This window comes from Pteronotus mesoamericanus, unplaced genomic scaffold (assembly GCF_021234165.1).
Source record: "Pteronotus mesoamericanus isolate MK-2021 breed Mesoamerican mustached bat unplaced genomic scaffold, CSHL_Meso_final contig_590, whole genome shotgun sequence".
NCBI classification, from domain to species: domain Eukaryota; kingdom Metazoa; phylum Chordata; class Mammalia; order Chiroptera; family Mormoopidae; genus Pteronotus; species Pteronotus mesoamericanus.
In genome coordinates, this window is record NW_026555207.1 from 579316 (window position 1) to 634106 (window position 54791).

Consider the following 54791-nt stretch of genomic DNA (forward strand, 5'->3'; position numbering starts at 1 on the left):
CACCTTTTATAGGGTCTGGGACATTAACGTGATTTTGAATGTTCAACAGGGAATGACATCAGAAAAATGACCATTGGGCATGACTTCACACCAGCTGGAGAATTGGTGGTGATTACTGTCAGGAAGAATCTCAAATATGTGATGCTGGTAATCTCTGGTCATAAATATGTATAGAGAATAAATCTTGTCTTCTGATTAAAAAATAGGCTTGGGAAACCTCTCTTACCAGAAACAAAGAAATCTGTGTTCTGTTCTTATTTTTTTTACCAATCCAGTTTGGTATAAATAACGTGCTGCTCAGAGAAGAGGACTAAATGAAATTACTGGTGGATCGACTATTCTACTTATGATGAAACCTCAGACTCTGGCTCTCAAGGGGAATTGGCTACCTAAACTGGTGCCTTACATTGTCCAGGCCAACACAAACACGGCTGGGAACGGAGCAGTGTTTTTACGGTCTTCAGTCCCTGGAGACACTCTTGCACTGGGAAAGATACACTTACTGCACTGAACAATTGCCTGAGACTCAGAGGTCCCTCATAGCAGCGGCTGCCTGGGACCACCTCTGTGAACTAACTCAGCTCCCCAAGTACCCAGAGGGCATCCTCCTGGAAGCTCTTCCTCTCCAATGGGAACCAGAGGGCAAACACTCTCCCAGGACCCTGGTTCGTGTGAATAAGGAATAAGCAGTGGCCATAACTCCCTTTAGTTTTTCACCTTCTAGAATGCAATCACATTTTCCTGGAAAAGCTTTGAAAACGATGACCTTTTGGTTGGTCTTCCTCCTTTAGTGCATAAGATCAGTCATTTAAGTCCCATCTGAATCCTATTTAAACCCCACCTACCCCATCTCTTTTTTCCCAGCTCCCAACCTTAGTCCTGGTACTGGAGTGGCGGGGTGGGGGTGGGGTGGGGGGTGGGCGGGGATGGAGAAATCCAGTTCTTAAGCTCCAAGTTCTCAGGCTAATGTGGCTCAATGAGTACTTAAGAAAAACCTGCATGGCTTGCTTGTCACAGGTGGAAACATGCATTTCTATCCCTTCAATATCCCTGTCAGGCAGAGGTTATTATATACCTCCTCCATAGAAGTGATAATGAGTACTTAGTGACTTCATGCCATGTACTAAATAATGTCCTAAGTATCATACATTAATGATTGCATATGATTCTCACAAAAACACTGCAGGGAAACAGATGAGGATTCCAAGCCTCACACAGGGTATAATGGCTTCACAAGTTACTCAACTGTTTGACCTTTCTGTTGGACTGAGCTTCCTTTCAGAGAGCCATGAGTCTCTCCTGGGGTGGAAAATCCCCAGTCTTCAAGAACAGGTTTGGTTTTTGGACAGAGCCCTAAATGGAAGATTCAGATGGTAGAAAATCAAGTTGATTTTACGTTTGGGCCAACAGCAGGTGTGGCCTCAGGAAAGGGGTCCCTGGAGGGTTTCACTGTTGCAGGCCCTTTGAAATTGTTCATGGCTTCTTAATGCTCAGAGCACAGAATGTTTAGAACGGGGGTGGGATTTAGAGGCTGTCTTAGTTAATCACCATTTTTTAGTACAGTTAGTTCAAAAAGATTAAATGAAGTAGAGAATGTTACTCACCTAGTGGCAGAACAGAAACAATAGCTCAGAGCTCCCAAATCCCATCCCAGGGTTCTGTCCCCTCCTAATGCAGGGGATTAAACATCATCTTCTTTAGTTTACTTTTTAAAAAACCTTAGGAATATATTTTCTTTAACCCAATATATCTAAGACACAATCATTTCAACATATTCTTGATGTAAAATTGACAAAGAAATAGTTTACATTCATTCTTTGGTAATTATTGTGGTAAAACATATAACATAAAATTTATCATTTAAAATTTCTTTAGGTTTATAATTCAGTGAGATTAAGTATATTCACATTGCTGTGAACCATCATCATTGTCTATTTCTAGAAACTTTTGTCATTTAAAACTGAAATTCTGTGCCCATTAAACAATAACCCCTCATCCTTCCCTTCCCACAGCCCTGGGTAACTTCTATCCTACTTTCTGTCTCTATGAATTTGCCAATTTTAGGTACTTTGCATATGTGGAGTCATGCAATACTTGGTCTTTTGTGTCTAGCTTGTGTCATTTATCATAATATTCTTGGTGTGCATCTATGTTGTAGAATGTATCAGAATCGTGTTCCTTATTATGCGTGAACAATATACCATTGTATGTCTACCTCACATTCTGTTTATTCATTCATCTGTTGATGAACACATGGTATTTCCACCATTTTGACTATTGTGAATAGAGCTTCTATGAATATTGGCATAGAAGTCTTTAGAGGAGTTTTTAAAATAAAAATCTTACGGCAAAGGGAAAGGTAGGGAAGTCACACAGAATATGAGTAAGTTGAACTGTGGTGGAATACTGTAAGGAATTTGGGAGCAAGAGATACACACTTTATTACGTTGTCAATCTGGCCATGCTCTTAGGTACCTGGAAGTAGGCAGGAGTCGTGGAGAGGCAGTAATGCACAGGAAGAGAGAAGCAGATGTAGGTTGTGGGGAGAGACAGGAGGTTCAACCTCATGAAATGAGGCCCCTGACTTCATTATCTGGAGTGAGTCCCAATACCTGAACCTCTACTTTTACAAAGCACGGGCCCCGCTTTGTTTCCATAGGGAAGCCTCCTCTCTTTTCCATTCTCTCCCTTTCTCTCAGCCTTGTTATATCTGTATTGATTAGCTGCTCTGAGCAGGTAATAATGATTGGATGCTCTAAGGTTTCCTCCTTTTAAGTGAGACCCCGTAGGTTGGAGTCTCCCCCATGGTTTATCAACCCAAGTCCCCCACCCAAGATTTTCTCAGTGAAGCTACTGAGGGGAAACATAAGTCCAATGATTATAGTTAGACTTCAGCTTTTCATCATATCTTGAGAAAAGATGCATTAACATCTTTATAGTTGTACAAATGATACCTGTCCAGATTCATGCACTGGCGGCAAAAAAGACTAGGGATCCTCTCATATCTTCAAATCTGAGTTTACAGAATTCTATAAGTATAAAAGCAATAGGCATAACACAGACAAATTTAGAATATAATTTTATTGTATCTCATAATTAAGTTAAAACCCAGACATTTGAAATGTTTGATAGATACGGAATATACTAAAAAAGGGAGACACAATTGAGAAGGTATAAGAGATAAATAGACAACAATATTATTCTCCCTTAATCTGGAAAGAAGCCAAATATAGAATATGAAAGATAGTTGTAAAACATGAAGAGTAATCTGGATATGTAACCCACAACAAGGGCAGGGTAACCTCTCAAAACACATAGTCATTAATCTCATAAAACACACAGCAGAGAGAAAACAGAGATTGTACAGGTGGAGGAAATAAATGGCAGATGTTAAACAGGAAGTAATATAACATGAAAATTAAGTAACTGTATTTGATCAGAAAATGCAATTTCAAATCTCGGCACATAACTAATATATTTTTTTGAAAAACTTGTTTCTTGCACTTAGAAACATTTTGTTAGGACACATTTTCAAAAGTGAGATTTTAGCATTTAAGCCTATAACTTTCAAAAAATTCCTGCTGCTTCCTGCCAATTATACCATCAGCTATGGTGTTCAAGGATATACACTTTAATATAATCTCCTTTCTCACTGTGAATTTTCATTAATAAAAACTCCTAATTTGATAGGCAAAAATGCTGCCTTGGATTACCAGTCATATAGAGTATTTTTTCCCTTTTTTAAAAAGATTTTATTTGTTTATTTTTAGAGAGAGGGGAAGGGAGGAAGAAAGACAGGGAGAGAAACATCAATGAGGTTGCATCTCATGTGCCCTCTAATGGGGATTTTCCCCGCAACCCAGGCATGTGCCCTGACTGGGAATTGGACTGATGACCCCTTCATTTGTAGGCCAGCACTCAATCCACTGAACCACACCAGACAGGGCTAATTTTTCCCTTGTTTTAAAAACAGGGTATCCAAACTTCTGGCATCTCTGTACCACCTTGGAAGAAGTGTTATATTGGGCCACACATTAAATACATTGTGACATGTAATCACACAAAAATCTCATAATGTTTTAAGTAAATTTACAATCTTGTGTTGAGCCACCTTCACAGACATCCTGGGCTGCATGTGGCCCGTGGGCCGCATGTTGGACACCCCTCTTAAATCCAATTGCATTTTTTGTAACTCTTCTTTATGTTTTATTTTTTAAAATACTTTTTGGAGCACTGGGAGATTTTCTAATTAAAACTTTTTTTATATAATAAGGATATCTGTAACATTTTGATGTGTAGAAGGAAATAATGATATCTCTTTAAATATCACTTGGGGCTGAGGCAGAATTTTGAGATCAAACCAGGGAAAAACACTGACACGCTTATAAACAACTGAAATTAAGCTAGCATTAGCTAAGTCATTATACCAAGCCATTAAGAATGATAAAGGAAAGTAGAGTGGTAAGGGTCACCTGCATCATACAGCCTGAAGATCCTTGTTACAGCTGATCTTGAACATAGCCAGAACCCGAGTTCTGATCTGTTTGGTTTTGGCACCATAGACGATGGGATTGATCACAGGAGGCAGAAGTAGATAGATATCACCCATGAGAACATGCACAATGGGAGGAAGGCTGTTTCCAAAACGGTGCACCACTGAGAGGCCAATGAGAGGCACATAGAAGGCCAATACCACAGTGATGTGTGACACACAATTTCCAAAGGCCTTGGCCCGCTCTGACTTGGAGGGCAGTTGTAGAACTGTTCGTATAATCAGAAAATAAGACAAAATGATGAACAGGACATCCACGCCCATTATCAGCAGAATGGCAGTAAGACCATAGACCACGTTGGGCAACTTGTCTGTGTTGGCCAACTTCATCACATCCTGGTGTAGACAATAGGAATGTGAGAGCACATTGGAGTGGCAAAAGGCCAGCCGCTTGATGAGCAGAGGCAGTGGGATAAAGAAGAGAGATCCACGGACCACAGCCACCACACCAATCTGGGCTGTTACTGTATTGTTGAGCACTGCAGCATGGCGCAAGGGATGGCAGATGGCTATATAACGGTCAAAGGCCATGGCCAGCAGGATGGTGGACTCAATGGCTGAGAGAGCATGAATAAAGAACATCTGGGCAATGCAGGCATCAAAGGTAATCTCCTGGGAATCAAACCAGAAGAGGGCAAGGATCTTGGGCATGGTAGATGTGGACAAGGCCAGGTCAATGGCTGCCAGCATGCAGAGAAAGAGGTACATGGGAGCGTGCAGGCTGCGCTCCATCCTTACGATAAAGACCACGATGCAGTTTCCAAATACTGCCACAGCATACATTGAAAGCAGGGGGAAGCCCATCCAGAAGTGGGCTCCTTCTAGTCCTGGGATACCAATAAGCACAAAGGTGGCATGTGTGAAGTTGCAGGAACTCATAGTTGGCACAGAGAAGTGGGCACTGGAGATTGTCTGGTCACACTGGCAGCCTGGTAGGACATGGAGCACAATCAGAGAGGCCAGCCCTGGAGACCTGGGGACTGAATGCACTTCAGCTCTCCTTCCTTTATTCTATCCTCCTTTTTCCAAGCCCTTTAGGCTCTCGCATAATCTATGAAGCTGTCTTCCAAAGGGAAAAGTGACAGCTCACATTCATTTACTGATTACTATTCTCAAGGTCCATTTACATATTTAAAAGGGAACCTGGGAAGAACAATTCTTATCCCAAAATGTATCCTGCTCAAGTTCTCTCAGACACCTTCTTCTGGTCCATACCTTCATTGCCTGGATACTGGGTGGTCCTTTACTCATATAGGTACTAGGAGATACCCTATTGGGAACCCCTTAGTGATAGGGCTGTGTCCTCTCCCTCCCTTCTCCCTCCCCTCCTTTCCCCTCCCCTCCCCTCTCCTCATCTCCTCCCCCTCCATCTTTTCTCTTCCTTTCCTTCAATTATTCATTCCATAAACATTGACTTATATGACCTACTGTGTATAAGGTTATTTGCTGGATGCTGCTGATACAGAAGTGAAAGACACCTTTTGCCCTTCAGATGCACTTTCTAGGGTGGAAGACAGACAAGTAACAAAATGATTAGATTTTTGGGATGTGTTAGCATAAGGTGTGCATTTGATGCATGGGTGGCGGGCGGGCACGGTCAGAGGAACCTTTCTAAAAAGGATGGTTTTTCTGTTCAGTCTTGAAACATAAATAGAACTCAAATGGAAAGACAAGGAAATAAAATTAAACCATTGAGGATAAGGAGGGTTTTTTCCCCTCAAATTTTTAAGATTCCAGGTTCCCAGTCTAAGGTCAGTGAGAGGGGGAAAGAAACACAACAATATTTTTCTTTAATTAAAAGGAAAAATACAAAGCAAAGAGGACCAAAAATCAATTTACTAAGGAAAAAAAGGAAACATCTGGGGTCACTGAATGAAAGGCAGTAGCTCTCTCCTATGACTTCCCTGAAGATAAAGGTGCTGGCAGGTCATGTGGCCTCCAGCAGATCCTAACTCTCTGGCATGGTCTCTGTGAAGGCTCTTCTCTGCGCCCCTGGCTCATGGGTTCCTACAAACCTGAGAGCTGCCTCCAAGGTCACTCTCATTAGTTCAAGGAGAACTGGGGCTGAATCTAGATACTCCTCGAACTTTCCCTTTCCTGGAACATTGGCCAACAAGTCATTCATATTAGGGCAGACGTTTGCTGTTTAGAAACCCGCTGCTGTTCTGCCCTGCCACCTCCCCAACCCTAAACACATGTGTTCTAACTTCATTAAATGTTTTTTCCCCTAGGGTCCCCAGTGCCCTGGTTTTTAGAGCTAATTTTCTCTAAGGAGCCAAGGGCTTGTCTTCAAGAAGATCCTCTGAATCTTGGGAATAAAGTCTGCAGGCATCTTCATCAGCGGTGTCCAGGTTAAGCTGTTTATCTCCCTAGGATTCTTCTTCTCTCCTAATCTGGGTCCTTACTGCAACTGGGAGATGCTCTTCTGTTTGGCCTTAGTGGAGAGTTTGGTAACCAGTGGTCTCAAAATAAATATGAACTAAATACAAGAACTAAAAGGTTTGACTTGGATTATCCTCATCTAGGAAGGATAAATCCAGGGTTTAAAGGTTGTAAAATCCATACTTCTGACCACTATTTGCTCTTCTCCATCCTCAGACCTTCTACAAAGACATAATAGCTACCCTCCTTGACAAATATGGATCCCAACTTTGGACCCCCATTACTGTCGGGGAATAGAAAGCCCTTTTCAGAAGCAGATAATTGCATCCTTCAGTGAGATAAAATGTAGCTTATATATTGTATCCACCTAACTATCTATGTATTTATCATAGGTAGCTGGGGGAAAGAGAGTCAGACATCCAAACAAATTAGGCCGAAAATTATGTGGTAATGCTAAGGTAGCTTCCCTGGAGGGAGGCCTCACTGGACCTCTGTGTCCAGAGAAATGGAGAAATGGGACTCGGGCAAAGAAAAGGGTAGGCATGGAAAGTAGCAAGGGGAGTACAGCAACATATCCCCCCTTTCTTGAGGCCTCCTGTCCATACTACTACATGCAGCACTCACAGATATAAGGGTCTTTGCTGGACACAGAGTCAGACACTATCCTGACCCCTCTCTCCACAGGGCACCTTTTATGCCCCGCTGGTAGCAGTCTAAGACTTTGGGCCATCATCTTGTTTCCCCAGTTACCTACTCCAGAAGACCTCGTGTCTCCCTCCCATGTTGCCTGGCCTTCCGCCTAAGGTGACCCTTGACTAGACGCAATTTCCGCTTCTTTTTGGGTCCACATGTGGCTGTTGTATTCATACTCACTTGCTTTACTGGATGGTCAGCTAATGCTCTGAGAAATCTCTTCCTGTCCCATGAAAGTGTAAGAGGCAACCAAGGACTTTCCCTGCTCTACCATGAGGTGGCTTGTGGGGTCTTCCAGATCCCTTAGGATGGCAGGATTTGGGCTGCCTAATCCCAGGAGAGGATGCAGTCCCTTGAAAATGGTGCAGTCCTGCTGAGAGGGAGCAGCTGGAGCTGGCTCCCCCCTTCTGACACAGGCTTATTTATATTGCTGCCCAGGAGGCCCATGGGAGCAGGCTGCAAGAGCATTAACTGAGGCTCCGGGGGCATGGCAGACAGGATACAGTATCTCCATGTTCTCTTATGTGTTATTCCTACAGGCTTCACACTGTTTCTGTCTCAGGGGGGAGGGGAAATCACAAAGGGCCCACTGCCTCTGCCATCACTCCCACACTTACAGATAGAGGGCTCTCAGCAATCTGTCTCCACTTTTGCAGGTAACTCAAACTCCCAGTCATCCACAGTCAGTGCTTTTCCTAGTTAGCCACGTGGCCAAACACAATAACCAAGGTGCGTTTATTAGTTTTATCCTAGGACTCTAGAAGTTCAAATCCTCTTGAAAAACCAACATGGGCACAAAAAATGTAGTCCCGTCATTCAAAGTAAGGGCGTGCACTTCTTCAGCTTTTCTTTTTCCATCTTTCCTTTCAGTGGTTGAAACAGACCTCGGTGTATGGGAGTCACTCTTTATCGTACCTGTGTTAAAGAGAAAGATTAGATGAGATAAAAGCTCTTCATGTTATGCCATGTAGTTAGTTAGTTAGTTAGTTAGTGGTAATATCAGTTGGAGAACTAGTTTTTCTGACTGTTTATTCATTAGCATCGAACATTTACTTATCAAGAGCTTTCAATGTATAAAGAAAAGTAGACAACTCCTCCCAGCCCCCCGAAAAAGCCCTCATCTTCATGGAGTGAACAGTCTAGTGACAGGGACAGACAATAAATGGAGTTAATATGAAAAAACAAATAGAGTGTTAAATAGCCTTAAGGATAAGAGATAAAGGGAAGGTAGAAACAGATAGTTATTAAGGGGGCAATTGAAATTTTAAGTGAAGTTGCCAGGGAAGGCCTTACATAAGGGAGACTTTTGAGCAGAAGACTGAAGGGAGTGAGAAATATATTTATGGAGATATTTGAGAAAGGCCATTTCAAGAAGATAGAGAAATTACAGATGAATTCCTGAGAAGGGAGTGTATCTAATAATTTAGATACAATAGATGAGGGAGGCCAGTGTACTTGAGTAGACAGACAAGGGGGATAATAGTAGGGAGATGAAATCACAGAGGTGATGGGGAGTTTAATCATATAGGCCCTTATTGGACTTATAGGACACTTAAGGGTTGTCACTTGGACTCTGAGTTCAAGTAGCTACAAGAGTGGTTATGCGTCTACTATTGCTCTGGTGTTTAGGAAAGTCTCCGTTTTATTGTGAGCTTGTCCACCTTAGTCAGAACGTGACCTCTGCTCTGCAAATCACCCATTTCTGAAGTGCCCAAATTAGCCACTCCCTAGAGATGTAAGTTTATAAGTTTCCAAAATTGTTAGGCCCTGGAGCTGTTCACATGTTAGTATGTGTGGGTGAGGTGGGAGAGAAACATCTGTAGAGGTAAAATGATCATTTTTAGGACTCTGAGTAACCCCATCCTTTTTGTTCCAGCCCACATCACTCTTCCCTCTCTCCATGCCCCATCATATGCTGCACGTTGAAACAACAACAACAACAACAACAAAACAACAAACAGGCACCCAGCATGTAATTCCACATCATCTGAACTTTTTCACTTATATCTAACAGTGAATAAAATATAGTTCCTGATCCTGAGAAGTGGGCACAGACTCTCTTGTGGGGAGATGGTTACAGTAGATTCTGAAAACGGATGTTGTGCATGAGAAAAAAAGCACAGGTGCTGTAGAAGCACCTGAGAAGGACACCACAGACTTGAGAAGTCAGGAGAAAGTCTCTGAAGAAAAGTCATTTCTAAGTCAGGAGAAGGGAGATAGTGAAGGTACTACAAGTGGAAGTAACAGCTTGTCAAAGCCTTGAAAGTGAGATAGAGCAAACAGGGTTATGGAAATGACCATTATCTGTTGTGCCTGGAGCACCACATGGAGGGAAAGTAATAAGGCTTGAGAGAGGAATAGAGTCAGATTATCAGAGGTTTTATTCTTTTTACTATGTGGTAAGCCCTGTTCTGATGTCTGGAAGACAGAATAAATAAAACAAAGGCCTTATATTCAATGATCTTACCTTGTAATGGGAAACAAGAAAAAGAAATAAACAGATATGTAATATATTGGGTTTCTAAGTAAATGACACAAATTATAATTCATTTGAAATCTATAGTCATTTTTCAGTTTCTGCTAGGGCAGAAAGTTGATGGGGGTTTGAGACATATTCTAGAATATACAAATAAAAGTGCTAGAAACTAAAAACAAGGTGGGCAGGGAAGAGAGTGAATGCAGACAAGAATTGAGGGGGAGATATGTAGTTATTTTTTATAATGTCAAGGACACTGTAATAAGATGATGCTTAACCAGAAACCTATATCAAGTGAGACAGTAAATCATGTGGGTACCTGGGGGAAAACGTTTCAGGTAGAGAGAACAGCAAGTGTGAAGTATGATGTTGAAGCATGCTTGGTGAGTTTAAGGAAATATTTGGAAGTTAGTGTGGGTGGGTGTAGGAGAGTGGATAAAGGGGAGAGCAGTTGGAGATGAGGCTGAGTTGATGGAAGGGAGTCAGGTATAAGATATAATGACTGAGTTTTCCCTTAGTAAGATGAGAGGCCACTGGAACATGTTTAACAGAGGAAGTGACATGATTTGTCTTGTGTGTTTGTGTTGTCTCCTGGTGAAGGAAGATCCACTAGTAGACTATTATATTTCAGTTCCAAGATGACAATGGATTGGATCATGGTGAGAGCAATAGAAGGGGCAGGAAGTTGGATTCCAGATATCAATATCTGAAATATCTGGAAGAAAGGGTTATCAGTATTTGCCAATAAATTGGCTATGGAATGGGAGAGAGATGGACCATGGCTCCAAGTGTTCTACCTCAGCAAATTAAAAGGCAGATTTTCTGAGTTTTGGGAAACTGTGGTTGAATACATTTTTGTTTTGATGTGAGTACATGGTTTTGGACATAATGAATCTAAGGTGATTACTGGTTATTCAGGTGGAAATACTGATACATAGGCAATTGGATGTGAGTCTGGAGTATAAATATTAACTCTGGGTTTGTTAACATATAAATGGTATTTAAAGCCATAAGTCCAAATGAGATGACCCAATTGGAAATATAACAAAGAAAAAAAGGTCTGAGAATGAAGTCCTGGGACATTTCAGCATGCAAAAATCAAGGAGATGAATATTATAATAACTGAGACTAAAAATATTATTGATAAATATGCTGAGAATTTTGACATCATCTTTATTATTAAATAGTAATATAGTCATTTATTGAGTTCCCTGTAGATGTGATGTCTACTTCTTTGCTGGATCTAATACCAACTGTGGGGCCCACATTTACTGAGTGATTCTGATATGTCATTTAAATAGGTGCTTTAAAAATTTGAGACTTAATGGATATATCCAACTTGAAAAATAATCAACTTGCTGGATTAAGCTGTTACATGAAATATATGCAACAGGTTAAAAGGTTTCTAAGTAAATGACACAAATTATAATTCATTTGAAATCTATAGTAATTTTTCAGTTTCTGCTAGGGCAGAAAGTTGATGGGGGTTTGAGACATATTCTAGAATATACATAGTTGGGAAAGAATAGGTAGAAATACACTTGTGAGATTAAAAAATTTGTTTTGGGCTTTTTCTCCATAACTTGATTGAAAATTTCTAGAGGACAGAATTTTATCATTGTATACATATACAATTACATATGTAAATAAATATACACATATACCAATTATATTCATATATAATTATATACCTAGTTTACAGTATAGGCAGCAATATACCATTAAGTTAAAGGAAGTGAGGGACTCTGGAGTCAGTGTGTTTGGATGTAAAATATAGCTTTGTCATTTACCAGCTGAGTAAGCATATTATTTAACATTTTGTGTTTCAATTTTCTCATTGATATTAGAAGTAACTACCTTATAATGTTCTTTGGATATAAAAATGTGTTAATATATGTAAAAAACACCTAGAACCATTACTGATCAAAGGAAATAATAAATGTTAGTTAAAAGTATTATTACAGTTAGGAAATACTATCTAATTCTCATAAAAGAGTGATTTTTTCCATAATGTGTTGTTCTAATTGCTGTGAAGTGGATAAAGTCAAAAGAGGAAGGCTGTTGGCAGATTAGCAACAGTTCAGAATGAATGGTGATGGGGAGAACAGCATTTAGGCTGTTCATCCCTCCCATTCCTATGTCTCTATCTCCATATTTTTAAATAAAGGAGTCAAACCAGCTGATATTCTGCATTTTACACAATCTTAATTTTAAATTTTTGCTCACTTAGCCTTAATGATCACTAGTTCTGTTTTTCAATAGCATGACCTGATGTAGGCTGCCTCTAGAATTCAATGAGTCTATGTGTCTTTGGAATGGAGAATTTTTATCAGAGCTTTACGTATCTGTTTAGTCTTCACACTGTAGATGATGGGGTTCATCACAGGGGGGACCAACAGGTAGGTGTTAGCAATCATAGTATGTACATAGGGTGGGGCCCGTTTTCCAAATCTGTGAACAAAGGACAGACTGATCAATGGGATATAGAAAATAGCAACAGCCCCCATATGGGAGATGCATGTGCTGAAGGCTCTCTTCCTCTCTTCCGGGGATGCAATGCTGAGGACAGTCTTAATGATCAAAACATAAGAGAGGAGAATGAGAACTGAGTCTAGCCCAGCAGTAGTGATCAGGGCTGTCAACCCAACTGCACTATTGATCCTGGTGTCTGTGCAGGACAGCTTCATCACGTCAGGGTGGAAGCAGTAGGAGTGGTGCAGCACGCGGCTGCGGCAGTAGGACAGTCTTTTAAGAAGGGCGACCATTGGTGTCAGCGTTAGTGTCCCCCTGATGACAATGGCCACTCCAATTTGAGCTATTCTGGAGTCCGTTAAAATGGTGGCATACCTGAGAGGATTAGAGATGGCTACAAAACGATCAAAGGCCATGGCCAACAGCACTGAAGATTCCATGACAGTGAAGAGTTTAATAAAGAACATCTGTGACAAGCAGGCATTAAAGCTGATCTTCCTGGCATTGAACCAGAATATACCCATCATGGTGACTAGGGTGGAGATGGACAAGCCGAGGTCAGTGGTGGACAGCATGGAGAGGAAATAGTACATGGGTTCGTGGAGGCTGGGCTGAGTGACAATGGCAAAGAGAATCAGGCTGTTTCCTGAGAGGGCGGTTGCGTAGAGGAAGCAGAAGGGAATGGAGATCCAGGTGTGGAAAGCTTCCAGCCCAGGGACACCAGTGAGCAGGAAAATGATGGAAGAGGATGTGGTATTTTGGAAAGTTGACATGTTGAATTATAAGTACAGAATTCCAAGGTGAAACTCTGGAATGATGAAAAAAACTACATTAAAAATAATCTAGTGTCAAATAATTTTTTTGAACCCCAAACCAACCAAAGATGAATACCTATATACTACATAAATACGAATGACTCATTTAAAATGATAAAAAGAATTATAAGTTTTCAACTGCTGTTGTAGGTACCATTAAAATTTTTGTATTTTTATTTATCTCAGCCCACAATTTTTCTTCCCTGGGGGCCTTTGCTCGTCGCTATGTTTATACTATGTGACTTTCCTTTCATTTCTCTAGTCAGAGATGACTAGACTAAATAAAGACATTTTATCCAAGACTGACTGATCATATTTCATTCTGTCTGAAATGTATAAATTGTGATAAAGGGGTGGCACGTTGGTTTTCCTGTATAGTTGGCATCAGAGAAAAATAGACTGGGGCTATGGAGCAACAATAATACATCAGCCAGAAGTATAGAAAGCAGAGAATCTTAGGACAATTTGGGAAGCCATAAAATACTGAGAGATACTTGTTTATGATACAAGTAACAAATTAAATTATAATAAATGACTTAGGCACCAGTTCAGTCATGTGCAACTTACTACAGAAACTAACCTTTACAGTGGCACTTGGATTGCAGCACCTGGCGTCACATCTGAGAGATGGGGAGTTAGAACAGACTTCCCACCACGGGGACAGAGGCTTCTGCCCCTACTTGACATAATGTGCTGCCATGCTCAGATGTATTTTTCTCTTCAATGTGCCTGAAGACTAGCTGTTTTCCAGAATAGATTTTCTTCGTTTTGTGAAGACATACTTTTCAAGAGATACCAAATGAAATGTTACTGTTTTGCTTTGGAGGGAAACATAGAACTTGACAGCATACATCTTGTTTCTTTTTTCATTGAGTGGAGAATTCAAACTAGGCCTGTGGGTATGTATGAGTTGGAAGAGGGGGTCTGGGGAAAACAGAGGACAGGGTTGTGGCTGGAGAGAGGGCTCAGCCACTGAGAAGCGGCCAACATTAAGATAACTGTTTCTCGGGGGAACCTAAGTGTTTTCAGGATACACATGTTTACCAGATAAAGTGCCACCTCAAGGATTCTCTAAAAAAATTAGTTTAAAATTAGGAAATTTTCAATGGACAATGAGAGAAGACAAGAAATGTTAAGTTATGTGTGTTGTCCAAGTAAGTAAACTGTAACGTAAGAATCTGAAGTGTAGCATTACAAGAGTGTCCTCAGGGAACCAGTGAAATACTGCCAAGAATGCATTATCAAACCTCATAATGAAAATAAGAGTTAACAGGAAGGGAGCAGGACTAAGAAAGGGAACATATTTTTTATACTACTTCCAGTGACTGTTCATTAAATGTCATGAGTACAGTTGACATTATACAGAAACTAAGTCTTGCCCAACTGCACGCATTTCACAATAAATTGTGAAAGTTTAGCAGGCTAACAAGTTCTATTAGCACTTTTCATAAATAGATTGATTTCTGAAAAACATTTTTAGTAACTATACTTAGCTTTGAAAAAGTATGTATTGATCAGAAGGACAAACTAAAAATGTATGTATTAAATAAATGATACAGATGATAATTTTAAATAGTAGGTTCACCTCTCATTTTCCACATGTTTTTGTCCTGTTTATTTACTATTAATTTACAGAACCTGGCACTTAGTGTTTGAAGTAAACTTCCTGGGGTTAGTGGGAAGTAGGGAAATCATGGAAAAGGGAATTCTTTAATTCTGTGTACAAAAGCCTTGGGGTATTTAGAGATGGCTGGTTAGAAAAATCAGTTCTTGAAAGACTTCCATGTTTCATGTAAGCTGAGATGAAATATTCCTAGGCTTTTAGAAAAGTATATGTAAAAAGTGTTGTGGCAGAATGAACTTGTAATATTTCTTCCTTTGCTCTTGCCTTATGTTCTCAGAGATATTTACTGAGCACCTACTTTGTGCATAGTAGAAACTAAGACATAACATGAACAAAACTCTTAAAAAGTTTATAATCAAGTGAAGGAGAAAGACTAGCACTACCAATATCTAATATACAATGATGAATAATAAAAATGGTTATAAGAGTACAGAAGGCCTTCATATGTGTTGATTAATTCTGGCTCTCATGATGATTTTCATGTTTATGATAATACATGAGATGTTTGAGTTGTAATTCTGATCATTGAGTTTTAGGTAATTTTATGAGATCAGTTTTTTTTTTTTAAATTGCTAGCTGAAGAATTTCTTATTCATTCTAACTTCTTCATGGTTCCCTTTACATTATTTCATTAATTTATTCGTTGCTCATTTGCATTCTTCTTGTCAGTTTTTTTCCCTTCCCTTTCTGGCTTGGAGCTCAGAAGAAAATACAGAGTTAAGGTTGACATGGTCTGCACTGAACCTGGCAGAAAAGAACCTGAAATCCACCCTCCACCCCCACCCTGTCTTTCTATACCTGCCTTCACCTGCTCCTCATTCATGCTGGGCTCAGGCACAGGGGATTCCTTATTCCTTTTCATAGCCTGTAACTCCACACCTGATCATCAGACTTTACCCCATAAACAGTTAGTTTGTTTCACTATTAAACTGAGAGCTCACAGTGTGTGTTGTGTTATCACTAAGCATATGAAATAAGCAAAATAACAGTGGTTTGAGGCCTGAGAAAACCAGAGAGTTTGCCAGGACCTTATCTTTTTAAAGCCAACAACCTTATTATTAATTAGAACCAGTGGCTCTTAGGAAAACGGGAAATGAAAAATACCAGTTTTGAATACCTACTACATGCTGGGCACTGTATTAGTTACATATCAGAGGCTATGTAGCTCTACCATTACTTGCAGAGTGTACAAGGACATGGTGTTTCTAAGCAATAAGACAAAAATATTGTGAAATAACAGATACTGAGTGTGTCTATACAAGAATGTGTCTGTGTGTCTTCAAGAATTATTAGTTCCAAGATATCTTAACAGAGTACATAAAATATAGCTGTGTAAAGTTTTGATGAATAGAAGTGAGTTCATAAGGACAAAAAGCAAGAGAGAGTGTTTTTGACATAAAAAAAGACATGAGCAGAGACTGAGTGAAACAACAAAATACAAGAAAATGGCAATGCTGGAGTGGCACATGTGAAGCTGAAGGACTTAAGGTGGCCTGGAGAGGAAACTCTTGTGTTCCATGGGAAGAATAAGGAACTTAGATTTTAGTTGCAAAGCGTCAAGAGCCAGGCATTTCCAAATATTTTATGAATAAGTAAACAAATCATTCTCTATCTCTTCAAATTGAACTACAACAACATTCCTTTCCTTTTTAGTATATTATTTTGTACCATTGGTTTTCATTTGGCATTCTATAATATTCAAGTTTTATCTCAACCCAATAATGAAAGCTTCCCACACTTTTCCATGGATGTTTTCAGCACATGTCCATTTCAACCAAGATATATCAACCATATGTTAAAATTGGCCATTGTGCGTACTTAGTGAGGACAGTAAGACATAAACCCTGTTTCTCCCTCCATTTCCTGCCATATATTTTACGACAAAAATGTTCTTTGGACAATCTACTTTCGTTTATTATTCCTTCACCTTCAGTAACAATCTGGAATCTTTCTCCAAAGACTCAAAGAAAGTTCTCTAACAGATGTCACCAATGGCTTTCCAAATACCAAATCTAAAAGTTCATTTTCAGGAAAAAGAGAGAAGATGGTGGAGGAGTGAATGGGAGTCACGTTGACCTCCTCCCAAGACCAAACTGGAATTATGACTAAATAGTGGAGTAATCACCTGGAAAACAATGGAACGATAGTGGGAGAGGAGCCTTGGTGCTGTGGACAGTGGATTTGACTCTCACCCATCCCAACGGGTGAGAAGTGCGGTGGAGGCTCGAGAGGGTGGGTTGGGTGCCCACGGGCACTAGCACCAGAGGGACATTGAAAAGGCCAGCTAGCTTCCCCCGAGAAGAATGGGGCCTGAATCATAAACAGGGACCCCTAAACTACAGCAGCTAAAACCAAGAAAATACAGACAAAACGCAACCCCGAAAAGCTTAGGGGTGCTCTCTGCCAGAGACAGGTGGCTGGGGATGCAAAGAGACATTTAAAGGGCCAACGCAGAAGTTGCAGCGGCAGCCACCCTCCTTGATCTCTCGGCAGAGGCGGCAGCAGGGTGGGCTGGTGCCTGGGAAAAGACTGGTGAGGAAAACTTTGTGAAGAGAACTGACAGGCGGCCAGTGGAGCCCCGGTGATGGCGCGCCTCCCACTCTGCAGCTCCTATCTCGCTCAGGCATAAGTGAATCAATTAACCTGCCTGTTGTGCGCTCCGCACACAGCTTGTACACGTGTGAGCTGCGAGACTGAATGCATACTGGCTGGGAGAGCCTTGAGGAGAGACTGGAGACGGAGGCGTTGGGGAAAGAACGGGAGGAGGAACCGGGGAGTCCCGACTCCCTCCCCGTTCGGTAGTCTCCATTGTGGGCTGGAAAGGCGCGACCCCAAAGAGGCAGAAGCGGGGCGCGCAGGAACCAGACTGCCTGCGATTGAAACACAGGCCGCACAGGGGGTGGATCCTTGGCCGAAGGGGTCAGGGAACTGCCCGGAGGCCCCTGAGGAGAGTCTGGAAACAGAGGCATTGGGGAAAGAACGGGAAGAGGAACTGGGGACTCCCGACTCCTTCTCCTTGCCGTAGTCTCCATTGTGTGGGAAAAGGCCACACCTCCAAAGAGCCAAAAGCCAAAAAGCACACATAGACACCCCAAAAACACCCAGTGCAGGTGCACACACTTGCGCCGAGTGACTGGCGAGGGTTGGTGAGCGTGTGTGTGACCCGCATGGGCTGGTGAACGCTTGCACCGGTCGGCAAGGCCTCCCACAGATTGGCACTGATATGGCCTGCGAGGGATTGCACAGAGCGGCAAGGGCAGGCATAAATTGACCCGCCCGCCCGGGATTGCGGAGTGGCCCACAAACTTAGTAGAGCTGCCCAGAGTCCCTGGAGGAGAGACTGGAGACAGGATAAATCGGAGAGTCCCGGAGCTGACTTCCTCCCATTTCTGTAGTCCCCATTTGGTGAGGGCAAGCAACGCACCCGAAGAGTCAAAAGCGGGGAAAACACACAATAGAAGACCCTAAACTGACCAGTGCCGGGGAGTTCCCCGGCCAGGGGAGCCAGAGGAGTACGCGAGGTCGCAAATAAGCCCCCTGGTCTGGGGCAAGCACATGCGAGCCCAGGCAGGTGGGGGACCGTGCGGTGCTGGGAACGCGCTCAAGGAGCCCGCGTGAGAGCGCAGAGAGATCCCAAAAAATAGCCCAGCCCTGACCGAAGGGGTCACTGAGCTGCTCCAAGCAGGAGTCAGACACAGGCATTAGACTCCTGAAAGGCTCAAACAAACAACCCAAGGCCCTATAGGGTCAACAACTGACATCATCAGAGGCAAGCCCAGAAAGAAAAGTAAAGGACAAAAATAGTTAACAGACTCTCACAAAAATGGGAAGAAAAAGAAGTTCCCCCCAAATGAGTGGAAAAGGGGACTCCTCACAGAGAGAGCTAAATGAAATAGAGGCAAGGGAACTATCAGATATGGAATTCAAAACAATGGTTCTAAGGAAGCTCAATGAGCTCAGCCGGCTCAAAGAGAACTATGAGAAACTGCAGAGAAACTATCAGGATCTTACAGCAAACTATATCAGCCTGGAAAAGGACATAGAAGCTATCAAGAAGACACAAGAGGATATGAAGAATACCATTTCTGAATTGAAGAACACAGTAGAAGGAATCCAAAGGAGGCTGGATGAAGCCGAGGATCGAGTCAGTGAGATGGAGGAGAAGGTAGAAAGAAGCTCCCAGAAAGAACAAGAAATGGAAAAACGACTCAAAAAGAATGAAGAGGCATTTAGGGAAATGCAGGACAACGTGAAACGCAATGATATCCGTATAATAGGGATACCGGAAGGAGAAGAAGAGGAGCAAGGAATAGAGAACCTCCTCGAAAAAGTAATGATGGAAAATTTCCCTCATTTGAGGAGAGAAAGGCTCTCAAGGATCCAGGAGGCACAGAGGACCCCACTCAAGAGGGACTCAAGGAGGTCCACTCCAAGACACATCATCATTAAAATGGCAACTACCAAAGACAAAGAGAGAATCCTCAAGGCAGCAAGGGAGAAGGAGAAAGTAACATACAAGGGGGTCCCAATACGCCTAGGAGCTGACTTCTCAACTGAAACACTACAAGCCAGAAGGGAATGGCAACAAATATTCCAAGTCATGAAGAGCAAGGGCCTACAGCTAAGGCTGCTCTACCCAGCTAGGTTCTCCATTAAAACAGAAGGGGAAATATGGAGTTTCCCAGACAAGAGAAGACTAAAAGAATACATCTCTACCAAACCAGCACTCCAAGATATGCTAAGGGGACTGGTTTAAGCAGATGAAGGAAAAGAGTGAGAGAGAGAAGAACACAGGTACAAAGAGAAAAGATGAGTAAGTTTCTATCAGTAATATCTCTCAATGTGAATGGACTAAATGCCCCAATCAAAAGACACAGGGTAGCTGAATGGATAAGAAAACATGACCCACACATATGCTGTCTACAAGAGACCCACCTCAGAGCAAGAGACCTACACAGATTAAAAGTAAAGGGATGGAAAAAAATATTCCAAGCAAATGGACATGAGAAAAAGGCTGGGGTTGCCATACTTGTATCAGACAAAGTAGATTTCAAAACAAAGGCCATAAAAAGAGACCCAGAGGGGCACTTTATAATACTTAAAGGAAGAATCTATCAAGAAGACATCAACATTGTAAACTTATATGCTCCCAATATAGGAGCCCCCAAGTTTATAAGGAAATTGCTGGACGACTTCAAAAAAGATATAGACAGCAACACAGTGATAGAAGAGGATGTCAACACCCCACTGTCAAAAATGGACAGAACTTCCAAACAAAACATTAATAAACATACTGTGATGCTGAATGACACACTGAATCAAAGAGACTTAACTGACATATATAGAACCTACATCCCAAAGAAGAAAAATACACATTCTTTTCAAATGCTCATGGGAGTTTTTCAAAGATAGACCACATGATAGGACACAAAGCAAACCTCAGCAAATTCAGGAAAATAGAAATACTACCAAACTTTTTCTCGGACCACAAGGGCTTGAAACTGGAAATCAACCTCAAAGAGAAACTTCAAAAACTTGCAAACTCATGGAGACTGAACAGTAGACTATTAAACAATGAATGGGTCAATAATGAGATAAGAGAAGAAATCAAAACATTTCTGGAAACAAATGAAAATGAACACAGAACAGCACAAAACCTATGGACACAGCAAAGGCAGTCCTGAGAGGGAAGTTCATAGCAATACAGGCTTACCTAAAAAAGATAGAAACATTTCAAATAAAAGACCTAACACTACAACTTCAAGAACTGGAGAAACAACTACAAATAAATCCCAGAGCAAGTAGAAGGAAGGAAATAGTCAAGATGAGAGCAGAACTGAATGACATAGAGACAAAAAGAACAATTCAGAGGATCAACCAATCCAGAAGCTGGTACTTTGAAAAGATAAATAAAATTGACAAGCCTTTAAGCAGACTCATCAAAAATAGAAGGGAGAGAGGACCCAAATTAATAATATCAGAAATGAAAGAGGAGAAATAACAACTGATACCACAGAAATACAAAGGATCGTCAGAAACTACTATGAACAATTATATGCCAAGAAATTTGAAAACCTTGATGAAATGGACAAATTTTTAGAAAAGTTTAATCTTCCAACACTGAAGGAGGAAGAAACAGAAAGCTTGAACAGACCGATAACAGCTGGGGAAATTGAAGCAGTAATCAAAAAACTCCGGCACACAAAAGCCCAGGGCCGGACGGTTTCACAGGAGAATTTTACAAAACATTTAAGGAAGAGCTAACCCCTGTCCTTCTCAGACTATTCTAAAAAATCCAAGAGGAGGGAAGACTCCCAGGCTCTTTCCATGAGGCCAGCATCACCCTGATCCCAAAACCAGATAAAGACCCTACAAAGAAAGAAAACGACAGGCCCATTTCGCTGATGAACATAGATGCTAAAATCCTCAAAAAAATATTGGCATACTGCATCCAGCAATACATTAAAAAGATTATCCACCACGATCAAGTGTGATTCATCCCAGGCATGCAGGGATGGTTCAATATATGCAAATCAGTAAACGTGATACATCACATAAATAAAAGAAAGACAAAAACCACATGATCATCTCGATAGATGCAGAAAAAGCATTCGATAAGGTACAGCAAAACACTCAGCAAAATGGGAATAAATGGGGCATTCCTCAACGTAATAAGCGCCATATATGAAAACCCTACAGCCAACATCATACTCAACGGGCAAAAACTGAAAGCTTTCCCACTAAGATCAGGAACACGACAAGGATGTCCGCTTTCACCGCTTCTTTTCAACATTATGTTGGAAGTCCTAGCCACAGCGGTCAGACAAGAGAAAGAGATAAAAGGCATCCAAATAGGAAAGGAGGAAGTAAAGCTATCATTGTTTGCAGATGACATGACAGTGTACATAAAGAACCCTGTAGACTCTCCCAAAAAACTCCTCAACCTAATAAGTGAATTTGGTAAAACCGCAGGATACAAAGTCAACATTCAGAAATCAAAGGCATTTTTGTACACCAGCAATGAAATAGAAGAAGAAATCAGAAAAAAAATACCATTCAATATAGCAAGAAGAAAAATAAAGTACCTAGGAATAAATTTAACCAAAGAGGTAAAAGACCTGTACTCAGAAAACTATACAACATTGAAAAAAGAAATTAAGGAAGACACAAACAAATGGAAGCATATACCGTGCTCATGGATTGGAAGAATTAATATCACCAAAATGTCCATACTACCCAAAACAACTTATAGATTCAACGCAATCCCTATTAAGATACCAATGACGTATTTCACAGAAATACAACAGACATTTCAAAAATTTATATGGAACCATAAACGACCCCGAATAGCTGCAGCAATTTTGAGAAAGAAAAACAAAGTAGGAGGGATCACAATACCGGACATCAAACTCTACTACAAAGCCACTATACCAAAACAATCTGGTACTGGCACAAGAACAGACCCATAGACCAGTGGAACAGAATAGAAAGCTCAGAAATAAGCCCAGGTCTCTATGGGCAACTAATATTTGACAAAGGGGGCAGAAGCATCAAATGGAGCAATAATAGCCTCTTCAACAAATGGTGTTGGGAGAGCTGGACGGCTACATGCAAAACATTGAAATTGGATCATCAGCTGACACCATACACAAAAATAAACTCAAGATGGATAAAAGACTGAAATATAAGTCACAACACCATCAAAGTCCTAGAGGAGAACATTGGCAGGAAACTCTCAGCAATTTTTCACCAATATGACTCCTAAAGCAAGGGACATAAAGGAAAGAATAAACAAGTGGGACCTCATCAAAATAAGAAGCTTCTGCACGGCAAAAGAAAACATCAGCAAACTGAAAAGGGAGCCAACCCTATGGGAAAATATATTCACTAATGATACATCAGATAGAGGTTTGATCTCCAAGATATATAAAGAACTCACTCGACTCCACTCCAAGAAGACAAACGATCCAATCCAAAAATGGGCAAAGGACCTGGGCAGACGCTTTTCCAAGGAGGAGATACAGAGGGCCCAGAGGCATTTGAAAGGATGCTCAGCATCACTAGCCATCAGAGAAATGCAGATCAAAACCACCATGAGGTACCACCTCACACCGGTCAGAATGGCCATCATAAACAGATCAACAAACAACAGGTGCTGGCGAGGCTGTGGTGAAAAGGGAACCCTAGTCCACTGTTGGTGGGAATGCAGACTGGTGCAGCCACTGTGGAAAGCAGTGTGGAATTTCCTCAGAAAGCTGAAAATGGAACTGCCTTATGATTCAGTGATTCCCCTGCTGGGACTATACCCTAAGCATCCCAAAACACCAATACAAAAGAACCTATGCACCCCAATGTTCATCACAGCACAATTTACAATAGCCAAGTGTTGGAAGCAACCTAAATGCCCATCAGTAGATGATTGGATCAAAAGTCATGGTACATATACACAATGGAATACTATGCAGCAGAAAGAAAAAAAGAACTACTAAACTTCGCGACAGCATGGATGGAACTGGAGAGCATTATGCTAAGCGAAATAAGCCAGGGGGCGAAAGACAAATACCATATGATCTCACCTATAAGCGGAACCTAACCAACAATACAAAGATGCAAGAAAAATAAGACCAGCAACACTGAAAGGAAAAGAAATCAACAGAGACAAGAGGGAAGGAGGGAGAGGGTGCGGGGAAAGGGAAGGGAAGGGGCAAGTCAAGGAACATATAGCAAGGACTCATGGACAAAACCAAAGGGGAAGAGCTGAGGGAGGGAAGGATGGAGGGGGCAAGGGAAAGTGGTGGGGGGTTGGCAGAGACAAATGTATTTGAAAAAATAAATTAAAAAAATTAAAAAAAAATAAAGGTTTATTTTCAGGTTTGTTTCTTTCCCCCACCTCAATTTTTCTCCATGTTTCCCACCTCCTCTTTGAAACTTTCTCCTTCATTACCTTCAGTGATAGTAATTCTGTGGGTTTCCCCTGTCCCCATTTAACAAGCAACGTTTTTGTGTTCTCCGTCTTTTAATTGTGATATTCTTTAAGAGTCTTTCTCCCCGCTCCCCCCAAGAAGTCCCTCTTCTCTTCCTGCCATTTGAGAGAGTATACTCTCCTTGGGATATCTTAGTTATTTCCATGGCATTAAATGCATTTATATCCAGATGAATTGCAATACTGAAATCGAATCGTGGCCTCTCCTGAGTTCTATATTTCAAAAATTGATAGAATTTTTAAAGCTGTGGCAAAGTTTCAAACTTGAAGGCAGGAACAAACTGTGGAACTAGGATGAAGATATCATATCAGCAATTTAGGAGAATAACTCCAGCAATTTGTAGAACAAATCAAAGCTCACTGATTGGTGCTGGTGAATAAAAGGAGAATAAAATTTTATTTACCCTTGAGGGACATCTTCACTCACAATCCCTCAGTAACTCAGCTTCATTGTGAGTTAAAGCCAGTGTGTTCCTTCCTCAATTACAACCTCCCTTCTTCTCCTATGTTTTATTAATAAATAACCTCAAACTCTAGCAAATCACCATTACCTTCCTCACACACACAGACATTATATACGCCCATTCTTTTCCATCTCTCTCATCCCCTATATACAAATATTAATTACATTTTTATTGATTCTACTTGTTAAATGTCAAAAACTAGAGCATCAGGTGGTCTGCATATGAAAGCTAAGTAACAGCAACATAGTTGGTAGTAGGTACTTGAAAGTGTATTTCATTGCATTTTCTCATATTGAAGGAATGTAACTGTTTATATCAAAGAACAAAGGGGTACTGATGGATATGATTAGGAGGAAGCACTAAAATTCCCCCAAGCTTCTGTTTCGCACTACCATTACCCTTAGGTCTGTTTAATTCATCCTCTCTTATCCATGCACAACCTTCATTTTCTCTTGTGAGAAATGAGCTATAGTCTTTCAACTATTTTCCTGTCCACTTAGATCACAATGATTCTCTTTGTTGTGGCACTGTCTGTGACCTATAGCTTGTGCTTATGTCTTTAACTGCTGAATTAGACCATATGCCATTATTACTATTGTCCAAGCCATTGTCAATGTGTGTGACCGACCTGGGTTCAGATCCTTGCTCAAACACTAAGTAGTTTTGAGACTTCGCACAGCAATAGTAATAAAAAAATTAATCATAACAACAATAGCTACCATTTATTGGAACTTGTTCTGTAACTATTGTGCTAAGCACTTTACAAACATATTCGTTTAATTCTCAGTACAATGTCATGTGGTAAGTATTATTAAATTCACTTTAAATTCTCTTTTCTGATAAAGAGACTGAGTATCAGAGAGGTTATGAAACATATTCAGGGTCACACGCAGCTCGTGAATGTCAGAGCGGGGATTCTAAACCCAGTTCTTCTTAATTCCAAGGCTCACGCTTTTAAGAACTATTTCACCTGCGAGTAACATAAACTTTTTTTTTATCCAGTTTCATCATCTATAAGGTAGAATATGATTAATAAAGTGCATGGCATGCAGTAGGTGTTCAAATTGGCATTTTTAATATTTTTAAGAAACAACTTAGAAATGAGATTTTAAGCCCCTGACAACCTCTTTGGTTTTCTCAAGCACCAAAGTAGAAAAACACCATAAATATATGAGCACAATGAGTAAGTCATTTGACTGACGAACAACCAGCTATACAACCTACACTAGGCAGAACAAAATACAGATTCCCTGAGAATAAATAAATCTGCAAATTCTTCCATCCACCTCAGTCTTCCACTTCATTCTCTAACCTAATTTTGTACAATGTGAGAAAATTCTACCCTCTGGATAAGAAATCGCAGTTCATCCAGAGTCAAGTGTTTTTCTTGAACAAACAGTTTTACTTACAGAGCCCATACAGCAGTTCTGTCTGTTCTTAGGCTGACTTAGAAGGCTGAGGAGGTTTTAGATTCCAGGGGACATTCGAGCTTATGAGGGCACTTGTTCTGGCTTCGTCGGAGACAGTCACGGAGCTGAGAGACCAGTTCCTGGTGGTGGTGTAACTCGCTGTGTCTCCAGTGTCTGCCTGCTCCCGAGAGACTTCTTTTCCCTCATACAGTCTTTTTATATCTGTTCTATGATGCAATTGCTTATTGTGGCTATGTGCTTTATAGGTTGATATATATTGTTTTGTCTTTGTGCCCTTTTATGGAAAGGCTCTTTGTAAAAACAATTTTTGAAATATGATTCATATACCTTAAAATCCACCCTTTTAAAGTACAATTCAATAGTTTTTTTTGTAAATTCAGAGTTTTGCAACAACATCATCACATTCTAATTTTAGACAATTCTCATCATTCCAACAAGAAACTTCATGTCCATTAACAGCCACTCTGAGGAAGATTTTTTTAAAATGAAATTTTATACCAGATTGCTAAAAGCCATTTTCCTTTGCAAACGTAACTCAGACTTTACCCCTTAATGCCTTAACATCTGCTCTTACTCACAGCAGTCATATTTCATTACCCTACCTGGACTTCTTAGTATCCTCTTTTTACAAGTAGAAAAAATATAGTTAACTTATCCATACATGTACCTAGTAAATATTTCATAAGAGTGCCCCTGTATTCTAAACATCATGCTAAGTGCTAGAGATTAAAAAAAAAAAAAAGAATACAGCATAGCTCTTACTGTCCAGGGTCTCCCAGTTTACTGTAGAAAACAGGTTAACCAATAATTGTCAATGTTGAACCAAGTGCTTGATGAATATAGTAAGTAAAAATCTCAAACGATAAGTTAGGTATGTAGAAATAAAGTTTTACTTATTTTTTCATAATTCAACCTATTTTCTATTTTGAAATCCCAGCCCACCAAGTGGAAGAAAACTAATCACAATAATTTGGGATTTTTCCCACTTGTGTTCAGATTTTGAGGGTCTTAAATTATACCACAGAGTTAGGGTAGATGGGTGATGGATCTGGCCAGTAATGTCATCTGATGTGAAGTAACTATTGGAGCCATCCTTGATTTCTGTCTCCTACATTATGCATACAGACCTGCAAACTCTGCCCAAATCTTTGAAAATATAACCAGAATTTAATCACTCTTCATCACCTCCAAACATGCCAAGGCACAAGTGTCTCCCACTTGGGTAATAGCAGTTTCCTAACCATTCTCTCTGTCTCCAGGCTTCTCTCTCTCTAACACCCAGTCTGTTTCACCAGGGTAAATGTGTTAGCCTGAAATATTTTATTCTTTATAATGTAACAAAAACAATAACAACAATACTTACGTGGCGGGGGAGATACCGTGATCATGAAGGTGGATTCCCAGGGCGAGGCTTATCCATTGCGCTCCGGATGTGCGGACCCCTGCGATTTCCCCAAATGTGGGAAACGTGACTGCATAATTTGTGGTAGTGGGGGCTGCGTTCGTGCTCTTCCCAAAAAGAAAAAAAAACCCCAAACAATAGCAACAAAATACTATTTTATTATGCATTCTATATCTAAGGTATGCCAAATGTTTGTGGTAGACAAAATAATGACTGTGAAGATGTCCATATCCTAATGCTTGGAACCTGTGAATATGTTACCTTTACATGGCAGAAGGAAGTTTGCAGGTATGATTAAAGTTGAAGATCCCAATGGGGAGATTATTCTGGATTATCTGGGTGGGTCTGATCTAAGCACATGAGTTCTTAAAAACAGAGAGCTAAAAAGACGGCAGTATGAGAAGAGCTTGCTCTACTGTTGTTGGCTTTGACGATAACAGAAGGAGACCCACATGCCAAGGAATATGACTAGCCTTTAGAAGGAGTAAACAAAAGAGTTTTGATTCTTTCCCAGATCCTGTAGAAAGAAATGCAGCCCTGCTGATACCTTAATTTTAGCTCAGTGAGACCCATTTCAGACTTCTGACCTACACAACTGGAAGATAATAAATTTGGTAGAAGAATCTCTTTTTACTCTGATTTATGCTGTTACCAAAGATTAAAAGGTTTAAGTAATTACTTAGGTCTCTCAGTTAATAAGTGGCACAACCAGTATTCAAAGCTTGGGGTATTTGGAGACCATTTTGGTTTTTAAAACTCATTTCTTAGAGAATCTTCACACAACTATTCTTCTTCCACTAATTCCAGTTCAAGTCATTCTAAACCCTATAGCTCACATCCAGGCTATGTGACAGACAAGATGTTAACACGTTGTCTCTTGTGTAAGCTTATATTTGGCATATGAAGGTATGTTCTGTTGTGTCTCCTTATAATGAACTCCTTTGAAAACATTTTCTCCACCAGGCTGGGAAAATTCTAGGGCAGTGACTCAATTCCCATTAGTCTCAGAAATGACTTAGAAGTGATCACATTTATATTTACCCTGGCCAAAAGAATGTGACTTTTTCTCTCAGAGCAATAGCCCTGCAGGAGTATCACGTGCGGTCTGTGCAGGAGCCTGGTGCGCGCATGTGGAAGTGAAGTGCGCACTGGAACAGCACTGACACCCACTGGTGCACATACTTTCAAAGCAAGGCTCTTCTCACCACCCTGCTCTTATCTCAGCCTAGCAAAAGAGTCACTGGTAATTCGATTCGACCTTCTAAAAGTCTGAGCAAAATGTCCCTCAGTAAAAATCACGAAGCAGCAGGAATGTGCAGTTGTCAATATCAATACCGTTCAACCATGGAAATATACCACAACCTGTGATGTCATTTACCTTCATATTAATGTTTTCCAAACTTTTTAATCCAAAAAGAAAGAGCAGAATTAGAATCAAGAAAATGGTGCCATGGGGACTTGCAATAAATATTATTTGTTACCAATATTTTACTACAGTAAATAGTGAAATACTTTTGCCTGTCAAATCAACAAATTTTCTCTGTATAGTGGACTAAGCAGTATTTTATGATGTTTGTAAACTTTCTGGAGGTGAATTTTCCAGTATATTGCCTCAACATGCCTATAATATTCTGTTTCTAGAGATTTATCCAAAGCAGTTCATCAGAGATGCAGACTATGTTTTACAGAGGGAAACATCAATTGCAGCATTATTCACAGCAGTCAAAACTATAGGTAACAAAAATTCTAAGTGACACAAAAAATAAAGTATTTATAGACAGTTATAAAATGTTATATAACCTTTAAAATTCATGCATGTAGCAGCTGATATAGATGGTCATGCTGAATCAGGAAATGGAAAAGCAGAAGCAGGGCTGAGAGTCTTACAAGGCTCTGAACATAGTGCAAGTTCTGAAAGAAACAGAAAGCCTGAGACAGAAGAAAGAACCCTGAGGCATATCAGGTAATCTCGGGTTAATGTACTCAAACTGTAGAAATAAATCTAAAGCAAGCAAACAATGAGACAAAAATGATCGCTGCAGCAATGATTGTTTTGTCTAGGCCACTATTTACCAAAAATATCAGGGTCCTACAACATCTACTGACCCTCCATGATCTGATGAAAGTCTCATTTTCCTCTCCTCCTGGATCCAGTCATGTCAAATTATTAGCAGTTCTCTTACCCTGTTGGTTTAGCCAACACCAACCATTCAATTTTAGTGGACAAGGAAATGTAGCTCATTCTTACCTCTCTCATTCAACTTCTTCTGGCTATTCTTATTATTCCTATTTATCTAATTCCTTTCTGCTCCTACCACATCTTGTAATGCTTCCACCAACATTCTTTATTCATTATTCATTATTACAAAAATTTTATGCATATCATATATCTGTTAATAAACAAGCTCTGAGGTTATAACAATGAATACAATAGACATTGCCCCAGATATACAAAGTCTAGTGGAGGACATAGTTAAGTATATGAGAAATTACAATACTGTGTTTTAGTTACTCTAAAATGGGAATTAATAGAGATCTTTGCTATTGAAGGACCAGTAGTATTGATATCACCTGAATGCTTGTTAGAAATGCAGAATAAGGGGGGTAAAATTGAGACAACTGTAATAGAGTAAACATGATTTATAAATTAAAAACACTATAAAGAAAAGAAATGCAGACTACTAGATGTACTGAATCATACTCTGCACTTTCGAAAGACACCTAAGGGACTCATGCGACCCTCATGTTTGAGAAGAATTCATATAGATCACATAAGTGTTGGGACAACATAGCCCCATGTGGTCAAGGGAAGCTGATTAAATATAATTGCTAAAAGGAGATCTAAGTAAATAAAAATAATAGCTAATTAAACATACTTCTTGGTATAGAAAGTTATACCAAGAATTACATTGCCTTGAACAGATCTACTATATGGAAAAAATGGTGAGATAACTAATTCCTGGGGGAGCTAGGGAGGAGGGGAGGAGAGTAGAGGGTACAAGGAGGAGACCATAGAAGGTCAAGAAATTGTTTTAGGCACAGTGAGCACAGTGGTGTCTCATCACATAAGCATACTCAGCACTATATTGGGAAACCACAAAGCAGGGCAAGTGAAAACAAACACACAAAAAAACCCCAAAAAGCAAAATTAAAAAACCCCCCACAATATTCAGCTTACATTAATGTATCTTCCATTTTGAAATCAGAAACTTTGGAAAAAACTATTTTGTTATACAAATGTAAATTTTATGTAAATAAAATCTCTTTTGAGTTACATTTGGGGCAGAACTAAGGAATTAACAAACACCTTAGGACTACCATTATGAACAGATTGAGGCAAGGCTTAGAGGTGAGCAAAGCATGCCGTCCATATTCGGAGAACTGAAGGTGAGTTCAGTAGGGTTGAAGCAGAGAAGGTGGAAAGGGTGCTCTAGGGATAGAGCCAGAGGGCCTGCAAGGCCAGATTCCTCAGGGAACTAGGAAGCAAAAAGATGGGAAGCAGAGCGATGTCTGAATCAGTTCTGTCTTACTGCAACAGTTGTATTATATCTATCGGAAGTGTGAACTCCTTGAAGGCAGAGACTACATTGTTACATCTCATGTCTGGAGCACAATTATCTGACACATACTTGGCACTAAATGAAAGTTTATTAAAATTGTTATATCAATGAAAAACCCTAATAGTATGACAGACTATAACATATTTTGAATGTGTGTAGAGTGTACTGTGCTAAGACTTTTCCATTAATATTGGGTCATTTTATTTATTATATAAAATAAACCTATGAATAAGATATAATTATTGTCCCTATGTAAAACATGAAGAAATAAATGGAGGTGGGTTTACATAGTTAGCACAAGGTCACACACTTAGTAATGAATCAGAGTTGGACCCTGGCTGTCTGGTTCCAAATACTTTTGTGTGTAATCAATGCTATGTCAACTCTAACTGGGTAAGTGAATGCAGGAAATGTGTTCAAAATATTCAGGCCCTGGGACAGACCAAATAGAAAAGGCACTTAGCCAGTCATTATGTTTTTTGTCTCTGTACCCACTGATTATTAAGCCTGGAGTGGGGAATGATTTAAATCCCTTGGGTTTGCTCTGGAAAAGAGCCTGAGGTTCTGCTAACTGTACCATTTCCTGCAGCCCTGCCCAGGGACCAGCGCTATTCAGATTGGAATCTTTAGCATGAGGAGTGAGATTTTCACATTTATATCTTTGTAACAGCCTGGGGATCTCCTCTGCTTTTGTATCTTGGGAGCTTTTACATGAATTGCACATTTTTCCCACTGAATCTCATACATTTCATGGCAAAGTTATCCCAGGCTGTGAAAATGTCTCCCCTATTCGTTGTAGCGCTTCCTGGGGAAAGATTGTTTCTATTTGTCCAGAAGCTATCTAAAAATAATAGCATATTTGATTAGGTTCTTGATGAATTTCTGGAAAGGAGTGTGTCTTTCCAGACTTTCCCAGGGATCCAGAATCTTTTAACAGGAAAAAAATTAAAACAGGACAATTAAGGTCTCTGCTCTGCAGCAATCCAGTGGAAATAGTTGCCTCACTTCCTGCCCTCTTTCTCTATAGCAGATCTTTGCAAGGCAAGGTAAATCTTGGCACAGATTTGTATGCCGAGAAGTATGTTTAATTAGTTATTATTCTTAAAACTTAGCAACCCTCTCAGTTCACCACTAATTTTCAAAGGCTATGTCAATAGACAAAGGCTAAAAGCCATTTATGAGTTTCCATTGTTTTGGCAGAAACTATCTGTTAAACACGGTTAATGTCTCCACCACAGAGGTAAATGTACTGGTTTTAGTGTTAAGACACTTATCAGAAGAGCCTAGTGCCTTGGTAAACTTTCAGTGGATATATATGAGAGTCACCAAGTTTTGTAGTCTTCTTTAGTCACTTCTTTTTTTTTTTTTTTTTTTTAAAATAGGCTTTATTCTTTAAAGATGTTTTGGGTTCACAGAAAATTGAGTGAAAGGTACAAAGACTGACAGTATATCACCTGCCCCCACACATGCATAGCCTCCCCCATTGTCAACACTCTCCACCAGAGTGGTTCATGTTACAACTGACGAACAACATCATTATTCAAAGTCCATAGTTTACTTTAGGGTTCACTCTTGATCTTGTGCGTTACATGGGTATGGACAAATGCATAGTGACATATATCCACCATTATAGTATCATACATAGTGTTTTCACTGCCTTAAAAAATCCTCAATGCTCCATTATTAATTTCAGCCTCCCTCCAGCCCCCAGCAACCACTGATATTTTTACTGTCTCCATAGTTTTGCCTTTTCCAAAATGTCATAGAGTTGGAATTATATGGCTTCTTTTACTTAGCAACATGCATTTAAGATTATTTCATGTATTTTCATAATTGGTAGCTAATTTCTCTTCAGCACAGGAAGTATTTTACTGTTTGGATGTATAAAAGTTTATTTATTCATTAATGTACTGAAAAATATACAGGGTCCAGCACAAATAACATGCATTTTATATTACAAAACCTTAAGTATGTCATTCTGTAACATGACAGTATCATATTCAAGCATGCCATATGACATTTTAAGTAAAGTGTTCAAATTAACACTATAAATTATTACACCTATATTATTACCCTACCAACCACACTCAAGCAAGTGTTACTTCTACCAGACCCTGTATTGGTTGCTTTCAAGTTTTGGCCATTATGAATAAAGCTGCTATAAACATCCATGTGTAATTTTGGTACAGACATAAGTTTTCAACTCATTCAGATATATACTAAGAAGTGAATTGCTGGACTGTGTGGTAAGAGTATGTTTAGTTTTGTAAGAAACCACCAAACTTTCTTCCAAAGTGGCTGTGCCATTTTACATTCCCATGAGCAATGAATGAGAGTTTCTGTTGCTCTGCTTCTTTACCAGCATTTGGTACTGTTAGTGCTCTGGATTTTGGCCATTCTAATAGGTGTGTAGCAGTATCTCATTGTTGTTTTAATTTTCATTTTCTAATGACATATAATGTGTAGCATGTTTTTATACGCTTGTTGCTTCCTTTTAAGTTATCACTTGTTATGCCTGTACACAAGTTAGTAACAACCCCCAAGATATTCATAATGCTTGAATAGGAAAGGCCTTGAGCTCTGAACCACATAGTATTGCACTAGCCTCAGTGAATACAGTTACTCAGAAATTGCTTTGTTATCTGGGTTCTATGTGTTACGATTGCTGTACCATTGGCAAATGACTCAGGAACATACTCATGAGAGATTCATAAATAACCACTTATCTCTTATTTTACACTATGTAAAACTTTTATTAATAGCTGTTCAGAGGTCAGATTTCTCTTGAATCAGAGCTGGAACCATAGCTCATCTCCAGGACTATCCTTTGGAGAAATAAGAGTGAAGCTAGGCTGAAAAGAAGTTGCCCTTTATAGTCTGTTGTTTGGGGCACAAAGGATTAGCAGGGCACAGCTGTACAGAGTTCTCTCCTAGGAATTTATTTCTAACCGGTAAATGTCTCTCACCAGGAACTTTCTGGGCTCTTTATAAAGCCTCTCTTTCTCCAGTCTGATAACTCTCCATTCTGGAGAACTCCCTATGAGATCTCCTGGCAAAAGAGAATATCTTTGGAGGTGGTTTAAGGCGACAAGACTGATGAGAGACTGTTTGCTGAGCCTTAGCACTTTTCCCTCTGGCTTTAAAAAACTCTCTGCTACTGTGTGAGATGACTCTTCAAAGAGCCGGGGGCAGGATCAAATGAACTCCCTTTCCAGATCCAAGAATACTTCTTTGTATGAGGTCAGTATTTTAGTACATTGAAGTACCTTCTGAACACATCAGGGACTTTATAATCTTCAGATAGTTTATAAAATCAACAGTTTAGAGAAAATTGGTAACTTCAATAGAATATAGATTCCACACGTTCAGATATTTTATATACTCATATATTATATTAATTTAAAAACAATTTTAGCACTGTTCAAATAGTCAGCAAAATATAGACTATAGTCACAAAGCCATAAACATGTATTCATTCCACATTTTTTAAAAAGTTGAAGTTCTTTTTGAATGAGTGACAAAACATGTGATTTGAAGTCAGAGGGAAGAAAGTAACATAATTCCTCTCAGCCTTGATTTTTTAATCTTAGTCTCAATTTTCTTATCTATAAAAAGTAGCTAATAGTACCCAAAGCATGTTGCTGTGATAGTGATGAATATGAAGCTTTGTAATTGGGGAAGTCTATCTATATATTCTTGATGGTCTGGTTACAAACCCTATGATTTAAATCATAGCCTTGGAAGAATTCTCCTTGGGAGAGAAAAAAAAATCTTTTAAATATATCTTTCCAAAAATATTTATTTAACATTTGTTTATTAGTTTTAGTGTAAGAACACTCAAGGGTGGCTCTGGCTGGTGTGGCTTCAAGGATTGAGTGCTGGCCTCTGAACCAAAGGGTCATTGGTTCGATTCCCCATCAGGGCAAATGCCTGGGTTGCAGGCCAGGTCCCCAGTAAGGGTGCTCGAGAAGCAACCACACATTGATGTTTCTTCCTCTCTCTTTCTCCATCCCTTTCCCTCTCTCTAAAAACAAACAAACAAACAAACAAACAAATAAAATCTTTCCCCCCCCCAAAAAAAGAACACTCAAAGGTGGCTTAAAAATCATAGAATTAATCTCTTGGCTGGTGTTGCTCAGTGGGCTGAGTGCTGGCCTGAGAACCAGAAGGTCGCCGGTTCGATTCCCAGTCAGGGCATTGCAGGCTAGGTCCCCAGTTGAGGGCATGTGAGAGGCAACTGCACATTAATGTTTCTGCCACATCAACGTTTCTCTCCACCAAGATACTCCAAGATATTTTTACCACTTCTGTGACTGCAGTCCTGACACTGGTTTGACAACTCTCAGACGTGATCAGCAGGGTGTCACCAGAGGCTCTTGGACGTGTGTCACAGGTGAAAAAAATGAGGCTTGTCTTCCAACTGCTGTCCAAGTGTTCCCTCCAAACACTTGTATTTTATTTTTGTTTTGCACTGTCTCAAGTCAAACTTTCCAGCCATTAATTTTTTCAGTGAATCCTCAAGAGGCTTTCTATATATATTGAGCATTTTTCTTTCTTCAAATACCTAGAGAAAGACCTCCTTGGCTCCATCTCCTGTAACAAATTATTCTCATTCAAGTTGAAGCTGCTGCCTGCTCATTCGATTTGGAGTTTGGAATGAGACTCATCAAGTTAACTTCTACTCAGATATTTTCTTTTCCAGAGTCATTTACAAACCTCCTTGGAGTACCAGGTCAAATTCTAATTCTGTCCATTGTACATACTGCCATTTTGTAGGTATATACATACCTGTTGAGAGAATGCATGCATTAGTGATTGAAAGAGGAACCCAGATTTTAAAAACCAAGCATTCCTTCTGTAGATAAGGGTGTCAGAAAAATTAGTACAAAAATCAGTATAGAGGAACTTCTTTGATCCTATAGACTGAGCTGGGTAAATACATGCTTATATCCTCAAACAGAGAAGATGGTTCATAATTATCACCCTTCATCTAAATAGAGATGAATCCAACATCAGTGATGGTTTTTTTAGGGAACTCCCTGACCCAATACATTTTAAATGCCCTTTGGTGAAGATGAAAATTCAAGAAAATTTTGAGTTATCTTCTTCAATTAATGCCTGAGAGCTTCCAATGAATTTCATTGTTCTTGTTGAGGTTACCTTTAGGTTGTCTGTCTTCAGGGAGAATTTTCCTTAAACAATATCAAGTGCAAGCTACTGTGTGTATAAACATTTTAATATCTATCATTTACTGTGGTCTATTTGCACAGTTTTAATTGGTTCTTTCCTAGTACTTAGATTTTATCAATAGCTGTTTTATATTTGTTCAATCATAAGTATTTTTTGGATTGAATTTTCTGATGAATATTTAATATTATCTTTATTATCATATTTCCATTGGGTACACAAGAACTTATAAATCTTAATGTCCTCTTAAGGGTTTTTGCCTTGGAAACTGAGAAGTGAAGAAAAGCAGGATGAATTGTCTTTTGTGTTGCCATATGGTTGCCCAGAAATATCTTATCTGTCTATGATCGTAGGATCATAAAACTGGAAAACATGTTACCATTATCTATTTAACCTCCTATTTTATATGCATATGGAAATATACTGAACCTCGATATAACATGTGGAAGTCTTGCTAGAACCTATGTATCTTCTACAGTGCTCAGTTTCTTTCTTTAGTTCACCCAAGATCAACCCCAAAGCTAAGAAAAGAATAACTGGGTATGCACTTCCATTGAAGAACAGGACGAGTTCCCTAGTGACCCTAAATCATACGATATGTAGAAGAGAGTGGCAAATATGGTTTTCCCTATTTTTACAGAACATGATTTTTTTCCCCCTAGAGTAATCTACTTCTTTCACTCATTATGTCGTCCTTCAATCAGAGCATCTTCCACCCTGCAGTTTTCTTTCTTACTGGCATCCCTGGATTTGAAACTTACCACGCTTGGATCTCCATCCCATTTTCTTGTCTCTATGCCATTGCCATCTCTGGGAATGGCATGATATTGTTTGTCATCATCACTGAGTCAAACCTTCATGAACCCATGTACTATTTCCTCTCCATGCTATCCTTCACGGACCTCGGGCTGTGCCTTTCCACATTGGTCACCATGCTGGGTATTTTCTGGTTTAATGCTCAAGAAATCAACTTCAATGCCTGCATTAGCCAAATGTTCTTTATCCATGGTTTCACATTCATGGAGTCCTCAGTACTGCTGGCGATGGCCTTTGACCGCTTCACTGCCATCTCTAACCCACTGAGATATGCCACAATCTTAACCAATTCAAGAATCATTAAAGTGGGATTTGTAATAATTATCAGGGGAACAACAGCTTTAGTGCCTTTACTTCTGCTTCTTAAACGTCTGTCTTTTTGCCATAGTCATGTTCTGCACCATTCATATTGTTTCCACCCAGATGTGATGAAACTTTCATGCACAGACACCAAGATCAACAGTGCATTTGGCCTGGCTATTGTCATCTCTACTGCAGGCTTGGACTCTGTCCTGATCCTTCTCTCTTATGTTCTAATCATCCACTCTGTGCTCAGCATTGCCTCCCCAGAGGAGCGGAAAAAGGCTTTTGGAACCTGCATCTCACACATAAGTGCTGTTGCCATTTTCTATATCCCTATGATCAGCCTGTCACTGGTGCATAGATTTGGGGAGCATGCCCCCCCCATTGTGCACACTCTCATTGCCAATGTTTATCTGCTTATCCCTCCTGTCATGAATCCCATAATCTACAGTGTAAAGACCAAGCAAATTCGCAAGGCTGTGATCAAAATATTTTTTTCTAAGCTAATTTAGGAAATTTTTAGAATACTGCACCTTTACAAAGTCTCCTCTAACCCATATTTTATTATCCACCAGTGTAAGCTATAACCATACCTTGAAAAAGCATGTTTATACATGCTTTAACTCTATTCTGATGAACTCGTACCTTGTCACTTACACAATAAATTCACTGAGAGCAGGGACTATGTCTTATGTACTTTGGGTGCTTCCACAAACACTTAACTGGGCCAAGAGTAGGCCTGTGGCTAAAATATGTCTACAGGCCTGGATGAATGAAGTCATGCTTTGGAGTCTAGACAGTCTTGTCACCTCTAGAGCATGTAGCTATTCAAGGGATATCTGACTAATTTAGATCACTAGGAAAGTCTAGGCTTCACTAATTCTTAACAGTTAATTGGTAATTATTGTTTCTCCAAAACATTATTCATGGCTAAGGAACATAAATAAGTAAAATAAAGAATAAATGCGAGGAGAAAAGTTACTTGGTAATCTAAAAAGAGTCCATTAGGTCTCTTTAGGGGGACAACGTGGTTCTTTATCTAGTCTTGTGGCTGGCAATTGTGTGTGTGTGTGTGCGCGTGTGTGTTTTCCTCAAATAGCCATTTCTGAGGCACTTGCATTAAAAAAAAGAAAAAACAACTATCAGAGGTCTATAAATTTTTGTAAATTTTGCTGTTTTGATAGACCTTTTGTAAAAATGCTTGTTCAAGTCTGTCTGAGTCAATACTGATAATAAATCTGGTTAATCTGATATAGAATTTGGAAGAGTGGGTGACAGAGAGTCTGCTAAGCTCTTTTGAGAACATTGAAATTTTTTTAAGAATATTTCCTAAATTGACAGTTCTGTATAGTAGATACAATGTGGTTTACAGGGAAATTTAGATAGTCTTACCATTCAGATTAATACTGACATTAAGCAGGAACTGCAATATATTATGGAGCCTCAGATAAGGTACCTGACTTCCTCAGTTACTTCGAAAGGAGCTGTAGAAATCTCCTTTCTAAGAAAGGAGAAAGATTAAATTCTTAGCTGAGCTATTTCTATTATGTTATTTAGATTCAAATGCTTCAGAATGCTAGGACTTTCATGATATAGATCCTGCCTCACGGTTTGCTTCATCACCTGCTCCCTGACTTGAAGTCAGGGTTCCAGATGTTCTGAATATGTTATTAGTCACCTCTGTTCTTTCTATGTCTGTGCACCCTTGTCTCCTGACAGATCTGGGGCTGACCTTCCTGCAGGATGAATACATGTTTTTCTGTGCTCATCACAAACATACCCAGTTGTAATCACCATATTAATGTCTGTTTCTTTACTGGGTTTGAACATTTAAAGGGAAGTGACTTTGCATATTTTGGAGATTAGGCCCTTGTCCAAGGAATAATTAGCAAATATATTTTCTCATACAGTTGGTTTTCTTTTCATTTTGCTGATGTTTAATTTAACCATGCAGAAGCTGTTTATTTTGATGAAGTCCAATTTGTTAATTTTTTCTTTCATGTCCTTTGCTTTAAGGGACATATATCAGTGAAAATATTGCTGCATGAGATTTTCCTCCCTTTTTTCCTCTAGGACTTTTATTGTGTTACAACTTATATTTAAGTCTTTTATCTATCTTGAGTTTATTTTTGTATATGCTGTCAGTTGGCAGTTGAGTTTCATTTTTTCGGACATAGCTGTCAAGGTCTCCCAACGTCTTTTGTTGAAAGGGCTATTTTTACCCCATTTTATGCTTCTGCCCCCTTTGTTGAATATTAATTGACCATAGACACATGGCTTTATTTCTGGGCTCTCTATTCTGTTCCATTGATCTATGTTTCTGTTCTTATGCCAGTACCGACTGTTTTGATTACAGTGGCATTGTAATATAGTTTTATGTCAGGTATTGTGGTCCCTCCTACTTTGTTCTTCTTTCTCAAAATTGCCACAGCAATTCAGAGTTGTTTATGGTTCCATATAAATTTTTGAAGTATTTGCTCTACATCTGTGAAATATGTCATTGGCATTTTAGTAGGGTTTGCATTGAATGTATAAATTGCTTTGGGTAGTATGGACATTTACATGACTCCACTCCAGGAAGACAAACAACCCAATTAAAAAATGAGCAAAGGACCTGAAGAGACATTCCTCTAAAGAGGACATACAGAAGGCCCAGAGACATATGAGAGGATGTTCAACATCACTAGTCATCAAAGAGATGCAAATTAAAACCACAGTGAGATACCACTTCACACTGGTCAGAAAGGTCATCATTAACAAAGCAACAAACAAGTGCTGGTGAGGTTGTGGAGAAAAGGGAACCCTAGTGCACTTTTGGTGGGAATATATCCTGGTGCAGTCACTGTGGAAAACAGTATGGAATTTCCTAAAAAAACTAAAGATGGAACTGCCTTTTGACCTGGCAATTTCACTATTGGGAGTATTCCCTAAGAATCCTGAAACACCAATTCAAAAGAACCTATGCACCGCAATGTTCATAGCAGCACAATTTACAGCAGTCAGGTGCTAGAAGCAATGTAAGTGCCCATCAGTAAATGAGTGGATCAAAAAACTATGGTATATTTACACAATGGAATACTATACAGCAGGAATAAAGACGGAGCTCCTATGCTTCACGACAGCATGTTTGGAACTGGAGAGCATTATGCTAAGTGAAATAAGCCAGGGGGTGAAAGACGAATACCATATGACCTCACCTATAAGTGAAATCTAATCAACAAAACAAACAAGCAGGCAAAATATAAGCAGAGACATTGAAATAAATAACAGACAGTAACCAGAGGAGAGGCAGGGAATAACAGGGGAAAGAAGGGAAAGGGCTGTCAAGTAACACATATAAAGGACCCATGAAAAAACCAAAGGGGGTTAGGATTGAGGGGGGGTGGAGTGAGGAAAGTGGGGGGTGGGGGCGGAAATGGAGACAACTGTAATTAAATAACAATTTAATAAAAAGGGAAGTGATTTTGTTCTATTCCCTGTATCACCAGTGCAAAACCCTGGAATGTGTTAGATAAAGTGTTTATGGAAGAATTAATGAAGTTTTTATTTATTTTTTTACTTCATGGCAATGAAAAGTTTTCTAAAAACAGTACAAAATTCACCCAAGTGATGCTGGAGGATACATTTATCAGGTGAGTTGGGGGAATGTGGGGATCAGGAGTGAGCTCATGCATAGAGCTGGTATTCTTGTTTCAAATTTTACACTCACAAATTTACTTTTAACAAAATATTATCAAGATTTATGGTCAAGGAACTATAACGTCAGTCCCTGCGAAAGTAAGTGTAATGAGGCAGAATGGAAGGAAGTTGTGAGGGAGAATGAAGTCTTGGGAAGCTTCATGCTCAGGGACCACAAAGACGAACACCAGGAGTTTTCTGACTAAGAGATTTCATGCAGCCCGAGTTGTGACTCCTCACATACATCATCTATCATTAAGTAAAACACCTCCCTGCTCCTCAGGCTCTTTCCTGGAAACAAAGCAAGAAATGCCACATCCCCATGTTTTGTAAATAAAAGTGCTGCATTCAGGGAAAAATCAGACTGCACACACTGGATTTCTATGAGAATGAGGGAGATTTATTAATTGCAAAGAACTCTTTCCCACTATTTGTATTTCTGGGGACATTCTCTTCTAACTCATAGGGTTCTGTGAATCCATGGGGCATATGTTTCACTGCTTGGAGCAGGTTGTTAGTGCTCATAAAACTGGTGCAATGAGAGTGTTGGGTTGCGTTACATTTCAAAAGTGTCCCCTGAGGCCAGCTGTTTGTGCTGCCACCCACCACCACCACCATCATCCTTATCCTCGTTTCACTTACCATTATTAAATGCTCCCTACTATTAAATGTGATAGTATATTAGGTGCTTTACAAATGAGCTACTAATTCACAGAAGTGGAATCTGATGTAAAGTTGTTATTTGGACAACCTCAGCTAGTTGGTGACACAGCCAACATTTGAGTCCAGGCTTGCCGGACCCTATCGGCAGATGGCTGACTCTAATCAAGGAGAGAGATACCTCATGGTAGCTCCCTGTAGAACTAGCAGCATGCCTGCACAGTGGGTTTGGAGTATTAATTTACAGAAAGGAGAGAATGACTATCAATAAATGGGGGAGGGGACACATAAGCATTCACAATAAAAGAACAGAGTCTTCCATCAAAAAACAACAAAAAACCATACATACACACAGAGGCACAAACACATACACAAATCACTCTGTGGGAATGAGGGTGAGGTGAGTAAGATAAGTCCAATAGCCACATGTGTAATTTCAGGAGACACAGAACAATTTAAATAGGCAAAACGAGAATGTGTTTAGGTCCTGATATATTGTCATAATCTTTGATTTACAACTCTTTAATTTATAACATGTATATATTGTTATCCCACATTATATAGAAGAGAATGCAAGGTATTTGGAATATAATGAATTAGCAATGGTCCAACTGCCCATAGCTTATTTTAGTTGGAGAGTTTTTATTTTCAAATAACTTATGATTATGGAATGAAATAACAACTATTCCCATGTATAAATAAAAACAGATGCTTCTCCAGAAGAAGTAAATTTTTCAGACTTGACATGGAGAAAGTGATGCCACAAAATCTCCCTAAAGTAAAAAAAATTAATGTTAAACTTATAAATGGGTCAATGGAGCAAATAATGAGCTTGAATTTAGCTCATTCAGAGAAGAGTGAGAAGTAGGTGAATTAAGGAAAGCGCAGCAGTGCAAAAGGACCTGCTGCATTTGGTAGTTTAGAGAATAGGAAAAACCCAGGTTGACTATATAAACAGGTTTCTAGGGTTGGAAACAGGTTAGGGAGCAGCAAGAGTAGGTTTGGTGATATTGGGAAGATCCTTGATTGATGTGGTAAAAGAAAAAGAGTTTCAATATAGTACTAAAGGCAATAAAGAGCTAGTTCTGTGTGAGAACTGATGTGAAGATGTATTTTTTTGAGATCACACTTGCATCAATATGGAGCATTTGGAGACACTTGCAACTCAGAACAGGGAAATTACTTATGAGAATATTGCTGTAGTTCCTTCAAAAAGTAATGAGAGTTTTATTTTAAAATGGAAGTGATGGAACTGGACTATAAGAAAGGTCAATCAAATGCCAGGTAAGGTTTGAACTTACATAAGTTTGGAGATTGGATAACCTAGACAGTTGTGTAAGCAGAATTCTAAAAGATCACTCAAGATTGTTGCCTCCTAAATGCTAGTCCATCCCTTGAGTGTGAGAAGACCTATGAATGCAATGGGGTATTGCCTCTGTGATTATGTTACATTGTACAGTCTACCGATGTAAATGAGGTACCCTGATTATTTGACTCGGAGCTCATCAAAAGGGAGAATGCTGGGTGGGCCTGACCTAATTATATGAGCCTTTAGAAGAGACAAGAAACAACAGAGAGATTCCTCTGCTGGAGTAGAAGATGCAAAATGTCCTATGGTGACAGGTCCAAATGGCTGGAAGCTAAGACAACCCTCGGCTCACACCAGCAAGAAGATGGAGACTTCAGTCCTACATCACAAAGAGCTCAATTCTGCCAACAATGTGAATGAGTCTGGATGAGGACCCTGAGCTCCGGATGAGGACCCTGAGCTCCAAATGAGAGCACAGTCCGGACTGAAACCTTGATTTTAGGCTTGTGGGATCCTGAGCAGAGACCCTACTTATGTTGTGCTCAGATGTCTGACTTACTGAAACGTGAGATAATGAATGTCTTGTTCTAAGCCATGAATTTGTGCTAGTTTCTATGCAGCAATAACAACTAATGCAACAAAGTATGTTTCAGTCCAGAAAGAAGCCAGTGTGAACAATTTGTTCTGCCTTTCATGAATTTTCCACATTTATACATCACTAATTATACTCTTACTTATTCAGTGATACTTATTGATTTAATCATGATTTCAAACCCCCATTTTCCCTCTGCTTGGGTGAGTTATTTGGGCATGTGTGTTCATTCCATTTTTCTTATAATCTGGAATTCATCTTTGTTTTTCATGTAACACTATTGCTATTGTGATACAATTCACATACAACAGAATTCATCATTGAATGTGCAAAATGTAACGGTTTTTATTATATCCACAGAGTTGTGCAACTCTCATCACAAAGATTTTTGGGACAATTTCACAATCATAAAAGAAATGCTGAGCAACTCCTTTCCTACCTGGGTTCTATTCTTACGATTGCCATGATACTGGCAAACCACTGGTGGGCAAACACATGGCTAACTCGTCAACACCATTTGTTCCTTACTTTTGCCCTATGAAGTTTTGGCTTGCAACTCTTCATGGTCAAATTGCTATTGAACGAGAACTTGAATTGAAATTCATCCCCAGGACTACATTTGGGGAAGTGAGAGTGAGCTAGACTGAAAATAAATTGCCCTTTATACTCTGTCATCTGGGGCACAGAACGTTAGCCGGACACAGCTGTATAGAGTTCTCCCCTAGGAATTTGTGTTTCTGCTGGGAAAATGTCTCTTACCAGGCAGCCCTGGGCTCTTTATAAGGGCTCTCTTTGTCAAATCTGATAGCTCTGTCACTCTGTCTTCCTGAGAACTTCCTATGTCTCCTGGCAAAAGAGAACCTCTTTGGAGATGGTTTAAGAGGGCAAGATCGATCAGGGTCTCTGTTTCCCTTAGTGTCAGGGATCTTTTCTTCCCCCCCCAAGGTTGTGATGTTGAAATAATCTCTCTCTCTCTCTCTCACCTCTCTTCTCAAGAAACAACAGGTTCTGGCAAGGGCGTAGTGTAAAGGGACCCCTTGTATATTGTTTGTGGGAGTAAAAATTGATCCAACCACTATAGAAAATAAGGAGTTTCCTTGAAAAAATAAAAATAGATCTACCATATAATCCAGCAGTTCTATTTCTAGCTATATACTCAAAGGAAAAGAAACAGGATTTGAAAGAGATATATACTATCCTGTGTTTATTGCAGCATTTCTCACACTAGTCAAAATATGGAAATACCCCAAATACCCATTAATAGATGGATGGATTAAAAAATGTGGTACATATACCCAATGGAATATTGTGCACCCATGAGAAAGTAATATATTCTCCCATGTGTAACTACATCAGTGGATCTTGAACACATTATGCTAAGTAAGATAAAGCATACAAAGAAAGACAAGTACTGTATGAGATCACTTACATGTGGAATCTGGAAAAGCTAAACTTGTAATAAACAGAGTAAAATGGTGATGACCAAGTAATAGGAGGCCAAGTAATGGTGTCTAAGGGTATAAACTTGTAATGAGTAGTAAAAAACCATAGAGATCTGATACATATGAATATAGACAATATTAGACTATAATTATTGATATAATAAACACTGGTATATCAGAAATCATAATATATAAATGTATCAAAATAATCAAAGTAACACACACCATATACCTTAAACCTACACAGTGTCACACATCACATTTATTAATAAACAAACAAACAAACAAATAAATAAATACTTCCTGGGGTGACTCTTCAATGAGAATGGGATAAAATTAAATTACCTACCCTTCCAGACCCAAGAATTTTTTTTTGTTTTGTTTTCATGAGGTCAGTGCTTAGTGCATTGAAATCTTTTCTGAATGTGTTAGGAGCTGTATAATCTTCATAGTTTATAAAACCAACAGTTCAGAAATTGGTAAACTTGGTAGTATACCATATATTCAATATACTCATTTATTATCTCACTTTTAAAATGTTTACTGAAATGTTTAAAATAGTTATTCCAAATATTAAGTCATGATCATGTATTTATTTCTTCCACAATTTTTAAAAAAGTAAGTTCTTTTAAAGGAAGGATTGGCAAAAACGTGGCATTTGGAGTCAGAAGAAAAAAATTCAACTCCTGAATCTGCCATTGGCTTATTGGGTGAATGTGAGAACTTGATTCCTCTGAGCCTGTTTTCTAATCTTTGCCTTAGTTCTTCTACCTTAAAAAAGAGCTAATGAGACCCAATGTGTGTTGTTCTGATGACAACGGATGTGAAACTTTGTACTGGGAACTATCTATTTATATGTTCCTGGTGGTCTGGTTATGGAAAATAATTCTCCGAAGGGGGATACAGACATTTCCAAAAATAGTTATTTATATTGGCGAGTAGTTTCAGTGCATGAAAATTCAAGAGTAGTTTAAGAATCATAGAATTTAAAAAAAGGGAATTCTCAGGTGACTTAGACTTTGGGTGATAATGATGAGTCAATATAGGTCCATCAGTTGTAACAAGTGTACTATAAGGTGGGGGATGGTGCGAATGGGGAGAGCTCTGTGTGCGTGGGGGCAGGGTGTATTTGGGAATTCCCTGTATTTCCTCTCAATTTTGCTGTGAACTGAAGACTGCTCTAAAACATAAAATCTTAAACAACAGTAAAAATTAAATAGTGGGACATAATGTTTTTCATTTTGATTATTCCTATATCTAAATTGATATTATTAATTTTAATGTACTTTAAAGTTTTTCAATATTGTTTTATAATCCTCTACAGAAAGAATTTGCACCAAAAAAAAAAAAAATCTAAAACAGGATTCTCAGACAATATGAGAAGAAAAACACATTTTTCAAAAGAAAGAGAACAGGATGATGTGAAAAGGAAAAGAAAAACATAAAAAGAAAGCTATCCCTGCTCCCAAGCTCTGCTAATGGAGATCTCTGGGTTAGAATAGTCCTACTATTTCCCAGGAGTTTTCTCATTAAGAGGTTTCAGGCAGCCTGCATCACGGCTCCTTATATATGTCATCTATCTCTGAATAAAACACCTCCCCAGCCACCAAGGCCCTTCCTGGCAAACAGGGCAGGAAAGACCACGTCTCCATACTCTGTAAGTAAAACTACTGCATTCAGGGAAAAATGGGACTTTACACATACTAGTTTCCTTTAAGAATGAGGAAGATTTGTTAACTACAACGGGCTCTCATGGGTGCCTAAGGAAAACTGGAGATTTTCCCCCTGAAATCTGTATTTATGGACACCACAATCTAACTGACTGGGTTTCTTGGATCGATGGACCATACGTCTTGATGCTTACAACAAGCTGGTAGCCTGCCTCTGCAACTGTGAGTTTTCTCATTAGCTGTGTCATATTTAAAAAACACCATCAGGGCATTGGCGCTACTGCCCTGTCCATCACTGTCATCCTCATCCTCATCCTCATCCTCATCCACATTTACCGTTATTAAATGCCGCCCATGTACTAGTTAGCAGATTAAATGCTTTATAAATGCTTTCTCATTTACTCCTTACACATTAATGCTTTTGGTAAGCCAGTAGTTTCACAGAAGCAAATCTAATGTAACGTGCTTATTTGGAGAACTTCAACCAGCTGGTGGCAGAGCCAGCCCTTGAACCTAGGTTTGCCTGATCCTATAATGATATTAGTGACTTTTTATAACCAGGGGGGAGAGATCACTCACAGTGGTCCTGCACAGAGCCTGCACCATGCTCCTGCAGTGCAGCCGGAGTACTATCTTCACATAAGGAGGAGATAATTACCGAAAAATGGAGGGAAACACACAAAAGTTTATCTAAAATACTAGGACAGAATTTTCCATTAAAACAACAACAACACACACATACACACACAGAGTACTTTCATTTTATTTATTTATTTTTTAGAATAAAAGAAAGTTCAGTGAGATTCTTCCAATATGAGTCACATGAGAAATTTCAGTCTACATGGCATGAATGGTCAAAGCTGGAATGTATTGAGATCCTAATGTATTTCCAGAGCCCTTGGTCAGTTTACAAGTCTTGGATTAAATCGTATCAAAAAGTACCTATTTTCTTCTCACACTGCACAAGACATTGGGAGTGCAAGGTATTGGGAATATAAGAGTAGATAAGCAGTTATCTACTCCCCCGTAGCTTATTTCAGTTGAAGAGACATAGTTTTGAGAAATCTATGATCACACAGGACAACTACTAAACCAGATGCATAATGAAAAAGAAGGTGAATTCAGAGGAGGATTTTTTTCTGACTTGACCTAGAAACGGTGATGCCACAAAATGCTTCCATAAGTCAATATATTAATGCTGAATTTATAAATAGACCAAATAAGAAAGTAATGAGTCTTTACACTGTGGAATTTAGGCTCATTCAAAGAAGAGTGGGAAATACGAGAATGAAGCAGAGTACAGCAGTGTGAAAGAACCTGCTACATTTGGTAGTTTGGTGAAGTAGGAATATCCCAGGCTGACTATATGGGGTTGGGAAGAGGTTAAGTAGCAGCAAGAGAGGGTTTTGGCAACAGTGGGAAGATCCTTCAGTGTTGTAGTAAAGAGACAAAGAGTTTCAACTTCGTGTTGAAGGCAACAAAGAGCTCTGTGTGCGGAATGATGTGAAAATTATTTTTGAGATCACACTCGCATCAATATGGAGAATTTGGAAACACTTGCAACTCAGGACAGGGAAATTATCTATGAAAATAGTGCTATAGTTCCTGCAGAAACTAATGAGAGTTTTATACAAAATGGAGGTGATGGAACTGGAGGATAAACGTGGTCAGTCAGAGACCATGTAAGATTTGAACTTTTTTAACTGTGGGGATTGGATGACCTAGAGGGTTGTGTAGGCAGAATTCTAAAAGGGCCTTCAAAATTCCTGCCCCTATGCAGTTGTCCAATACAAAACCCACCCGTTGAGTGCGAGAGGACCTATGAATGTAATAGGGGATCACATCTGTGATTGTTACATTGTATAGCAGTTCACAGATGTAAATGATGTCCCTGACTATTTGAGTTAGTCAAAAGGAGATTATACTGGGTTAGACTGACCTAATCATTTGAGCCTTCAAAATAGACAGGAAGCAGCAGAGATCTGTCTACCAAATTAGAAGATGCAAAATGTCTTATTGAGACAGGTCCATGTGGCTGAGAGCAACCCTCACCCCATACCACCAAGAAAACAGAGACTCAGTCCTGCATCACAAGGGCCTCAATTCTGCCAACAACGTGAATGAGTCTGGATGAAGACCCTGAGCTCCAGATGAGAACACAGTCCTGCCTGAAACCTTGACTTTAGGCTTGTGGGATTCTGAGAAAAGATCCTATTTATGTTGTGCTCAGTTGTCAGACTTACTGAAATGTGAGATGATGAATATGTCCTGTTTCAAGTCATGAATTTATATTAGTTTTTATGCAGCAACAGAGAACTATTTCAATAGAGTATGTTTTAGTCTAAAAAGAACCAGATTTCAACTGTAGGTGTGACCCATTAAAGAGGGAAATGAAGATAAACAAGTATTCAATAAATTGTTGGTTGAGAGAAGTACTTTCATGCTACAGGGAGCCATGGTTAATAAGAGAAGGCTTTTTTTGCTTGTTTGTTTGTGTTTGTTTTTGTTTTAAAGTATGTTTCAGTTAAAAAAGAGGCATATTTACAGACTATGTTAATGTTACTAATGAAAGGGAATACAAATTAAAGAAAAAACTGTTATTTCCTGAAGTAGAAAGTGATCTATGTATTCATTTTTTGTCAGTTTAGATAATTTCCACATTCCTTATCCTCTTAATGATAATTCCATATGGGATCCCAGTTGTCTTCAAACATCACCTTTTAACACCTTGTATTTTACACTATAGTGGCATTCTGGAATATCTAAGTCCACATACCATGGATATGCCTAGAATATCTTCATGGTGATTTATACCTATCATAACCTGTGCAAGTAATTTTCATGTTCTCAAGGAAGCCTTTCTTGACCTTTCCCCACACAACTTTTTAGTACATACAGCCTCTGTATTTTAAACACAACCTTCTTACTGTGTGTATTATACTGCATTTTATTTGGTTATTGACATGTTTGTTTTCTTCGCAGTCCTATCCTTTGATAAGTATCCTGAAGGGCAGGTGCCATGTCTAATTTGGTTCTGTATCCCCACTATCTCCATTACAGGATACGTTCAGTAATTTAATGTTGGACTAAACTAACTCCAAACTTGATTGAGAAGCCAGGTGGTAGTGTTATCTTTGGAAAGGAGTAAGAGTTCTTGTTCTGAATAAGGAAAGAATTAAGAAAGGTTGAGAAAATCATAGGTGTGGAAGAAGAAACCAAATGAAGGAGATATTAACCTTCATTATCTCTGACGGAGACAGTGTCTCAGTCAGAGAAACACTATATCCATCTTTTGTCTCAGCTATCAGATGATAAAACACATAGGCAAGTGTAAGCGGTATGCAAATTGAAGTGTAAAGGAAATGTAAAAATTTGATTGTATAATGTTTTAACTTTAACTTTTTTAAGTGACAATAGCTAATGTTTGGTGATCTTTTACATCACAGTGAGATAGTCAAGTTTTTCACATACCTTAACTAATGTGACCCTCACAATAATTCTGTGTGGTACATATATTATTAATAATTTAGAGATGGAGAATTTCAGGAACACACACTTTAGTAATTTATCACATGGATTACTCAGCAGATAAATATATCACTTCATGCTTGAACCCGTAAGAGTTTAAAATATGTAATCTTTAAAAAATTGACTTGGGATGTTAAATAAAAACTCATAACATCAGAATATTCATAATACTGAATTTTGAGACCCTCCATATTCAAATAGTTCTGTTTATAATTGTCTTGGTTGCTTAGACTTGTTATGTGATATGAAAGCTAATTAGGTACGGTTCAGGTTGTATTATTACAAATAGGATGTATATTCATACAGGGTTATCACAACTACTAACAGCTACTAGGGGTTCAACAAATATTATGTCTTTATTATCATTAGATATAATCAACCAGATTGACAGACTGTATCATGCTGAAGAAGAAAAGATTTCTTTTTTGGTCACTGGAAGTTAACTTTATTGCCTATAGTGAATTACAGCATACTGTTTGCTTATCATCTAAAATTTCATACAATTCTATAGCCAATTTCAACAATATTTATTGACTGCCTGCCAAGTGAAATCAGGAAGTGATGGCTACAGTCTCCTTGAACAGATGTGAATTTACACAAAATGGGCCACTGTTAGATTTGTTTGTGTACAAATCCTGTATCCTCATATAATCATTCATTTCCTACTTTCTTCTTCTTAATTAGATATGGTCTTAGTTTTCTTTTTTTAAACCACTCTTTATGAGCTTTATATATAGTATAGATATTGTAGTTTATGAATATTTACCCAGTGAAATAATTAATTTCAAGTACTGCACTCTAAAGAAACATAATTTATCATTGCAGGATTGTCAGTTTAAGATTCTGCAGTTTGAGTTCAACATGTCAACTTTCCAAAATACCACATCCTCTTCCCTCATTTTCCTGCTCACTGGTGTTCCTGGGCTGGAAGCTTTCCACACCTGGATCTCCGTTCCCTTCTGCTTCCTCTACGCAACCGCCCTCTCAGGAAACAGCCTGATTCTCTTTGCCATTGTCACTCAGCCCAGCCTCCACGAACCCATGTACTATTTCCTCTCCATGCTGTCCACCACTGACCTCGGCTTGTCCATCTCCACCCTAGTCACCATGATGGGTATATTCTGGTTCAATGCCAGGAAGATCAGCTTTAATGCCTGCTTGTCACAGATGTTTTTCATTCAACTCTTCACTGTCATGGAATCTTCAGTGCTGTTGGCCATGGCCTTTGATCGTTTTGTAGCCATCTCTAATCCTCTCAGGTATGCCACCATTTTAACGGACTCCAGAATAGCTCAAATTGGAGTGGCCATTGTCATCAGGGGGACACTAACGCTGACACCAATGGTCGCCCTTCTTAAAAGACTGTCCTACTGCCGCAGCCGCGTGCTGCACCACTCCTACTGCTTCCACCCTGACGTGATGAAGCTGTCCTGCACAGACACCAGGATCAATAGTGCAGTTGGGTTGACAGCCCTGATCACCACTGCTGGGATAGACTCTGTCTTTATCATCCTTTCTTATGTTTTGATCATTAAGACTGTCCTCAGCATTGCATCCCCGGAAGAGAGGAAGAGAGCCTTCAGCACATGCATCTCCCATATGGGGGCTGTTGCTGTATTCTATATCCCATTGATCAGTCTGTCCTTTGTCCACAGATTTGGAAAACGGGCCCCACCCTATGTACATACTCTGATTGCTAATGCCTACCTGCTGATCCCCCCTGTGATGAACCCCATCATCTACAGTGTGAAGACCAAACAAATACGCAGGGCTGTGCTGAAAGTTCTCCATGCCACGGCAGCAAAGAACTAGATGAGTTTTTAAATTTCCTATTTCTGATCATTACACAGATGAGCAAAATGCCACTTCTGGCAATTAAAATGTTGAGTCTCAGGCTTGGGATAAGAGCATTGTGGAAGAGCACTTTAAATAAGAAGACTGGGCTACAGAAATAAATTTAGGGTCAAAAATCTCTGTCGTTATTTTCTTCAGATAGACAAGCTTACCTGTCGCCTAAAATATGGCAAAAAGGGTCTTATAGTATGGTTAGAAGAACAGAAGTAAAATGACTGAATGTTTTACTAGAGTTCTCTAATGCAACACCTCAGAGCTTTGAACATCCCTTAGAGTAGCCTCTACTTCCCCTTCAATATTCTCCTGTACCTATTTTGTACTATAGTCTATTAATGTTATTTTATCTTTATTCTGTACTTATGGACTCCCCTAATTTATAGATCACTGATTATATTTGCACTTATATTCTGGTGTTAGTATTAAGTTATCTTTTTTCCAAACATATTTTCTCCTCTTCTTTTAAGGTAAAAGTAATTTGGCCACGTGTTCTTTCCACCTTCCTTATGTAATGTCCAATCTTCTTCCTTTTAAAAAAATATTAGTTTTATTATATTGCAATTTAATTCACATATAGTTTAATTCACTCATTTAATATGTAAAAGTTTAATATTTTAGAGTATATTTACAGTTGTACAATTATTGCCACAGTAAATTTTAGATCATTTTTATAATTCACAAATGGAGCTCTGTACCCATGAGCAGTCTTATCCCCATACCTTCCATCCCATCTAGCCCTAGGCGTCTACTAAGCTACTTTCTGTCTCCATAAACTTGCCTATTTTGGACATTTTGCATAAGTTAACCATATAATATTTAGTATTTTGTTACTGGCAATTTCAATTAGCATAATAGTTTTCTGGGTTTATCCATTTTATGGTACGTGCAAGCACATCACCCTTTTCATTGTCAAACATTCCATTATATGAATCTATCATGTTGTATGTAGCTATTTTTCAGTCAATGAACACTTTAGTGGCAGCACCATTTGTTAAAAAAACTATTCTTTCCTCATTGAAATGTCTTGGTACCTGTGTCAAAAGTCAATTAACAAGAAGTGTGAGAGTTTATTTTTGAACTCTCAGTTCTATTCCATTGAGCTCTAGGTCATTCCTATGAAGTACCACATTGTCTGGAAGACTAGCTTTGTAGTAAAATTTAAAATTGTTAAATGTGAATCCTCCAACATTGCTCTTTTTTTCCATGATGATTTTTGTTATTCTAGGTATCTTAAAATTCCACAGGTATTTTGGGACCAGCTGTCTAATTATACAAAGAAATGAACTTAAATTCTGGTAAAGATTGTATTACATTTATAAATCAGTTTGGGAATTATAGCCGTGTAAATAATGTCCATAAACATGACATATTTTTCCATTTATTTTGGAATTCTTTGATTTCTTTGAAGTAATTTGTTTTTTTGTGTGTATGTGTACATTGTTCTCGGTGTGAAAATCTTGCACGTCCTTGGCTAAATTTATTTCCAAGTATTTTTATTATTCTTGATGTTATGGTAAATAAAATTTTTTCTTAATTTCAGTTTATGATTTTTCATTGCTAGTAATTTTATAGTTTATTGTATATATATTGCTCTAGTGCAACTTTGATAAAGTCATTTATTAGTTTTAATAACTTTTAGTACATTTCTTAGAAGGTCCTATGTAAAAAACAGAACATATGCAAATAGAAATAGTTTTACTTCCTCCTTCACAATCTGGATAGATTTAATTTCATTGTTTTTTCTAAATGACTTGGCTAGAATATATATAATGTAGAATAAATTGGTGAAAATGGACATCCTTGTTTTGTTTATCAGGGGAAAGTATTTAGTCTTTATCCTTTAGTATAATATTACTTATGGATTTTTCAGACACTATTATCAGTTGAGGAAATTCCTTTTTCTTCCTAATTTTTAAATGTTTTTATTATAAATTGATGTTGAATTTTGTACAAAGTTTTTTCTGCATTTGATAACGTATTCATATGATCATGTGACTTTTATCCTTTATTCTGTTGTTTCCCCCAGTGTTAAATCAACCTTGCATTTTTGGAATGAATCCCATTTGGTTATGACATATAATCCTTTTCATATGTTGCTGGATTTTGTTTGCTAGTATTTCACTGAGGAGATTTCCGCCTATATTCATAAAATATATAGGTTTTTAATATTGTCTCCACAGTAAAATGGTTTCATTGAAGGAGTTGGGGTGTGTTCCTTCTTCTTCTTTTCTTTGGAAGAGCTTGCAAAAAGTTGATACTATTTTTTTAGATATTTGTTCATGTATCCATTTAGACCTGGTGAATCCATCCATCTAGACCTAGATTTAATAAATCCATTTAGACCTGTGCGTTTCTTCTTTGGAAGAAATTAGTAAAATTATTAATTCAATGCCATTAGAGAACTGACTTTTGGTTTTGTTGACACGATTTATTACTTATTCAATGCTATATGTTATTAATTTCCACCGATATAATAATAATTATTATTTTTCCTTTTTCTTTATTTAAATTTAGTCTTCCCTCCTTCCCTCTAGTATCGTTAGGTGGAAGTTTAGGTAATTGATTTTAGATATTTCCATTTTCAATATAGGCATTGATAGCTATAAATTTTCTTATAAGCACTCTTGTTTCATCTCATATTTTTATTCATCTGAAGGTATTTTATAATTCCCTTTGTGATTTCATTTTTGGGCCATAATTTAATTTCATCTTGACTCACTTCTCTTGGAGCTACATACACCCTTGCTTTACATGCATGGCACTAGATAAGATAACAAATAGCCTTTTCAGCTTTTTAGCTTGCAGCTCTGCCTTATGATAGATCTGGGAGAAGGGTGATTGGCACCCCAGCATTCTCTGACTGCCATATCTGGAACTGAGCCTCTACCATATAAGTGGAGCT

At 38.9% G+C, this 54791-nt stretch overlaps 4 protein-coding genes and 1 non-coding gene across 6 annotated transcripts; 3 read left to right on the forward strand and 2 right to left on the reverse strand.

The window, feature by feature from the left end:
- Positions 1 to 4471: 4471 nt before the first annotated feature.
- LOC129076374 (olfactory receptor 51E2) lies at positions 4472 to 5464 on the reverse strand. The gene has a single exon (XM_054580547.1). The coding sequence runs from the start codon at positions 5429 to 5431 to the stop codon at positions 4478 to 4480; it is 954 nt and encodes a 317-aa protein (XP_054436522.1). The 5' UTR covers positions 5432 to 5464; the 3' UTR covers positions 4472 to 4477.
- Positions 5465 to 12244: 6780 nt separating this feature from the next.
- LOC129076375 (olfactory receptor 51F2-like) lies at positions 12245 to 13377 on the reverse strand. The gene has a single exon (XM_054580548.1). It carries the CDS (start codon positions 13346 to 13348, stop codon positions 12404 to 12406), a length of 945 nt encoding a protein of 314 aa, XP_054436523.1. The 5' UTR covers positions 13349 to 13377; the 3' UTR covers positions 12245 to 12403.
- A 13869-nt stretch (positions 13378 to 27246) lies between these two features.
- LOC129076378 (U1 spliceosomal RNA) lies at positions 27247 to 27408 on the forward strand. The gene has a single exon (XR_008529746.1). It is a non-coding gene; the product is annotated as a U1 spliceosomal RNA (small nuclear RNA).
- Positions 27409 to 28637: 1229 nt separating this feature from the next.
- On the forward strand, positions 28638 to 37671 carry LOC129076376 (olfactory receptor 51F2-like). Of its 2 annotated transcripts, XM_054580550.1 has the most exons (3): positions 28638 to 28657; positions 33970 to 33989; positions 36764 to 37671. In XM_054580550.1, the coding sequence occupies exons 1-3, from the start codon at positions 28638 to 28640 to the stop codon at positions 37669 to 37671; spliced, it is 948 nt and encodes a 315-aa protein (XP_054436525.1). The 2 variants fall into 2 exon arrangements, with proteins under 2 accessions (XP_054436525.1, XP_054436524.1); XM_054580549.1 differs by lacking the exons at positions 28638 to 28657; positions 33970 to 33989 and adding an exon at positions 34052 to 34093 and having other exon boundaries at positions 36703 to 37671.
- A 13228-nt stretch (positions 37672 to 50899) lies between these two features.
- Positions 50900 to 51850, forward strand: LOC129076377 (olfactory receptor 51F2-like). Its single transcript, XM_054580552.1, has one exon. It carries the CDS (start codon positions 50900 to 50902, stop codon positions 51848 to 51850), a length of 951 nt encoding a protein of 316 aa, XP_054436527.1.
- Positions 51851 to 54791: the final 2941 nt, after the last annotated feature.

What these genes read in the sequence shown, in the direction of transcription:
- LOC129076374 (XM_054580547.1), bottom strand. Translation starts at nt 5,431, where the DNA reads ATGAGTTCCTGCAACTTCACACATGCCACCTTTGTGCTTATTGGTATC.
- LOC129076375 (XM_054580548.1), bottom strand. Translation starts at nt 13,348, where the DNA reads ATGTCAACTTTCCAAAATACCACATCCTCTTCCATCATTTTCCTGCTC.
- LOC129076376 (XM_054580549.1), top strand. Translation starts at nt 34,052, where the DNA reads ATGAACTCCCTTTCCAGATCCAAGAATACTTCTTTGTATGAG. An exon ending in AGAATACTTCTTTGTATGAG is followed by an intron (nt 34,094 to 36,702) that starts GTCAGTATTTTA and finishes TTTTCCCCCTAG; the next exon opens with AGTAATCTACTTCTTTCACT.
- LOC129076377 (XM_054580552.1), top strand. Translation starts at nt 50,900, where the DNA reads ATGTCAACTTTCCAAAATACCACATCCTCTTCCCTCATTTTCCTGCTC.